This window comes from Talpa europaea (assembly GCF_964194135.1).
Source record: "Talpa europaea genome assembly, chromosome: 9".
Classification (NCBI taxonomy): domain Eukaryota; kingdom Metazoa; phylum Chordata; class Mammalia; order Eulipotyphla; family Talpidae; genus Talpa; species Talpa europaea.
The window spans coordinates 110,012,410-110,068,178 of record NC_140076.1 but is presented as its reverse complement, the minus strand read 5'-3'; the positions used below and the strand labels follow the sequence as shown (position 1 = coordinate 110,068,178).

Sequence of the window (55,769 nt, the reverse complement as noted above, 5' to 3'; positions counted from 1 at the left end):
ACGCTGAACCTAGCTAGGGCCACTCAGAGTATGAGATGCAGAGGTTTTTGTTTCGTTTCGTTTTATAAAGATTTTATGTGTACAAGAGCTGGTGTGTAGACCAGAGGTGTGGCGGTGTGGAGGGTAGGTGAGAGGATTCACCAGAGACAGAGTGGGGAGCAGGACAGATGGACTGAAATACATTGCTGAGGGGAGCAGGGGGTGAGGCAGGAGAGGTCTGCTGCGCCATGAGGGTCAGCTCCCATACCAGGGATCGAACTGATGCTACCATGGTTGCCAATAGCTTCATAGTGCTGTGAGACTTTACCACTTGCACTACCAGGGAGGCCCCAAGATGCAGAGTTTTTTTAAAGGACCAATCAGGCTTGAGCGCACACCAGTGCCAATCAAGTCTTGGAAAACTTGCCCAGTTTTGTAAATGGGCCTATCACGGTGAAAGCAGGGCACCCTGAAGGGCATATAAGCAGGGCAGCAGACAGCCTCATTCATCGTTGGAGATCGTTTCTCAAGGCTTTTGCGTCAAAGACCTCATTCACTGAGACCTTTGCTTCCACCTCCTGAGTCACACAGGCCATGTTTAAATAGCAATTGACTTCACCAACCTACTACAACCATCTATCAAAGTGGGTCTTGCTAGGTTGCAGCCTCACACCTAGTGCTGAATCCAGTGTCTTGTAGACACAGTCAAGGTCATTGCACAACTACGCAACAGTGAAACAGTGTATGACACTGGTTAAGAGCCCTGACTCTGGAGCCAGATACAGAATTGAAATTCCACCCCTGCCATTTTTTTTTTTTTTATAAATTTTATTGTTATATTCCCCATACAATTGCAGCCCCCCCATTCTGACCCCAATCCCTCCCCTCCCGCCCCCGCCCCCCTAAAAGTGTCTCTGGTTCATAGTTTTTTGTTGATTTTGATTTTCACTTTCTTATAGTTATTCATTTTCCTGGTCCCTTATTTAAGTTTCCTAGATTCCTGCTATGAGTGAGACCATCCGGTATTTTTCTTTTTCTTTTTGGCTTATTTCGCTGAGCATGATCCCTTCCAGCGCCATCCATGTTGCTGCAAATTGCATGTGTTTATCTTTTTTGAATGCTGAGTAATATTCCATGGTATATATGGACCACATCTTCTTGATCCAGTCATCTATTTTTGGGCATTTGGGTTGTTTCCAAAGCTTAGCTATTGTAAACAGTGCTGCTATAAACATAGGGGTGCAGGTGTTCTTTGGAATTGATGTTTCTGTGTCCTTTGGGTAAATACCTAGGAGTGGAATTGCTGGATCATATGGAAGCTCTATGTTTAGTAGGTCCAGAAATCTCCACACAGCTTTCCACAGTGGTTGGACCAGTTTGCACTCCCACCAACAGTGCAGAAGAGTTCCTTTTTCTCCACACCCTCGCCAGCATTTGTTGTTGCTAGTTTTTTTAATATGTGCCATTCTCACTGGTGTAAGATGGTATCTCATGGTAGTTTTGATTTGCATTTCCCTGATCCACCCCTGCCATTTTGACTGAGACCAGGGGCAAGTCAACCTCTCCACCAGAATCTTCTCAACTGTAAAATGGAGGTAGTAGTAGTTTAAAAAAAAAAAAAAAAAGTAAGAAAATTAAATAATCTATGCAACAAGTAAAACCAGCACTTGAAATAGCGCTTTTACCTCTGTCACTATTGCATGACCCTGCATAGCATGTCTCGCTCTTCTAACAGAGGAGAACACTATTAAAGCTTAGGTTGTTTTGTTAAAAGCAAATTGCTGAATTTGAGTTCCATTCAAGAGACAGGAAATAAAGTCAGTTTGCTTCATGGAAAAGGATGAGTCCTATAAATTTGACTCTTTTATTTTTAGGCATGAATGGAAAATTATAACTGATAGGAAAATAAGGCTGCATGCAGAAAAATACCACAGGTTTGGTTATACTCCAAAACAAAATTAATGCCTGGTATTAGGAACTCTTCTATTAACAGAGTGATCCAAAAAATCTGTAATTACTGCTGACAAAAATGATGTATTCCCAAACTGGAAGTCATAATGAACTCAGAACTCCCTTTGAAGCAGTGGAACAAAGGATTAAACGAATGCTGGAATGGACTTAACCCTGATTCAAGAACCCTTTGTCTCTGAACCACAAATGACTGTGGGCTTTAGGGAGGGAGGGCTGATGGGGGGGCTAAAGAGCTGTATAAGGTGGGAGTTCCCAGAAACTTCCACAGCAAGGAGAAAGCATAGAAAGGCCTTCCTGGACAAAAGAAATAAGGCTCCGGTGATCTCCTGCATGGATCATTCCTGCTAAGGGTCTGTCACCTGCTTCCTCTGGTTCCAGGTAGCTCTACTTTGATGAGACACAAGAGAGCTTCCTTTGCAAATTTGTTACTTGGAACGCTAAATATTTTCCATTGGACTAATATTCTAAATGATGGTTAGGTTCCCGCTTCTCTCCAATGTAGCCCGTAATATAGCTGAAATAATCACATTAACAACTTTCAAAAGACAGAGAAAATAATATCTTTGCCTTATTAAAAACCAAAGCAGGAGCCTCCCTGTTGGCGTAAGGGGTTAAAACATGCTTGATTATATGGACAGACGGAAATACACTGCTGAGGGGAGCAGCGGGCAAGACAGGAGAGGTCTGCTGCGCCATGTGGGTTGCTCCCTGGCCGGCTGGGAATCAAACTGGTGCTGCTGAGGGTGCCGACAGCTTCACAGAGCTGCGCTCAACCCGCTGCACCACTGGGGAGGCCCCAGATTTACTTATTTTATATGCTGATACAACCCAGCAGGATTAATAGAGAAAATGAGTAAGTAGATAGAAACTTGTCCCATTGATGGGGACTACTCTGGGGCATTTTCCTTAAGATGATGATGGGACTGGGATTTGTTTTGTTTTATTTTACATTTAGTGTTTTGTTTTTAAATGACAGAGAAAATACATGTTCATGGTAGAAAATGCAAATAAACTAAGAGAAAAAAGTTAATCATCGGGGCCTCCCCGGTGGTGCAGCGGTTGAGCGCTGGGTTGCGAAGCTGCCCGCAGCCTCTGCAGCGCCGGTTCGATCCCCAGCTGCTCCCCGGCCACCGGAGGAGGGTCCCACATGGCGCGCAGACCTCTCCTGCCGCCCGCTGCTCCCCTCAGCAGTGTATTTCGGTCCTTCTGCCTGCTCTGCTCCCCGCTCTGGCTCTGGTGAATTCTCTCACCCTCCCGCACTTCTGACTGTACCCAGTGCTTATATAAGTAATTAAAAAAATAAATCTTTAAAAAAAAAAAAAAAGTTAATCATCACCACTATCCCACTATCCCACTACCCAGACAGAACAGTATAAATTGCCCAGGCTGTTTGCAATGTCTACAGTGATACATAAATCATATACATTTCTATTTTTTTTTTAAGATTTGTTTAATGCATACAAGAGCCGGGGTACAGGCCAGAGGTGCAGGGGGTTGGTGAGAGGATTCATGAGAGACAAAGTGGGGAGCAGACCAGGCAAATTGACTGAAATACTGCTGAGGGGAGCAGCAGGCAAGGTAGGAGAGGTCTGCTGCGCCATGTGGGTCTGCTCCCTGACTGGTTACCCATAGCTTCATAGTGCTGAGACTTAACTCTGTGCCACCAGAGAGGCCCAGAGCTCATTCTTTTTAATAATCAAGTACTTAAAATCGTATGGGAGGGCCTCCCTGGTGGCGCAGCGGTTGAGCGCTGGGTTGCGAAGCTGCCCGCAGCCTCTGCAGCGCCGGTTCGATCCCCAGCTGCTCCCCGGCCACCGGAGGAGGGTCCCACATGGCGCGCAGACCTCTCCTGCCGCCCGCTGCTCCCCTCAGCAGTGTACTTCGGTCCTTCTGCCTGCTCTGCTCCCCGCTCTGGCTCTGGTGAGTCCTCTCACCCTCCCGCGCTTCTGACTGTACCCAGTGCTTGTATAAATAAATAAATAAATCTTTAAAAAAAAAAAATCGTATGGGAAGGGCCACCCTGGTGGCGCAAAGGGTTGGGCACCACACTGTGAAGAAATATGCAGTCTCTGCAGCACAAGTTCGATCCCCGACCAGCAGGGGAGAAACCCACATAGCGCAGCAGACCTCTCCTGACTCCTCCGCTGCTCCCCTCAGCAGTGTATTTCAGTCAGTCTGCTTGTGTTCTTCTCCTTACTCTGTCTCTGGTGAATCCTCTCACTCCCCTGCATCTCTGGCCTGTACCCCAGCTCTTGTATGCATGAATAAATAAATTAAAAAAAAAACTGCATGGGGACCTCCCCTGGTGGTGCAGCTGTTGAGCACTGGACTGCGATGCTGCCCGCAGCCTCTGCAGCGCTGGTTCGATCCCCAGCCACCAGGGAGGGTCCCACATGGCGCGCAGACCTCTCCTGCCGCGCCCTCTGTTCCCCTCAGCAGTGTATTTCGTCAGTCTGCCTACTCTGCTCCCCGCTCTGGCTCTGGTGAATTCTCTCACCCTCCCGCACTTCTGACTGTTCCCAGTGCTTGCGTAAATAAATAAATAAGTCTTTAAAAAAAAAAAAGAAGAAATCAATTAGAAATGAGACCTGTGCTACCCCGCCCACTTATATTGACTGCCTCCTTAGGTGCCCAAGAAACATATGGTGAAACAATGAATGAAGAGTCAGTGAATCCGTTTTGACTGAGACTCCCATGGTCAAAAGGGTATTTCAAGAAGATTTAATCTGCCAGTGTTTTGTTTCACGGGGGTGAAAAATAATCATCAGCGGTCAAGTCGTTACAAGAAAAGGACACTTGGAGCAAATCCAGTATCAGGCACATTGAGAGAGTACTGAAATGCAATTCCTGGCCTGCCAAACATGTCTTTTCTGAACTCTCAGAGGAGAACAAAAACTAGAAGCTTCACCTGTTTCTCACTGTCAGTTGCCTAAACCTATAAATAGGGTTTAAGCTCATCTGTCCCCTTTGAGAGAGAAAGGTCAGATTACAGAAGCAAAGTGAAATAATTAGGTGCATGTCAGGGTATTTTGTCCAGTCAGGCAGTTACCCAGTGTCCTCTCTCTTCCTTTCTCCTGTGCTATCCTAGAATCAAGGATCCCAGCAACAATGCCTCTGTTGAAACTTGCAGGTAGGTGTGCAAAAGTTTGTGGAGAAGTCAGTTCTTTAATATGCAACCCTTTCTTTAACTGTCATGTCAGCTCTGATAATCCTTTATTTAGGTTTCATAGTAGCTGAGTCAGAGATTTCAGGAACAGGCAAGACTTTTTAGGTTTTTCTCTTTGTTTTTAGTTTTAGGAAGGAGGTAATTTTCTAAAATTGTATCATGAGGTGACATCTTTGGTGATCCCAGGAGAAAACTGTAAGATATTTAAATTTACTCTTCTAGTCTAAGCAAAACCTGTCCTACCACAGTTGTGAGAAAGATCTTAAACAATGTCTGTAGATAAAATATTAGCTGAAACTCATACCAGAAATATTAACCAATCTGCATGTTCTGATGGTTCAAAATCCAGGTTTGTACACAATAATTTTAAAAATAGTAAGTTCTAAATTAATTTTCATTATAAAGCAATACCTGTTTCATGCAAAATAAAAAGAGAAAATGCAGTGAAAATAAAAGTAATAAACACTCACTTAGAGAAAGTAGGAGATTTAGGACAGAAATAATAAGAGAAACACCAGCCCCAGTCCCATCATCCAAAGATATCACTTGAACATGTTAGTGTTTTTCTTTTCAATCTATTTTCTAGGCAATTAAAAAAATATATTTAAAAAGTTGTGATTATATTTTACATGTTCCTTATATATTTTTTTTTTTTGGCTTAATGTCATGACTTAATTATTTACCTGATATTCCAAAATCTTCCTAAACTATTTGAAATGACTATAAAACATTCTAAATTTCTTAACTAATCCCTTAGGTTCTTAACAGTTTTTTGTGAGTTTAAATATATTCTGACAATTTTTGCACCTAAAACTTTTTCCATCTTTAGGGATTATTTCAATAGCATGGTGTCAGACATGGCTGTTTGGTAGGTGTTACCACAGAATTTACCAAATGAGCTTCTCCATTTACCTGCTGCCCACACCTTGTATTTCAATCCCTCTTCATCCGTTTTTTTAAAATCACATAAAAAAAAAGTTTTATTTATTTATGAACACATGAACTGGGTTACAGACCAGAGGTGTCGGGGGTGAGAGGATTCACCAGAGACAGAGTGGGGAGCAGAACAGGCAGGTCTACTGAAACACAATGCTGAGGGGAGCAGTGGGCGAGACTGGAGAGGTCTGCTGCGCCGTGTAGGTCACCTCCCTGCCCGGGGGTCGAACTCGTGCTGCAGTGGCTGCGGAGAGCTTTTGCGCCACCAGGGAGGCCCTAAAATCACATTTTTCAAAGAGCATCTTTTGAAAATTATGAACATAAATTCAAAGAGGAAAAGAAAATGAAAAATGTATAATGACTACATTCCCAGGATTTTGCAAAGGCAGGAAATTGTTGATAAATAGAAAAAGGAGCTCCCAGCATGCTTTCCAACTCACCCCTTTCTTGTATCAATCTGTATGTTTCTATTCCAATGCTTTGATTCGTGGTCACTGTTATTTCAGAAAGTTGTTCATAGACTTTTCTTATTTTATTTTACTTCTGCAGCTGAAGGAAAACGTAAGTATTTTGGATTATCTTTGCTGTCATTTGTTAAAGTATAAGTTAAAGACATGATGCAAATCCTTAGTTCAGAAACATGGGTGTTTTTCCGCAGTGTTTATTATATACCATTGAGAGCCAAAAAAGATGATGAACCAAGTTCTCTCACAACATAGCAAATGAACTCAAAACAGTTTTTGAAAGGGAGCGTCATGGGGCATTCATTTGACATTTTGAAATAAAATAAATCTCCTTTAGACATAGATCAGCCAAGGGGATTTATTGAATCTTGCCTTAGCAAACCCTCAATGCCAATGCAAAAATAAAAGTGTGACTTTTTGTGACCTTATAAAATAAAAATCCATTTTAGGTAAAATCATAACTTTAGTCCATCTCAAAGGAAGACTTGTCCTCCAATTCACTGTCAGTAGGTCTGCCTCTGAGTTTCTCTCTAGGAGATGAGATATGGCAGAAGAAAGGCCTACAAGTGTGTCTTTCCTACACATTAATAAAGCACTGCTGAGAAATAAACATGCTTTTCTGAATTTGCTGGGTGAAGAAACAAGCATGTTATTCCTTTTCTCAAGACTCTTGCTCTCCCTATGTTAATAACATATTAACTTCTGAATAGTACTTGTGTGGCTTTAAAGTAGTTCTTGTTTAATCTGTCTAATAATCATCTGAAGTTGACATTATTATTATTAACATTTGCCTTTTATAATGATGAACACTGAGGCTGTCATTTATATGATGTGCTAAAGGCCACCTAGCTCTTGCAGATACTTTTTCTCACTCCTACTCTATTGTTCATTCTGTTTCACACTTTACCTCTTGTTTTTGTTCTTGTCTATTCTCTGCATAAATGTAGATGTCCTAACCTCTAGGTATTTTCACCTCAGATGCTGACCCATTCTTTCCAAGGTAATATGCTCAATAAAGAACTCAGTGACTAGCTCTCCAAACCCAGGGGAGCTTGGCCCCTTTATTCCATGATTTTAGGTTGTTATCAACTCTTATCTGCTTATCTCCTGAAATAAAAGTTTCATTCTTCCTTTCTAGACTCGCTGCCACTCCCTGAAGTATTTTTGAAAGGCAAAGTTCTGGAACTGGGAGTCAAATTTCAGCTGTGATTGCATGAAATCAAAACATCTGATTGGTTGTATGGCAGGAAATATCAGTAATATAATTTTGGTTATCAAGTAAACTACATCTTGAGAGTCTCTACTTTTTAAGTCTACGTGGCTTAGGATACACAATCTTAGTGAAAAACAGTAATGCTTAAAAGCACAAAACAGATATGGTCTGCCCCAGATCTCAAGCAAGTAGGATTCGGTAGTCATTTTCATATTGTCCTTCCTGAGGCCTCCAGCAGCTTTGCCAGAGACCCAGCATTTCAGGCCTGTGCACTGCTATCTTCACCCTCATCATCATAACCAACTGGCCCCTTTCTACAGGCCTTTCCCATGCATGGAGTCTCTTAACCTCTGCTCGCCCTTAATCCTTGAGGTGCATGTGTTTGCTCCTGGTGCTCAGAAAAGGATACTATTTTGGGAGCTCAGTTGTCAGTGGGCTAGGAAGGCTTCCTCAAGCCATCAAATGTATCTGCTTAGTGTTCCATTTGCTCATTTGTGAGCCAGTTGCTTGCCATTAACTAGTCAAAACATCCAAGGATGCACTTCAGTTTTGGGAAGTGCTGCCTTTCAGGAGGCAAACACATGCATGAAACTCAGCCAACATAGGAAACTTTGTTAACTCTGCTGAGACCAGTATGTTTTTTATTTATTTTTTTATTTTTTTTAAAGGATTTATTTATTTATACAAGCACTGGGTACAGTCAGAAGCGCGGGAGGGTGAGAGAATTCACCAGAGCCAGAGCGGGGAGCAGAGCAGGCAGAAGGACCGAAGTCCACTGCTGAGGGGAGCAGCGGGCGGCAGGAGAGGTCTGCGCGCCATGTGGGACCTTCCTCCGGAGGTCGGGGAGCAGCCAGGGATCGAACCAGCACTGCAGAGGCTGCGGGCGGCTTCGCAACCGGGTGCTCAACCGCTGCGCCACCGGGGAGGCCCCCAGTATGTTTTTTAAAAGCTGGCTGCCCTGTTTGTGCTGATAAAGTTACAAATCAGCTACTATCACTTCTTTTGTTTGCTTGGGCCTGTACTAAATCATATCATATATCACTTCCTTAATATCCCAAAGCTAACCCCAAATACCACGAGTCTGTGTGATGCCACCAAAACACATCATTCAATTTTTAAAAATTGAGCTAACATTTGTTTACAATACAGTATATGAGTCAAAGGACTAGGATCACACTTCAGATGTATGCTTACATCATGCAACTTAGTTTGAGGTTTTATTTTCCTTAAAGCATTTCCACATACCAGCTCTCAGTAGGTGTTTTGAGTGAGGCCTAGTAGGTATTAATATTCCCCCTTTATTTTTAAAAATATTTTATTTACTTTTTTAAAGAAGATTCATTTATTTATATAAGAACTGGGGTACAGGCCAGAGCCACGGGAAGGTGACAGACTCACCAGAGACAGATTTTATTTAGTTTTGCATAGAAAAACTGAAGTATAGGTCAGAAGTGCTGGGGAAGGGACTGAGAAGATTCACCAGAGACAGAGTAGGGAGCAGAACAGGCAGATGTGCTAAAATTCACTGCTGAGAGGAGCGGTGGGCAGGACAAGAGAGGTCTGCTGTGCCACTTGAGTCAGCTCCTGGCTGGGGATTGAACTCAGGCTTTTGCGGTGGTAGTGCCGAGGCTTAGCCCCTAGCCACCAGGAGGCCCCATATCAGAAACTTTCAGATGATTCTGGAGAAAGGGCTGGAGTACTAATCCATCCATTTTTTTTAGAAATTGATGAAGCAATGCGTAGCTTTGCTGAAAAAGTGTTTGCCTCTGAAATCAGAGATGAGGGAGGCCGCAATGAAATTTCCCCTTTTGATGTGGACGAGATCTGCCCGATTTCTCATCATGAGATGCAAGAACACATATTCCACCTGGAGTCTCTGTCCACGTCCGCCGAAGGCAGGAGGTAAGTGAAGTAAGGAGAAAGCTCTATATGTTGGGACACAAGGGGAGGACGTGTTGGGGCACATGGTTCCGTGTCCCTGAATAATGGTCCATCCTGGAAGAGGAACCGGCAGAGCTAAACATTCTCATTGTCCCCCCTGCATTCTATACACGAGGGTGAGGTCTCGGTGGCCAGGAAAGCACTGGGCTGCCTGCCCTCCTCCACATCTCCTTTTAGTTGAAGCTCTTTATCGAACCAAGCAAGCTGGGTCCCAAACCAAAGTGGGGTGCTGGGCCCTGCTCAACATACACACCCAGGTATAGAAAGAGCCTCATCTTTAGCCAAACTCAGCATGGAGCCACCTGCCATGAAAATGCCCTGCAGCCATGAAAATGCCCTGCAGCCAGGGGAGGAGGCAGGAGAGGGATGAGAGGGAGGGAGGGAGGAGCACAGGGGACTGAGGTGATGGTGCACGGGCTGGCGCATTGGGGAAGGAAACTCCATGGGGACTACACCTGAGGGGGTGGGGGGAAGCAAATATTGTTTAAAAATGAACAATGATGTAAAAAATTTTAAAAAATAATTAAAAAAAAAATGCCCTGCTGCCAGTCTGACCTCCTGGGGACGGGACACAGCCCTCCTTTCCTGTCCAGCTTGGGGGTGCATCGTGGGCTTGCAATGCCCTTACTCAGCAAGCAGCCTTCATGGGGCCCGTGCCCAAATCTGTTCACCTGCCCTCCTTGAACTGCTCTAGTGCTCACTCTCTGCCTCTGTTAGCCCTCAGACCTGTAATGAGCACTTATGGGGAGCTGCCTCCTCACACACCCCCACCCCACCAGCCTCACAGGGAAAAAGGTTTATTTATTTATGCATATAAAAGCTGGGGTGCAGGCCAAAGGGGGGGGGTGTTGTGATAGGAATCACCAGACAAAGTGGGGAGCAGAACAGGCAGATCTACTGAAATACACTGCTGAGGGGAGCAGCAGGGAGACAGGAGAGGTCTGCTGAGCTATGTGGGTCACCTCCCTGGCCGGGGACCAAACCTGTGCTGCAGTGGGGTGTTCAGCGTTCAAGCCATTATGTTTAAAAGTTGATCCTGGGGGCCTCCCCTGGTGGCGCAGCAGCTAAGCGCTGGGCTGCGAAGCTGCCCCCAGCCTCTGTTGTGCCAGTTCAATCCCCTGCCTCCGCCAGGAGGGTCCCACATGGGGCAACAGATCTCTCCTGTTTCGACCGCTGCTCCCCTCAGCAATGTACTTCATCACTCTGCCTGTTCTGTTCCCCGCTCTGGCTCTGGTGAATTCTCTCACCCTCCCATGCTTCTGACTGTACCCAGTGCTTGTATAAATAAATAAATAAATAAATCTTTTAAAATTTTTTTTTAAATTAAAAAAAAAAAGTTGATCCTGGGGTTTCCTGTACAACAGCTGAAGAAGCAAAATCAGAACATCGAAGTTGACTATCAATTAAAAAAGGAATCCTCTCCTTACTTTTGTTAGACGTCCTGGGACAGAAGTGGAAAGAGCAAAATCAAAAAGTACCAATCACATCCCCCAAAGTAGGGAGAATCAACACAGGTGTGGAAACCTGGTACAGTCACCCAGGCAAAAACATCTATCATGGCTGCCCACCACCGTGGGGGTTGTGGGTGCATCTGGTGCTCCCAGAGGACTTTAATCATCATACAGAGTGCTTTCCAAGCCAGATCTTTCTCAGTAGGAAACTATCTTAGAATCTTCTCTTCCACCAGCAATCAAACAATTCCAAGAAATCAAATGGCAATTGTGCCCAAAACAAATGGTGTAGACAAAAATTCCCAGTAGCAAACTCCTTCAAACAATCCAGATAAAAGCTCTCTAATTTTTTTTCTGATGCAGATTTTGCAGGAGCCAAGTATCTCCAAGACTCCATTAAGGCTACTGGCAATTATCAGTTATTGCTCAAGGCTTCTTCCACCTTAGCACCAGGCATCAATTTGCTAATTCAAACCATCACTGCTCCATTGTTGGCTTGCAAAACCCCTTGAGTCAGAGATCAGGAAATAGTCACAATCAAAGGCCCAAAGTCTCTTCAGAACCCCTCACCACCTCAGACAGAACTGCTAATTAGACCTATGAGCCTGCAGAAATCGCAAAAAGGCCCAAGTCACAGAACTGAACTTAGGTTAACAATAGATGGCACTAACTGAAAAGCATAATCTTTGCAGATCAAAAGGAAAAAAAAAATCAAATTTCTGAGTAGCCTGCCCTGTGGCATCCTAAAGTGTGATATCCATAGAAAGAGGTTCCAGGGTCTCCCTTGGTGGCCCAGCAGTTGAACGCTGGGCTGCAAAGCTGCCCCACAGCCTCTAAAGCACCAGTTCCATCCCCGGCCGCCAGGCGAGGGTCCCATATGGCACGCAGGCCTCTCCTGCCGCCCGCTGCTCCCCTCAGCAGTGTACTTCGGTCCTTCTGCCTGCTCTGCTCCCCGCTCTGGCTCTGGTGAATTCTCTCACCCTCCCGCGCTTCTGACTGTACCCAGTGCTTGTATAAATATATAAATAAATCTTAAAAAAAATAGAAATGTATAATTAGAAAATGTATATATTTCATAAATAAAATGTTAGAAAAAAAAAAGAGAGAGGTTCCAGGTTCCCGGTCTCACTCAAGGAAGGTGGAGCTAGGCCGGTGAGAAGCTGAGGAAGCGAAGGGGGTGGGTCTGAAGAGGGGGAGGCAGACAGCAGAGAGATGTGGAGAAGAAGCTGTGCTTGCTTCTCTGCCTTGGGCTTGTACCAGGGACTGCGGGACATGGAAGGAGACACTTGAAACAGACGTGGGTGAGAGACCCTGGGGAAAGCTGACAGTCGCAGCCTTTATGTTGACTCAGATTTTGATTTTGCTCTTTCCCTTCCAGACTTGCCCTGGTTCCTTCTGCTCTTATCCCAGAGGTCCTCACTAGCAGGTGTCTTAGACTTGTGGCAAACTTTGTACCTCAGCCATCCTCCTGTGGGCCAACCCTGTTTGGCTGGGCATTGGGAACGATTTTAACGATATTCTTCTCTCAATTGCACACTAATTGTATTAAATTTATTTTCTATTAACGATCTTATACACTAAAGTATGTTTTGTGCTGATGTGGTGGATGGCAGAACCATTTACTGCGGGCAGGTTTGGGGGTTCCGGGATACTCCTCACCCTGCCCTGTAACAGCATCAAACTCCAACTTGGAAAAATAGCCTTAGATGAAGCAGACATCATATTTGATCGGGCGGTGTGGTTCCAACTTAGTATCATCTTTTGAGGAAAGCTGCTTACTTAGTTCCAGAGAAACTCACCACAAGGACCCACACACCATGTTGGGGCAGATGCCATCTTTGCTCTTGCCGTGTAGTTTCAATACTAAACATTTTTTGAGTAAAGCTGCTTGATGCCACAAAGAATCCTACAAATTAAACCTCTGAACTAATGACTGGAAACAAATTGCACATATACACGCAAAGTTTCCACAAGGTCAAAGCCAGTTTTTCTAATCTTTGGGTCAGAAGCAAATGTAGACACCCCTGAAACACAAGCACTAGAGAAACAGAAACCACACCGTAGCCAGTGCCATGGGGGAGCCACCTTTTCCCACCGGGTGACAAAAGCTTGTCACAAATCTAAGCATTTTCTGGTGGGGACCCACAGGAAATGGGCAGAAGGGGCCAGGTAAGTCTGGAAGGAAAAGAGCAAAATCAAGATAGAGGCTGCCACAGTCAGCCTCCCCACGGGTCTCTCACCCACATCTCTGTCCCTTTCAAGTGTCTCCTTCCGTGGCCCCCAAGGGCCTGGTGCAAGGCCAAGGCCTAGAGGCTGTTAGGGGGAAAAGGCTGTCCCAAAGCTAATTCCATATAGGCTTTGTGGACTCCACCCCCACCCCAGGCCAAAGCCAAAGACACTGGGAACTCCAAATCCCATCCCCACCCAAGGGAAGGTGGCTGGGACCTGAGGGTGGGGTTAAGCAGCCAGGTGGATATAAAAGGCAGACACGTGGGCTTTGGGGATCCCCCATTTTGGCTCTCGGCCAGCTCGCAGCATCCGTCCGTCATGGGTTTCCAGGTCGGGGGATCGGGTAGGACGCATTAAAGACTTTATTTCCCTATTTTCTCCCTGAGTTGTACATTTTCCTTATTTCCTTTTCTCTTGTAAATAAACCTTTTATGAACCTTTTGTGTGTGCCTGTAGTGGAGTATTCATAAGTCCCTTTAAAGCGCGTGGGTGAGGACCCACAGCCAGGAACCCGTTTAATATCGGGGTTGCTCTATAACAAAGCCAGCACAGCTTCTTCACGTGTCTCTGCTCCTGGTGCCTCCTCCAGGTCTTCTTCGTATCTCTAGATTCTTCCTTTCTCTCTGCTTTTCCCTTTGCTTCTTCTCACTAATCCTTTTTTTTTTCCATTCAAACCCAGAAAAAAGCACTTTTTCGGACGCAAGACTGTTAATTTATCCGTTCCTCAAAGTGAAACCTCTTCGACCCAGATGTTCTGCATCGACGAATACATTTCTTCATCCCCAATGTACCAGGCGGTGCCTGATTTCCAGAGAGTGCAGATCACTGGCGACTACGCCTCCGGGGTGAGTTACCCCCTGCCCCTGCCAGGTAGCTGCTGGAAAGGTAGCTTGATTGCTGCGGTCTCTCCGCTTCTTTTTGACAAATGTAACCGCTCACCTGTGCTTGGTTATATTTCATTATTGCATTCCAATACCAAACACACCAATATGTTATATGACTTATATTCTGTTTTGCTTTTGTCTTCCCCCACACTCCTTTAGCTGATTTCCTTACACGTGGAAACCTGTATAACTGAACCTGTTATTGAACCTGTATAACAGAACCTGTATAACTGCAGTGTCTGTATTACAGTGTATAGTGGACAGATTTGGGCAAAAGAACAGCAAGCGGACTAGTCTTTTTTTTTTTTTTTAAAGATTATTTATTTACGCATAGGAGAACTGGGGTGTTGGCCAGAGGTGGGGGTAAGAGGGTTGACCAGAGGCAGAGTGGGGAGCAGAACGGGCAGATCCACGGAAATCCACTGCTGAGGGGAGCAGCAGGCCAGACAGGAGAGGTCTCCGTGTACACGTGGCCATATGCATAACCTTCTGTGGGCCAGCTCCCTCGCCAGGGACTGAACTCAGGCCATAGAGGTGACAGCGCTGAGGTTTAAACCCTATGCCGCCAGGGAGGCCCACGTGGGCTAGTCTTACCGATGCAACCACACAGTAGGAGGTGGAGCCTCAGGGAGGCGCAGGGGGACCTTGGGCAAAGGGGGAGCCAGGGTTGACCTGGGACAGACAGAAGACTACAGGTAGCAGAAACTAGCAAAGAGGGGCCTCCCTGGTGGTGCAGGGGTTAAGTTAAGTCTCAGTACTGTTAAGCTGTCAGCAGAGGGCAGCCACTGTAGCAGGAGTTCCATTCTGGCCAGGGAGCTACCCACATGGCACGGCAGACCTCTCCTGACTCGCCCGCTGCTCCCCTCAGCAGTGTACTTGTCAGTCTGCCTGTTCTGCTCCCCACTCCGTCTCTGGTGAATCCTCTAACCCCCCCCCACGCTGTTAGCCTCCACCCCAGTTCTTGTATCCATAAATAAAAATAAATTTTAAAAAAGAAAATGGAGAGGGAGATACAAAAAAAGAAAGTATGGAGAGAGGTTAGAAAATTCTAATGGGGCTATTTTTTGACTCTCCAGCCTCTTTAATTTCATCATAGATATTTGCACAGTAGGTGGTTGCTTGGAACCCACTCTCGTGTGCCACAGGGATAGTAAACGCGAGCCACAAGCAACTTGACCTGCTTGTCCTGTCCACAGCAGGTGAATTAATAAATCTCTGCCACACGGACTTGCAGACTCAGCATCATATTGGTGAAACAGTCTATGCTCCAAATATAGTTTGAGTGGCCAGTCCTGAGCCCCCTTCTCATGTAACTGACCCACTTAGGATCAGCCCTAAGATAGTGAAGACAGAGCAGTGAAATGAACACTGTTCGTGTTTATTTATTTTCTGTATGGTAACACGGGTGCTCTGCCCGTGGCAGGGGTTTTAGATGTGAAATAACTGAAATGAAAAGTTTAATAGTGATATGGAAAACAAGTTTGGAGAATGTCAGAGTTAAAAAAAAAATAGGAGACAAACTTGATACCTTTGTGCATGGTAGAAATGAAAAGAGGAATCAAGGGCCTCCTGGGTGGTGCAGTGAGTTGAGTGCAGCACTGTGAAATTGTCCGCAGCTTCTGCAGCGTGGGTTCGATTCCCGGCCAGCCGCGGAGATACCCATATGGCGCGGCTTATGGGTAAGGGGCTTATGGGTAAGGGGCCTTTAAAAAAATGTAAAAAAATGTACATTTTACATTTTACAAATGTAAAAAAAAAAAAAACGACGTACGTTCTACACATGTTGGCTGAATATGCCTGAGCTTCTGAGCAACACTCCATCTGGCTATACTCTGTACCTGAGTCAGCATCATCCTGCTAGTGTGCCACCAAGGGGCCCCGAGAGACCCACACTGTTAAGGGGTACACACTCTAAATGGGGTCCTGCCATTCACCTGCACAAAGGCAAAGGAACAACTCTAAGTGTCAAAGATTTAACTGAGTGTGGAGAGAGAAAGAGGTGAAAGAATTAAAATAATAGATAAAACTAAAACTTTGGAATTTCCTTCACAGGTTACAGTTGAAGATTTTGAAATGGTTTGCAAGGGTCTATACCGGGCATTGTGTATACGAGAGAAATATATGCAGAAATCTTTTCAGAGATTCCCAAAAACCCCTTCCAAGTACTTGAGGAACATTGAGGGTGAGACTTGGGTGGCAAATGAGAACTTCTATCCAGGTAAAGAATTTTCTTATGTAATGTATGGAATATGCTTTTAGGTTTAACTACTAAATATATTTTTAAGATTTATTTTTATTTACTTATGCATACAGGAACTGGGGTGGAGCCCAGAGGTGTGGGGGTTAAGGAGAGTCACCAGAGACAGAATGGGGAGCAGAAGCGGCAAATCTACTGAAATACACTGCTGAGGGGAACAGCGGGCAAGACAGGAAAGGTCTACTGCACCATGTGGGTCAACTCCATGGCCAGAGATCCAACTCGTGCTGCAGTGGCTGCCGATAGCTTCATAGCGCTGAAACTAAACCCATTGCACCATCAGGGAGAACCCCCCGATATTTTTTCTTTTACCTTCTTTTATTTCACTGATTATAATAACTTCTAGCTCCATCCATGTTGCTGTGAATGGCATGAGTTTATCTTTTTGATTGCTGAATAGTATTCCAATGTGTATATATACCACATCTTTTTGATCCAGTCATTTATTTTTGGGCATTTGGGTTGTTTCCAAATCTGACCTATTATAAATAGTGCTGCAATAAACATAGGGGTGTGGGTATCCTTTTGAATTAAAGTTTTTGTGTCCTTTGGATAAATCTCTAGGAGTGGAATTGCTGGGTCGTATGGTAGCTCCATTTCTATTAGTCTGAGCAGTCTCCACACAGCTTTCCATAATGGTTGGACCAGCCAAACTCTACTTTTTAATGGTAGTTTTACTTTTATTTGTGCACAGTTATCTCATAAACTAACAAAATGTTCCATCCAGGAAAACTTTGATCACCAACTTTAGTAAATAATTAAAATTAGTTGCAAATAGTGTACCAGTTATGTGTTCAGGTCTTCTAAAGAACTTGAAAATCATTTTCACACAAGACAAAATGATTACAGGTGTTTGATACTGTTGACTTAGTCATCTCTGAAAAACAATAGAAAAATTAAGTTTTGCTTAGCTCTGGATAATTATAGCTTATGAAGTACAAGGTATTATAGTATTCCATATGTTGAATATTTTTGTGGTCATCTAGCTTATATGCTGATAGGCTACTCTGTTTTATTGCAAGCCTTTACCCCTCCTGTGAAGAAGGGAGAAGACCCCTTCCGAACAGACAACCTCCCTGAAAACCTGGGTTATCATCTCAAAATGAAGGACGGTGTGGTTTACATCTACCCCAGTGAGACAGCCGCCAACAAAGATGAACCGAAGCCACTTCCTTACCTAAATCTGGACACGTTCTTGGATGATATGAACTTTTTACTTGCTTTAATTGCCCAAGGACCTGTGTAAGTGTCTGAGACCCCACTAAACTGCTGCTACTGATCGTGAGAACAAATATTTTAAAGTGCTCATTATGTTCAAACACTCTTCAGCCGCCCTTCACATACCATATATATATATTTGCTCTTTATACTCATTCTACGAGGTAGGTCTTTTTGTAATTCCTTTTTTTTTAAATGAGCTGAGACTTTGACAGATTAATTACTTAACTTGCCCAAAGTCACACAGTTGGCTGAGCCAGAATTTGCACCCAAATTTGCCAACGCCAATGCCAGGACTTTGAACCTAGAGTGATACTATCTCGCTGATTATTTATTTATTTTTTAAAGATAAAGAATTTATTTATTTTTGCATAGAGTAACTTGGGTGTAGGCCATGTCTGTCCCTAGCCAGGGATCGAACTCAGGGTGTCATGGTGGTAGCATTGAGACTTAACCCCTAGGCTGGCAGGGAGGCCCCATCTCACTGATTTTTAAAATTCTGTCCCAGGGCCTCCCTAATGGCGCAGGGATTTAAGTCTCAGTTCTTTCAAATTATCATTAGCCACTACGGCATGAGTTCGATCCCTGCCCAGGGAGCTACCTACAGGGCGCAGCAGACCTCTCCTGTCTCCCCGCTGCTCCCCTCAGCAGTGTATTTCAGTAGATCTGCCTGTTCTGTTTCCCCACTCTATCTCTGGTGAATCCTCTCACCCTGCCCCCTGAACCTCTGGCCTCCACCCCAATTCTTCTATGCATAAATAAATAAAAATAAATCTTTAAAATCCCATCCCAAATCTTCCCTCATTGTGATGACCGACCTGAATGAAAAGATGAAGTTGTTGAAGCCCCATACTTTTGAAGTGTGATTAACAGGTTAACAGTTTGTTCCAACAATGGTTTCCTGCGGATGAGGTGCCCGATGGTTTTGAAATTTGTGACTGTTTTCCTTACATGTCTGGAATTTTTCTAGAATTGTCCTTTAATTTTCCACAGTAAGACCTATACCCACCGGCGGCTGAAGTTCCTCTCCTCCAAGTTCCAGGTTCATGAGATGCTCAACGAAATGGACGAGTTGAAGGAGCTGAAGAACAACCCCCACCGAGACTTTTACAATTGCAGAAAGGTAGACTCGGTTTTTAGAGAGGTCTAACCGGCCTTGTTAGTGTGCAGATGTAGGTGCACCCCAGGGCCCCCAAACTTGCATGCTCTAAAGGGGTTCTACCATCAGCCACATAAAGTTAAAGCATAATCTTTTTTAAAAAGATTTATTTATGCATACAAGAACTGGGGTACAGGCCAGAGGTGCGGGGGTGAGAGGATTCACCAGACAGAATGGGGAACAGAACAGGCAGACTGAAATACACTGCTGAGGGGAGCAGCGGGTGAGACAGGAGAGGTCTGCTGCACCATGTGGGTTAGTTCCCTGGCCGGTGATTGAACTTGTGTTGCAGTGGCTGTGGATAGCTTCCTAGGTTGCGTCTTAACCCCTTGTGCCACCAGGAAGGCCCCAAAGCATAATCTTTAGTGTGAAAGAACTTTAATAGGATTAGTGTGCACACAGAAAAGGGAAGAAAGGTTAATAGATTTCCAATCAGACTCCCAAAGTTACCCATCCCCTCATGGGTTAATGCCCAGCCAAATAGGGTTGGCCCAAAACAGGCCCACTGAGGCCCAAAACCCTGTCACAAATCCAAGCCACCTTCTGGTGGGGACCCATAGGAAAGGGGCAGAAGGGGCCAGGCAGGTCTGAGGTGAAAGGAGCAAAATCAAAGTACAAATCAGGGTCATGGCTGCCAGGGTCACCTCCCCACCTGAGAGAGGGCAACTGACCTTACGGTTAGGGCATCTGACACAACAGAGAGGGGCTGAGTTTGTTCCAGAGCAAGCGAAGCCTTGGGAATCAGGAGGGAGCTGTGCTAGGCAAAACTGCAGTATCAGCCCAGTGAGGATCCAACGTCTGAGAGGCTGTCCCTGTCCAGCAGTGGGGGACATGGGTGCGGGCGTCCTGGGTAAAGGAAAAGCCTAAGGAAAGGAAAGAAAAGGGAAGGGAAACAGTGTCACTGCTTAGAGGTCAGTCCTGGCACAAAACATAAACCCAGTTATTTCTTTCTTTTTTTTTTAAAGCCCTTTATTTTTTATTTTATTTTTATTTTTTTTTAAGATTTATTCATTTATTTATTTATTCAAGCACTGGGCACACAGTCAGAAGCGCGGGAGGGTGAGAGAATTCACCAGAGCCAGAGCGGGGAGCAGAGCAGGCAGAAGAACCGAAGTACACTGCTGAGGGGAGCAGCGGGCGGCAGGAGAGGTCTGCACGCCATGTGGGACCCTCGCCCGGCAGCCGGGGAGCAGCCGGGGATCGAACCGATGCTGCAGAGGCTGCGGGCAGCTTCGCTACCCAGGGCTCAGCTGCTGCGCCACTGGGGAGGCCCAAAAACCCAGTTATTTCTTGAGAAGAAATAGTAGGACTGTTTTCCTGATTAATCAAAGATTTGCATAGTTTCGGTATGTTTAGTGAAAGCAGATTGGTTATGTCTAAAATGCTGTAGTTTTCCACATTCTGGGCATAAAAAAATTATCAGGAATAACAACAATAACAAAACTAAAACCTCACTATTCTTGAATATAGAAGATCTGCATTCTAATACTTTTTCTTCCACTTTCTGACAGTAAGACCTCGGGGAAAATAATTTGATATTTCTGATTTTCAGTTTTTACATTCATAGAATTGGGAAATAAATCTGCTCAACCCAGTTCACAAGAGAACTGTAAATACTGAGTGAGCTTATTGTGGAAAATGAATCAACTAGAAGCACTTCCAAGATGTGTTCTAGTCATTTAATCATTAAAAAAAATCGGGCCTTGAGATTCTGGCCCAAATCTTGTCTCAGTTGCCTGTGTAACTTTGGGAGAAGTAGTTGACCAGAACATCAACTTATCAAATGGTTAATTATGAAAATACCTAATTTATAAATGCCACAGCTTCATAATGGCAATCCTTTTACTCTTAGGGCTGAAAAGCTGTGGTAGCTATTGCACTGGCAGTTCTGTGTCAGGGGTGCAGAATAGTCCCCAAGGATTTTGTATGCAGCCAATGTAGGAAGTAAATGGGGTGTGCAGGTATCCAGAGAAACAAACATGATGATTGCATCCAGCCTAACTGTTCCCATCCTTACATGGACACGTAAAGGTTGCACAGGATCTTTATTGCTGAGTCACCTCTACTAGCTATCGGGTCACACTCTGACTGTTTCCTCCTTTCTCCTGCCACATGGGATGGTGTAGGGGCAGGAAGACCACAGAGCAGGTTTTCTGATCCAGCAGACCGGGTAAAGGAGGAGTCAGAGTCCTCAGTGACCTTTGCAGGCTTTTTATTTAGATTACCAGGTACACGGCAGGCAGGGGCGCTAGGCCTGCCAGCCTCCCAGCCCCCAGCAGGTCTTCACTCTGGGCTCTCTGGCCTTCTCTTCGCTTCTCTTTTGGCTTCTTCTTCTCGGCTTCTCCTGGCGTCCCCGTGACTCTGCCCTTAAAAGCACAGTCTCAGCCCAGGTGAATCCCATCTACGTCTGCCCACACCCTACTCCAGGTGCCCACCATCGGGCATGCATTCAGGACAAGGATCCATCATCTATCCTGATGGCGGGAGGGCAGAAAAGCCTGACCTTTTTCCTTACCCTACAGATGGGCAGGCACCAGGGCCTCCACCACGACAGCATCGCCAAGACTGACTGCTGGGTTTTGTTTCTCTGAATGTACACATAGGTGGACACCCACATCCACGCAGCTGCCTGCATGAACCAGAAACATCTTTTGCGCTTCATTAAGAAATCTTACCAAGTTGATGCTGACAGAGTGGTCTATAGCACCGAGGGCAAAAATCTGACCCTCAAGGAACTTTTTGCTAAATTAAAGATGCATCCATACGACCTGACTGTGGATTCTCTGGATGTTCACGCTGTAAGTTGAAAAGATGCTGCCATGCGTTTCTCTCACAGACGCGTCCTTCCTGGCGCTCTCTCCGCTGTGCTCACTTACCATGCTGACTGAAAGCATCCACAGGCAATTTTGAGGGTCACTCATTCTCAGCTGTCCCAGATTCCACTCGTGGAGCCCAGCCCCTCCCCTGCTAGTTTGTGGCCATTCCCTAACCCTGTGTTCTTGCAGCTCTGCTCACCAGACACCTGTGTTGCTGTTTTTTGATTCAGGGACGCCAGACCTTCCAGCGTTTTGATAAATTCAATGACAAATACAATCCTGTGGGAGCAAGCGAGCTACGGGAGCTGTACCTGAAGACAGACAATTACATTAACGGGGAATACTTTGCCACTATTATCAAGGTGAGGCAGGAGCAATTAAATTTATGGTGGCTGGCAAGGTTTTTGAGGAGGAGGGAAGTAGGAAGGAAGGAGAACAGGGGAGGAGAGAGCATGAAGGAGAAGCGTGTGGTCCCCGAGGCCAAGCACTACCCAAATGAATATAATAGTTTTTTTCTGAACTGTCCATTGTAATGATTTTAAAGAGCTCTGTTCCTAGGATTGAGATGCTAAGGGCATGGATTTGGGATTGATGAAGGCCTTAGCTTTTTCACACATTGGGATCTGTAAGTTCAAGAAGAGTTGGGCTCAGAATCCAGCCTCATCTTCACGATGCGTGAGCATTAGGACGTGAAAGACATGGGGTGGGAGCTGTGAGTTTGGGTAGGGAGGGGGCAGACGAAAAGCTGAATTTTTTTGCAGGCTCCTGGGTTAGCTCATCCTCCTCAGTTGCGCTTTTTCACCCTCCAGGCTCTATTTTGATGCAGGAATCTCTTAACCTCCCTAGATTCCCCTCAATTCCCTGTTCCTTTATATATATATTTTTAAAAAGATTTATTTATTTATACATGCACTGGGTACATTCAGAAGCGCAGGAGGGTGAGAGAATTCACCAGAGCCAGAGTGGGGAGCAGAACAGGAGAAGGGCCGAAGAACATTGCTGAGGGGAGCAGCAGGCGGCAGGAGAGGTCTGCGCGCCATGTGGGACCCTCGCCCCCCGGCCAGGGATCGAACCAGCGCTGCAGAGGCTGCAGGCAGTTTCGCAACCCAGCGCTCAACCGCTGCACCACCAGGGAGGCCCTCCTTTATATTTTTTAAAGGTTTACTTTTATTTATGCATACAAGAACTGGGGTGTAGGCTGGCGGGGGCGAAAAGGATTCAGCAGAGACAGAGTGGGGAGCAGAACAGGTGGATCTACTGAAATACACTGCTGAGGGGAGCAGCGGGGAGACAGGAGAGGTCTGCTGTGCCATGTGGGTAGCTCCCTGGCCAGGGGTGAACTGAGGCCGCAGTGGCTGGCGGTAGTTTGATAGCGCTGAGACTTTAACCCCTGCGCCACCAGGGATGTCCAATTCCCTGTTCATATAGACCTTAGCTTGACTGTTCCTCTGACTTTATTCTCATTCTCTCCATCCCCGTTAGTACCCAGCCCCTGTCCCTAGACAATGCAGGGTTAGACTTCTAAGGGACATATGGCAATTCCTGGCTTCGGACTGTCCTCTTGGCTTTGCAGGAGGTGGGTGCAGACCTGGAGGAGGCCAAGTACCAGCACGCCGAGCCCCGCCTGTCCATCTACGGCCGCAGCCGCGACGAGTGGTACAAGCTGTCCACCTGGTTCGTCAGCAACCGCATTCACTGCCCCAACATGACGTGGATGATCCAAGTGCCCAGGATCTAGTATGTCTCCCCACTGGAAACCCTAACACCTGCCCTCCCCCTACCTGCCTCACTCCTCTATGGGAGCAAGGAATGTGCAGAACACATGGGTAGAAACAGCACTCACACCAGGTCCTGGTGTATGCACTTGGTGTTCAATACTCTTTTTTTTTTTTTTTTTTTTTTTTTGGTGGGACCCTTGCTGGTGGCCGGGGATCAAACTGGCGCTGCAGAGGCTGCGGGCAGCCTCACAACCCAGCGCTCAACCGCTGCGCCACCAGGGCAGGCCCGATGTGCAATACTCTTGACCATAGACGGGAGCTAAGCAGGACATTTCAGTTCAGTTTTCTAGCCAGAAGGTATTTATTTGGTTTCATATTTTGAAAACATAGGACTTTTATGAAGAGCCACCACAAAAACTAGTCCAGATGGATGAAAACCAAGTTAGAATAAGCATTATTTGTTTTTAACATTTTATTAACATTTCCTTTCTCCTGGTCTTCCCCTATGTCCATTCACTTATGTGTGTGCTCATCTGTGCTGGGATGTAGCCTTCTTATCTCAGAACCTCAACCGTCTGCCTGTTGTCTCACGCACAAGCACACAAGTTTTCCATAAACAATGAATATTTATCAATGGTAATAACATTGTTTTAACTAATTTAGATGTTTATATATTTTCTGCCACCTGCCTCTTGTGATCTGTGTGCCCTCTGGCAACACAAGAGTTTATTCCTTCTTTTCAGCCCCCCCAAATAACTTTTTGACAAGGGTTGTCCTGTCTAGTATCATGAAGGAGAGGGAGCTAGTAGACTGTGGTGGGCAGAAGCATGGACTCTGTACCCAGACCAGCTTTGCTGGAATCCTGGCTCCACCACTTATACCTTGTGTAACCTTGGGCAAATCACATGCCATCTCTGTCCCTTAGCTTCATCATCTTTGAAGTGGGGAAATAATGTATTGAGTTATTATGAGGATTATATTAGCTAATATAATCATTATATTAGCTGGACACCTAGAAAAGCGGTTGGCATATGTTGAGTGCCTTTTGAAAATTTGTTAGATTCCCTCTGCCTACCGCATATCAGAGGTATTCCTGAAGACTGTTTTACGTTTATATTCCTGTGTGCCACACGCATATAAATCACTGAACATTTTATGACATAGTGCCCATGCTCTATCTCTATCTGATTTAGCTCTAAAGGTTTAGATTTTGTATCAGAGGATTTTTTGGAGGAATGGCGGCAGGTGGTCTAGCCAGAACTGTATACCTCCTGTGCTCAACCCAAGCCAAATCCCTCTCAACAGGTAACCAAGGAGAATGTACCAGGTGCAACTGGATGGACACTCTAGATGTTTTTCTGAATATGGCATTTAGGTCTCTGGTTCCATCATTCCTAAAAATCTTTCCTCCTAAATTTCTTTCATTTTGTCTCTAGTGATGTGTTCCGATCTAAGGATTTCCTTCCACACTTCGGACAGATGCTGGAGAATGTTTTTATGCCAGTGTTTGAGGCTACCGTCAACCCCCAGGCTCACCCAGACCTCAGTGTCTTCCTCAAGCATGTAAGCACGACCCCGTGGGCCTTCATGCTGCTGCCCAGGGACCAGCCCTCCTACATGACCGTGATTAAATCTTGCTGCTGGCTCTGATGTTGGGTCTTTGTCATGGGAGCTGAAAGTCTTTCCGAGGACGGGGTCCCCGCCATCAGACAGAACCCATTACCTGTCTCAACTTTTTCTTGACAGATCACTGGCTTCGACAGTGTAGACGATGAATCCAAACACAGCGGTCACATGTTCTCTTCCAAGAGCCCAAAGCCCCAGGAGTGGACAATGGAGAAGAACCCGTCCTACACTTACTACGCCTACTACATGTACGCGAACATCACGGTGCTCAACAGGCTGAGGAAGTAAGTAGAGGAGGCCTGGGGCAGCTGGACACACGTCTCCTCACCCCCCCTCAGTGCCCTAGGGGGTCAGAGGCCAGCCCTGCATTACATGTGCCCACTGGGCCCCAACCAGACACTTCTTTCCCTTCCGTTTCTTTCTTTCCTTGGAAACAGGAATGGACATTTTGGAGCCTCCAATAACTTTCACAGTTCCTTTTCTTTGGAAGTTTAGGGATTTGCACTAATCCCTGTGCAATTTATTATAAAATTCCACACATTTTACCCTTTTAGATATATCCGGGTAAAGAGTAAATAGAGGAATATTATACTGGGGTTTTCTGGAAATATTTTCCTCTGAAGTGTAGTAGGAGAAACAATGACACGGTGATTTGGGTAAATTTCCTGTTAAAACTAATGTCCAGGTAATCAAATCTTGACTTTCTGTACCTTCTTACCCCCTGCTGCCTCTTTTTCAAAAAGTCCCAGTTTGAGAAGAATTAAGATTTTGATTTGGAATCGCCAGTTTGGCCAAATCCTGTGGATGCCCCACTCTCTTTTGGAGTGTTAACTTTTCTACCGGTTTCTTCGTAATCACGCTAGGCCCACAGTTGTTGGCAGGTGCTAGTCAGTCACTGTGATTCCTGAGAAGTCCCCTTTCCCTAGGGAGCGAGGCATGAACACATTTCTGTTCCGACCTCACTGTGGGGAAGCTGGGGCGCTCACCCATCTCATGACGGCCTTCATGACGGCAGATAACATCTCTCACGGCCTGAATTTAAAAAAGGTGAGTTGGAGCCTCTCTTCTTAATATTATTATTATTTTTTTTTTGAGAAGAAGAATTGGGGTGTAGGCCAGAAGTACTGAAGTACACTGCTGAGGGGAGCAGTGGGCGAGACAAGGTCACCTCCTTGGTGAGGAATTTAGGCCCCAGTGGTGATAACACTGAGACTTAACCCCTAGGCCACCAGGGAGGCCCCCTTAATATTAACTTTTACATTGGGGCGAAATTCATTTTTTTTCTTACCCCGTTACAAGTCTTTATCAATCCTGCAATGAAATTAAAGTAGAGCAAAAAAAGAACTTGGAGATGATTTAGTGTGGTTCGTGTCAGGGAATCTTAGGGAAGTGAAGGAACTTACTCGAGATTACCTAGCTGGTTGGTGGTCGAGATGAGTTAATGTTTATCTCCTGACTTCCATTTTAGAACTCTGACAAGGCATAATTCAGGGGTGGTTTGGCTTACCTTAAACTAGTTTTTGCCAGCTGTCTTGTTAGGACATGTTTTAAAATGCCTCTTGTTGGAGTCAGAACTTTCTTAAAGGGAAAAAAAAAATTCAAGATGAAGTCTTCTGTCTGAGACAGACCAAATAACTTGGGCAATTAAAACTCAATTTGACTTGACTCAGTGCTTCTGAAAATTAGCCATCGTAAATGTATGTACATTTTAAAACAATTATTTTTCTTTATGAGAGGATTGTAAAGAACAGGTATTTATTTTGTTGAAGGCTAAATCTCACGGTAGACTGTGGGGTTTTAACATTTCTAGCTTGTATTCCTTTTTCAACAACCTCAAACCTAAAACAATTTTTCCGTTTCAGAGCCCTGTGTTGCAGTACTTGTTTTTCTTAGCTCAGATTCCCATCGCTATGTCACCATTAAGCAACAACAGCCTATTTCTAGAATATGCCAAAAATCCTTTTTTAGATTTCCTGCAGAAAGGGCTAATGATCTCACTGTCTACAGATGACCCGATGCAATTCCACTTCACCAAGGTATAAATATAAAATTGTGAGCCATGCAAATGTATATTGCTGTACTGTTTTTTCCCGTTAGAATTTAATTTTTTTTTAAGATTTATTTTTATTTATGTATACAAGAATTGGGGTGTAGGCCAGAGGTGGCGGGGGTGGGGGTGAGAGGATTCACCAGAGACAGAGTGGGGAGCAGAACAGGCAGACCGACTGAAATACACTGCTGAGGGGAGCAGCGGGCAAGACAGGCGAGGTCTGCTGCACCATGTAGGTCACTGTCCTGGTCAGGAATCAGAATCAGGTCCTAGTTGTGATAGTGCTGAGACTTAACCTCTGCGTGGCCGGGGAAGCCCTCCCACTGGAATTTTAAAGTCAAATTAAGTATTTCATTATTTTTGTATGGGACACATCTTAGTTTACTACATTCTTTTTTCTTTTGCCTCATTCAAACAAATAATGGAAGGAGCCGCTAATGGAAGAATATGCCATCGCTGCACAAGTCTTCAAGTTGAGCACCTGTGATATGTGTGAAGTGGCGAGGAACAGTGTTCTGCAGTGTGGACTCTCTCATGAGGTAGACCTGTCCTTGACCTTGTCCTTCTGACTGTAGGATCTGGTGACCTGCATATTGAAAAATTAGTTGGGGAAACACATGAGGAAAAATTGCCTCACAAAGCAAATGTACCTATTATGGACCTGGACCAGAAGGACTTAGTCTCTCTCTCTCTAGCCCTTTTGGGCAAGGGAAATTAAAACACTTGATTTCCCACCCCCCCCTTACATGGTTCATTTTTTTTGTACAGTAACTGGTTTCTTCCCTAAGGTGTGGTCCCTGTAATTCTGCCACCACCACAGCACCCGTGACCCATCACCCCAGTCCCTTGTGCTCTTCCCTCCCTTGCTGTATGCCTCAGATCTATGGTCCACCTGAAAGTTTTAAAATACACTTGATTTCTAGGCAGACTGAACAATGACAGCGGAGATAAGTGCTTTCAATAGTTTTACTTTTTTTCCCCCTTTTGTCAAGGGCTCACATGGAGGAATCTTTGTGGAGGATGCAATTATTGTTTATATCAGAGTAAAAAGAGTCGGCACTCATTCTGCTTCCTTTTGTCTCATAGGAGAAAGCAAAGTTCCTGGGCAACAATTACCTCGAGGATGGCCCCACTGGAAATGATATCCGGAGGACAAACGTAGCCCAAATCCGCATGGCCTATCGCTATGAGACCTGGTGTTATGAGCTTAATTTAATTGCGGAGGGTCTTAAATCAACAGAATAAAATAAGCCAAATAACATATTATTACATTATTTTTATGTTATTAATAGCTCACCCATATTAGGTGGGTGAGATTTTCACTGTGGAATGTAAATAATAATGACTACCAGGGCCTCCCCGGTGGCGCAGCGGTTGAGCGCTGGGCCACGAAGCTCTGCAGTGCCGGTTCAATCCCTGGCTGCCGGGTGAGGGTCCCACATGGCGCGCAGACCTCTCCTGCCGCCCGCTGCTCCCCTCAGCAGTGTACTTTGTCAGTCAGCCTGTTCTGTTCCCTGCTATGGCTCTGGTGAATTCTCTCACCCTCCCGCACTTCTGACTGTACCCAGTGCTTGTATAAATAAATAAAAATAAATCTTTAAAAAAAAATAACTACCAGCTATTGAACCCCATCATAAATCCAGCGTTATATTACAGTGACATTATTTCATTCAATTCTTTCCCAACTTTATAAAGTAGACATTACTTTTTTTAAAAATAGACATTATTATCTCATTCAGGGGAAGACCGGTAAACTGAGGTTAGTGAAATTAATCACCTGCACTAGTGATGATAGAGATGGAACTGTCCTTTATTTTACTCCATAATCACAGACTTTCAAACAAAAGAGATATTAAAGGCTGGGCAAAAATAGAAACTATGACTCGCCATTGAGAAAAGACAGGCTTTGGTTTATAAAATGCAATCTGCTTCATCACTTAGACCACTGACATGTCCTTTTGACAGGATGTAACTGAAGAGTGGCTTTCTTAGACAAAAACAGGACAAGCGTGCGCCAACAAAGAAAATCTGTGGTTAGGAATAGGGAGAATTTATCTTCCAAAAGGATTCTTAGCTTCAAGGATATGAATTGACAATCAAGTTATAATCAGCATTTTAAACGATGTCACTTACCCAAATTAGATACACAGGTGTCGGGGAATTCCAATTGGTCAGACTGTTCTGTACATTCCACTGTGTGGCCATCTAGCGGTTGGGTTAATATTTCATTCAATTCAGTAATTACTGATCACACATCTCAAATCTAGGGATTGTTGTCGACACCAAAGCAACAGAAAATAAGATTTCATTCTTTTCTCCAGTTGTTCACAGAGTGAAGCTAGAGGGCGTGTGGATACAAACGTGAATAAGCGTAATTTCTAAAACATCTCATTAAGTAATGGCGTTTCAAATGGAAAAAAAAAAAAAGAAAATTCCTGCATGTTTCCACATACCGTACAGGTAGCCGTAAGCACAGGTGTGATTCCAACGAGTTCCTACTAGTTTTGGTGTAAGAATCATCTCCTGGTTTTTGACGGTGAAGTTCAGAACCCGGGTTTGCTGGAGCCTTTTTAACCCTTTGCACTCCGAACCATTTTACGATATTTTGATTTAATTTCTTGTGCCATTTCAAGATAAAACTTCAGGGAAACATGCATGTCTCAAAAAGTTGTGTTGAAATAACCTCAATTCCCCATAATCACTAATAAATTGCCGTGTCCCCCGTGAGGGGACATCCGAGTGATAGGCTAGAATTCCCATGTCCCCTGAGAGGGGACAGCGGAGCGCAAAGGGTTAACCCTCTTAGAAAACCCGATTTCATGTCACCTTGGACACCTTGTCATCAGAATCGCAAATTGCTAAATATTCTATTCTTAGACCTCAAAGGGCTAAATTAAAACCCTTAGGTCCATCTCCACGAGAGGGCAGGAGCGCACACCCCGGTTAATTTATTACACGCCCAGGGCCGGTGCCACATTTGGTTTCCCATTTGCTCCCTGGAATTCGGCCTCGCCTCGCCCAGCGCGCGCCTCGTGCCAAGCCTGAACTCTGAAATAAATTTGTATTTTGAGATACGTGTCAGCACCACACCATTCTGGCCCAAAATTTCATCCTAGACACCAGCTCGGGAGGTTTTCTAAATATGTCAGAGAGCGATTTGGGGGGAGGGAGGGGGTAACCCATCAGGAGCTCTGCGCAAAACTCAGCGCAAACAGCCTTCACGTCCATCTCCTCACCCGTGATGGAAATCAGAGCCCTCTTTCCACACTCCCCTCGCACGTGGACCCCAATTCCTCTGCCCGTCCACAGCGCGCGCTTCTGGCAGCAGATGGGGGCGCGGCGCCCCCAGCCGCGCGTGACGTGGGGCCGGACCCCACTTTCGGGGGCTCCTGCTCGGGCGCCTCTGTGGAGCAGCTGTGGAAAGTGCGGTCACCCGCGGGGCGGTGGAATGGGGGGGCCGCGCCCCGGGACCGGCTCCTGGGGGGCGCGGGCGGGTGAGCCCCGGCCGGGCGGGTGCGGGTGTCACACCGGGGGTGCGGCCACCCTCGGCCCCGGCGTGTCAAGGACACCCCAGTTCTGCGATTCCAGGCCTCAGGCGCCCGTCGGCGTCACCCGCGCCTTCCAGGGGGCACCGCAGTGGCCGGGGGTGCGCGCCCCGAGCCCGCCGGGCGCCGGGGGCCCCTTCCCTGGAGCCCGCGCCGTGCGGCCGGCGGCGGTTCTCGGGTTCCCGGAGGGGTGCCGTCTGACGGGGCGCTCTGCCGCGGGGGGCTGTGAGCGCCCGGCCCAGCCCAGGCCCGTCACGGGGGGCCGGGGCCGCAGGTCCCCGCGCGGCTGCGCCCGGAGGTGACTCGCGCGGGGGCGGCTCCCGCGCTGCGGTCCCGGGCGGGGCGGGGCGGGGTGGGGGCGGGAGCCAATGAGAGCCCAGTTCTGGGGGGCCGGGGCGGGGCCGGGCGTGAGGGGTGGGGGCAGAAGCCAATGGGAGCCCGGTTCTGGGGGCCGGGGCGGGGCCACCTCCCGGGCTGCGGGGGCGCAGTGGAGCCGAACCCGAGCGGCCGGGGAGACCCGGCGCCTCCGCGGACTGGACGGGGCTCGCAGCTCGGCCGCGGAGGCGGCGTCCCGCGGGGGAAGGTAGGAGGGCGCAGCCGCGGGCCTGGGCTGGGGCTCGCGTCGGGGGCGTCGGGGGCTTCGGGGGGCGTCGGGTCGCGGGCTGCGGGCCGGACCCGCCGGCTCCCGGGGCTCCCTGGGCGCCTTCCCGGCTCGAGGGGCGCCCGGCGGGCTCTGCTTCGGGGAACCCCGCGGGTCGGCCGCCGGGATCGCGGTGGAGCCGCGCGGGGGGCCCCTCGCCGCTCACGTCGGGGCGCGCTCGTGCTGGCAAGGACGGGGCGCCCCGAATCCGGGAGGGAACGCGGGGCTTTCGCCAGCGTGACTCCGTGAGCTTGAACCTCGGGGTGAAGGACTTTGAGGCGCTCCTCCTTCGTGTGGGGAGCCCGCAGACGCGGGGCGAGGCTGACGGTCGAGTGGGGTTTGGGGCGCGCCGGGGAGGGCCGGAGAGACGCGCCCCGGGTGATGGGGCGGGTCAGGGCCCGGGTTTCCGCCGGGACCCGCGCGCCGGATGGGACTCCTCGGCCAGGGGACTTCGGTTTCTTAGCAGTAAAAGCTGGGGTGCTCGTGCCCCTGGGTATTTTGGGGTCAAATGAGATGAGTGGAGACTGTTCCACACCGGTCAGGTGCGTGTCCATACAGCACCCAAGGGCCAGGCGTCTAGCAGGCACCCTGGAAACCTTTACCCTAAAGCTAGTGATTCCCTCGCAGTGTTTGAGATAAGGTCCTGAATCCCTTGTTTACCGAGTAAATAAATTGTTTAAGCTCTTTCCCCACGAAATCACCATTGTTTCAGTGTTTAACTGGTAGACTTCTGTAGAATAGTACCTATTTGGACACTGGTTATTGAATCATTTGCCATTAAGTTTGGTAGTCCTGGGATGGTGCCCTTTGCTTTGGGGAATAGTTGTAATTTAAATTACCTAGTAAAGTAAACTGGCATGTGACTGCTTCTAATCAAGATTCTCATTTGCTTTTGTTAGTTGAGAGACTTCTTATAGGAAGATTTAAGTTCTCCAGAACAAAATTAATATATGGCAATTTTTTGGTGCAGTCTTTATGGAAGATATTTGCTTTCTTTTCTATGGGTGTGTGAATGTTAGGGATGAGGGGCTTGAAATGGGTTGGGAGATGGGGAGGGGAAATAAAAGTGGCAGTAGCTGTTTGTAAGCTGCAAACTTTCACTGAGAATACTTGTGGGCATGTTCTGAAGTCATTTCCCAGGCAGAATCCAGGAAATGTAGTAGTTGTGTCTTTTGGCCTTTAGTTTGTGTGTGTGCGCGTGTGTTTTAGGTATATTAATTTTTTGAGTTAATTTTTTTGTGATTGACAGTAGACAGTTTTAAGTTGAAAAGTATTTTTTAAGTGGAAAATTATTTTTAAATGATCTGCAGAGTCTTACAGATAAGAATTTTAGACCACTGTTTACAAATATTGCTTAAATGGAGATGTGGAGGAGAAGTTCCAAGTGGATATTACAATTCTTTTGTTGCTTTAAAAGTTTTACTTAAAAAAAATAAGAGCTTTACTTAAACATGTACTTCAGCATTTCATGGAAAGGTGGGTGTTTTGAAACTGCTTTAACACCGGTATTAAATTTGTACTGAACATAATACAAATTTTGCTATGATTCATATTTTGTTGACCTTGGAGGTCTGAAGTCTTATAATCACATTATTTATTGACCACCTGTTATAGTCCGTGGCAGCTTTAGCGCTTACATTGTATTCCTGTACAGACAGGATAGAATTTCTTCCATCTGGGAGATTACACTCTATGAAATGGGCTAAAATAAGTACCTGACAAAGCTGTTTTTAAAAGTTGATAACATCAACCCGTATTTATTGGGACCTATACCGAACTAGGCAGTGTTCTAAATTCACATGCATTGGCTCATTTAATCCTTACAGCAGCACCATGCTATTATCATCTCTTGGATGAAAGACACAGGAGGTTGGATAACTTGCCTATATCAAACAGCTTAGGTAGCAGAGCTGGGATTCATATCAGATAGTTGGGCTCCAAAAATCCTGAACCTAATCTCTGCACTATACTGAGTTTCAAATTTTGTGAATGAAATCCAAAGAGTATTTAAAAGAGAGTTCTATAAAGAATTTCAAAAAGAAAGAGACTGAGAAACTGGTATTGCAAGATGTTGATGAAGGCCTGTCCAAGCTTCCATTTAATTAATTACACTTTGTACGAAGGAGCAACAACCCCCCTCCCCCAATGACATGGGATTCTTTGTTTTTAGGCTATGGTTACTGCAATTATTATGGCATTATCTTAATGATATGAAGTGGTTTTTTTTTTTTCCAGTGAGTTTAAATGTCTGTTCTCAGGCCATAAGTTAAATGTAATACTTAATATATTGACTTCGATAAACTTATACCCAGACACAGAAATAAGTTCCTGCAATTTCTGTGTGATAGGAGTTATGACAGAAGTGTAGTCTAATAGGAACACTGGATGACAGGAAATAATTCTCTGTGTGGTAGAGAAGAGGATTAGAGAGATGATATCCTATTTGAATTCGATTTTTGAGAGATGAATAGGAGTTTGCTGAGTTGGTGACGGAACAGAAGGAGGGGGTCAAAACCAGGAATATTATAGGAAAGCATATACCGTGTCTGAGGAATGTTAAACCAGTGTCACTAAACCAGTGTATAGAGATGAGTAGTTGGGTTAAAGGGGATGATGCCTGGAAATAGGCTGGGGAAAAATTGCAGAACTTGCTTATTTCCCATTAGGGTCACTTGAAATTGCTAGAAATTAAGTAAGTGTGTGGTTTCAAAGGTGTCTCATTTGGAATAATTGATGATCTTGTTCAGTTTGGCAAAATCTTTCAGTGTAGAATACGGTGGTAGAGGTAGTTTTACTGCTTCGAAGTTCAGGGCATATTGTGAAACAACACAGAATGTTAGCAAAGTAAAAAGTTACGACTGAGAAAAAAAAGAGTGTTCTTGCCAGGTGGTGAGGAACCTGTGTGGCACGCCAAGGACTTTGGACTTGATTCTAAAGACAATGGAGAGCCAGGGACGATTTTAAATAATTGGGAGAGATAACGCTGTGTTGGGCCAGTGTGGATGCTGGACTGGATGGAGAGGCAAAAGGTAGAAAGATAAGTGAGAGGACTAGCTTATCTATTGAAGTAGTCGGGATAAAAGAATAAGGGCCTGGAGCAGGAAAATAGTCATAGAGATAAAGAAGAGGACTGGATGAAGATGGGAAACTCGCAGGGTTTAAGAATTGATTGGCTTTGAAGGTAACACAAAAGTAAAGAACTTTGTTTCTTACTTACGAAACTGTGGGTAGAGGAATTTGTCTTGTTTCTTAATGTGAAAGGAAGATAATTGTTTGAGTTATGAACGTGCTGAGTTTGACATGTCTGGAGAATTCTGGTGGAAATGGCGGGGAGAGGATCCAGAGCCTGGCAGAGAGGCTTGGAGTGGTGATTAAGATTGTGGAGTCAGGGCCTCCCCGGTGGCGCAGCAGTTGAGCGCTGGGTTGTGAAGCTGCCCTCATTCTCTGCAGCACCGGTTCGATCCCCGGCTGCTCCTCGGCCACCGGAGGAGGGTCCCGCATGGCGCGCAGACCTCTCCTGCTGCCCGCTGCTCCCCTCAGCAGTGTACTTCGGTCCTTCTGCCTGCTCTGCTCCCCGCTCTCGTGAATTCTCTCACCTTCCCGCGCTTCTGACTGTACCCAGTGCTTGTATAAATAAATCTTTAAAAAAAAAAAAAAAAGATTGTGGAGTCAGCCAGTAAGTGGTAATTGAAGCCATGACAGCCGGTTAAATGACTCTGAGATAGCATATAGAATTAGAAGGTGGCCAAGAAATGATTTCCTTTGTATGAGAGGAAGGGGTTATTTGTTTGTTTCTGCTAATTTTGTCTTGTAAGTTGTGATTATAAAGCAATGGAATGGGTTTTAATACAAGGTTAAACAACCTATTACATCCAAATAAATCCTGTTTTCTTAAAATTTCATTTGGGAGTCATTGACTCCACAGAGATCTATTGAAGAGATACAGTAACGTAATAAACACTACCAGGAGGGCCTCCCCTGGTGGTGCAGCGGTTGAGCACTGGGCTGCCCACAGCCTCTGCAGCGCGGGTTCCATCCCTGGCCGCCAGCGAAGGTCCCACATGCTGCGCCTGCTGCTCCCCTCAGCAGTGTCTTTCAGTAGATCCACCTGTTCTGCTCCCTTCTCGCTCTCTGGTGAATCATCCCACTCCCTCGCCTCTGGCCTACACCCCAATTTTTGTATGCATAAATAAATAAATCTTATAAGAAACACACAAAAGCAAAGCTTAAATGAATTAATAGTTTATTTGTGGATTTTGTTCTGTGTTGTTAATGTGGAGCACGTGTGTGTGTGTGTGTGTGCGTGTTCGTTCTTCTTGCTGCTGTTTAAAAAAGAATATGCTTCTATTTAAAAGCATATTCTACTATTTAAAAAAAGAATATGCTTCCCACTCCCCCCTCTTTTTTTTCCATTGGAGTAAAAGAAGAACAACAACAACAAAACTCCGGCTGTTTAGGGTAGTTTTGAATTGGTTACTTAGCAATAGGAGCATAATTTTGTATTTAAATATTTATCTGTATTCTTTGATACTCTGATTAAATAAGAGTCTATTAAGACGGATGATAACAGGGCCTGCTGGAAGGAAATGGCACAGCCTACTCTGCAACAGTGTTCACGGCTCCCCCTTTCCAGAACCTCTCCGTGTACTGTGTGGGGTCACCTGGAACAAAAGAGGACCATTACATGAATTAGAGTGATGGTCAATTTGATCATGGTTGAAATGCGATGATTATCATTGCAGTTAATTTTTTTTATTGACCTGATTTAAGGTCAAGCAAAATGTAGCATGGTTTTTTTCTCTCTGCCTTTGGTAAAAATGGTGCCATGCTGTGGTTTTATTTTTCATCTTTAAATTCATTCTTTATGTGGGATATTTTTCAGAGTTTTATGATAATTGTAATTTAAAAGCAAATTAGATGAATTTTCCAATAAGCTTTATTGTTTAATTATTGGAGTAAGAAAATATGAAGTACAAAAATTTTGAGGAAATAGTGATTTAAAAGTGTAAGCCTTTTAATAAAGATTGTTTAAAATGTGGGCTTATCAAATGTACAAAACCTGACTAAGTGACAAACTGTGTATTTGTATTCATATTGCAAATGATAAGTTAAAAATCTTTACCTTAAAATGATGCTTGGAATAAGAACATAACGTGCTTTTCAATAATAATAAACCTTTATTATAATAAACCTTTTCAAGGAGGAAAAAAATAGAAAATTTTCTCAATTTATTTTTTCATTCAGGGACTATTCTTGAGAACGTTTCTTTCTTTTTTTTTTTAAGATTCATTTATTTATTTATTCATTTATTTATTTATTTATACAAGCACTGGGTACAGTCAGAAGCGCAGGAGGGTGAGAGAATTCACCAGAGCCAGAGCAGGGAACAGAACAGGCAGAAGGACTGAAGTACACTGCTGAGGGGAGCAGCGGGCGGCAGGAGAGGTCTGCGTGCCATGTGGGACCCTCCTCCTGTGGCCGGGGAGCAGCCGGGGATCGAACCGGCGCTGCAGAGGCTGCGGGCAGCTTTGCAACCCAGCGCTCAACCGCTGAGCCACGGGGGAGGCCCGAGAAAGTTTCATTATTAAAGAATGAATATTCATAGTTCCTCATTGGTAGCAGAAGAGAGAAATGACTACATACCTCTTGGAAAAAGTGTTCATTTGAAATGGATGGTTATATTTAAGATTGTTGATGACAGCTGAAAATTAACATTTGTACCTCCTAGTGATGCTGTCCCTCTATTCTACATGGAAAATTTGAACAACGCTTATCAGGTGGTTATAGTCTGGTGCATTTTACAGTCTGAACTGATGGAATCACTGAGTGTATAAATTGTGCTCTGCCTTTTACTTTGTCAAGTAATAAGATAATAAAGAAGGCAGATTTTTCCAGTGTTATTTAAATTTAATCACCACTATATGGGCATAGGTATATAATTTAAAAAATGAATTGTTGATTCACATTAAGTTAAACTGGGAAAAAATTAATCATAAGTAATAGAATAGGGTGCCTCCCTGGTGGCTCAGTGGTTAAAGACAGCACTATCAAGCTATCACCAGCCACTGCAGCAGTTTGATCCCTGGCCAGGGAGCTAACCCACATGGTGCAGCAGACCTCTCCTGCCTAGCCTGCTGCTCCCCTCAGCAGTGTGTTTCAGTGGACCTGCTGGTTTTGCTCCCCACTCTGGTGAATCCTCTCACCTCCTGTACCTCTTTGGTCTGCACCCCAGTTCTTATATGCATAAATAAATAAATCTTAAAAAAAAATAAGTAATGGAATAACAAGATTAGAAAACATAGGGGAATTATTTAGACATTGTTTGAAGCTGCTGATAATAGCTTACTCCTCCCTCCCATTTATGTTTTCTTGAGTATTTCCTCAAAGTCATCCAGGAGAGGAAGGGAGGGGTTGAAAAGAGCGACAGAATATTGTCAAGGTGACGCAACTGAAAGAGTGGGCATCCTTCCTTCTGGTTGTCTGTGCAGCAGGACCATGGTCCCTTTGAACGTTCCCTCCATTAGGAGCAGTAGCTGGGCGTGAGCGAGCACGCAGTCTGGGGCCATGGCTGGGCCTTGCCGCCCCATTTTATGCTAAGGATTTGGAATGCTGTTGGAATTATTGTTTCATGTATTGATAGGCTTTGGTATGCATAGGAAACCTTCTGAATTTCATGGATATATTAAAAACCATGGAAAATATTAAAAACCATGGAAAGTTGTTAATTATGCTCAAGGAGGCTTGCTGAGTAGCCAAGTTTTTAAACGACTTTGTTAGTCATAACTAATTATATCTATTTACTGTGACACAATGAAGTCTGATGGTTAAGAGATAAGGAGCTAAACAGATTGTGTGAATCTAGAATTTTTCTAGTGGAAAATCAGTCTCATTTGGCAGATATTTCCCAGTAGTTTTGAATAACAAGACTTGCGTATTTAACTGATTTGTGATGATCTAGTAAAGTCAAATTTGAAGCCATCTAAGAGTTGAGAGACAGTGGTATGCAAATAAAACTTTTGCTCTAGCCACTTTCACGCTTTATTGCTACCTCTGCAAAGAGCACTATCAGTGAAGACAATTTGAACAAAATAAAATCTAGAGCTCATTTCCTTGTCTCCAGACTTATTATTTTCTTGAAGAGAAGTTTGAACTGTTAAAAACATGGGCTAGAAGGCTTACTCTGGCAATGTTTAAGTTCAGTGTATATTGAGAGATGAAAATGAATTCTTCTTTCTTCCTTAGCTAAATTCTAGTTGAAAATGAATTCTTGCAGCTTAGTTCTTTATTTACTCTGAAGAATGAGGCCTTGATGGTGCTTTTCATCAATTTGTGTTAAGACTAAAGACTTTCCATTGCTAAGTAGGAAGAGTGTAGTACTATTTTTACCATTCACATCACCTTATTGTTTCAACATGGATTTTCAACCCTGACCCAATTTAAAGCAAAAGAATAAAAGACTATAGTGAACTTAATAAGTACCTAGCATTGTCCTGTGTTTTCCACTGGAATGAATTTATGAACAGGAAATGTCACCATTTCATTCCTTTGAGTCTTTTCTAATTTTAACATTTATTTCAGAGTCTCAGAAGTACTTAAATAATGGTGAAGTGCTGTTTGATGTTAACTGTGTTTTACTTTATCATATGCAGTGACTGTAATTACTGTTTTATGAAACTTCTGTTTCAGTTGTTTGTGTGTGTAATAATCTCAAATGTTTTTCTTACCGTGGGTTTTGGGTAGAAGAGCTCATGAAACACTGGCCTGGAGCACAAGAGAAAGAGAAATGATTTAATTGGGAACCCACTTGTCCCCCCAGGCAGGCTCCAGACCCTTAGCCATGTACACGTGTGTGTGTTTTCTTTATATAAAACTTTGCCAACACGCAATTTGACTGTCACTGCCCATACCTCTTTAATTTTGTATTCATCCCCAGAAAAATTGATTGCTCATTCTATCTCTGCCCCTAATGATACTATATTTTCCTGCTTTCCTTGTGCCTCCTTCTAGGAAGGAGATGAAGACTCATACAGGCCTGGGCCTCCCCGGTGGCGCAGCGGTAGAGCGCTGGGTTGCGAAGCTGCCCGCGGCCTCTGCGGTGCTGGTTCAATCCCCGGCTGCTCCCCGGCCACCGGAGGAGGGTCCCACATGGCGCGCAGACCTCTCCTGCCGCCCGCTGCTCCCCTCAGCAGTGTACTTCGGTCCTTCTGCCTGCTCTGCTCCCCGCTCTGGCTCTGGTGAATTCTCTCACCCTCCCGCGCTTCTGACTGTACCCAGTGCATGTATAAACAAAACAAACAAACAAGCAAACAAATAAAGAAAGAAAAACATGCCTCTATTAAAAAAAAAAAAAATCTTTAAAAAAAAAAAGACTCATACAGGCCTGACCCTCTAAGGATCATGCTCTCCAGCTTCAGTTGAGTGTCCCACTATTAATTTAACTACCCAGCTCATTTTTCAACAGCTCTTAAAGATGGTACCCTCAAGCAGCCAGACTCAAAGCAAAGCATGGTTATATTTTCATAGATTATGAGGTTATATGGTAAGAGCAGACTTGACTGAGTTGGACCGTCATTATTGTACGCGTATTGTCTCATCTTACTTCCAGTTCTCTGAGAAATACTGTCCTCAGGCTCCTGACCTCACTTCCTTTTTTTTTTTTCCCATGAGACTTAATTTCCATCCCATATATATATTTTTAAGATTTATTTTATTTATGCATGCATGAACTGGGGTACAGGCCAGATCTATAGGGGGTGGGTGAGAGGATTCACCAGAGATAGAGTGGGGAACAGAACAGGCAGGCCGACTGAAATACATTGCCAAGGGGAGCAGCGGGGAGAGGGGAGAGGTCTGCCGTGCCATGTGGGTAGCTCCGTGGTGGGAAATGCAACTCAGGCCCTAGTGGTGATGGCACTGAGACTTACCCCCTAGGCCACCATCCCATATATTTGAATTTCATTGTTTTTTGGCTGCATTTAAAAAATAGATAGCTTTCCCCCACAACTTTAAAATGTTATAGTTGATGTTGTTTCTCCCTTTTGTTTTTAATTCTCGTCACTAACTTTATAATAAATGGCTGTATTCATGCTTTTGCCTCATTTTCTCACTCATTTTTCCCTAAGCTTCAACTGTTACCTGTCCTCACTGTCCTTTTGACAGTGTTTATTTAATGCTCTGTTACCAAGTACAAGGACCCTTTTTCAGTTCTCACTCTCCTTCCAATATCATGCTCATCTCATGTTCTTTTCTTTTTGGGACATTTTCCTCCCACGAATCCACATTACCCAGCTTCTGTTCGTTTCTCTAGTCTTCTCCTGACTCTGTCTGATTGTCTCTTTTCATTTCACCTTTAGTCCCTAATCTTTGCTTTTTAAAAACGTTGTCCTTAGGAAGCCTGTGTATTCTTCCTGCTGCTTCTCCATAATGTCTCTTACTATCCTTAAACTTTCGGCTTTTCCCTCTCATTTTATTCTCAGCAAATCGTTGAGCCTGTTAATTCAGAGAGAAAACAGAAGCTGTCAGAGGGGAAGTTGGTCACTGTATGGCCACTGAACTTCCACACTTCCCCATGCGCTTATGTCTCCATAAGCTGTTGCTGTGGAAGAGCCGCCCCCCCCTCCTGGGAAAGGCTGATCTTTCCAGCTCAAGCTGGAGGGCCATGCACTCTGGCCTTCTTGGTGTCTGCTCTCTGTCCTTGTTTCTTCTCTCGCCTCTGCTGACCCCTTTCCACCAGTGTTTAACCAAGCTCAGGGTTAGGGCTAGGGTCAGGTTCCTGGCCCTGTATTCCAGCCTATACTCCGTTACACCTGCTTCCCTGGATCCCTCCATGAAAAGGTGGTCTCCATTCTTTTTGTCCCATCCATTTCTGAAGTCACTGTGACCTCCCTTCACTTTCCTTCGTAGGACTGAACCTGCTCTCGGCTGGGGCCTGATGACCAGTAGACATTGCAAGTCTGTACTTTATGTGACCCTTTGCCAGTACAGCAGTCGCTGCTGACTCTTCTTTGCTGTTGGAAGATGCTCTTCCTTTGGCTCCCGTGGGTTTCATTACACACACTCCTGCTATTTTCTTCCATCTTTTGTCTACTTTCCTGGCTTAAATTACCTACTTTCTATGATAGAAGAAGAGTGACGCAGAATTTCCCGGAACTGAACTGTTTTGGAGTGGTCGTGTGTCTGGAGTTTATAGAGCTTGATTCCGATAGAACATAATGTTCTGTAAACGTTACTCTTAAAAATATCTTATGATTATATAGTAACAAAGCATGTGTGGTATGGTAAGAAACAAGTCATTTTTATAGTTTATGTGGGAACCAGGCTGGATGCCACTGCAGAGCAGAATGGCTGAGATGAGAGACTGACAGTCCAAGAGGCGGTGAGACTGGGGGGCGACTGGAACCCACGAACTGCTGCTCAGGTTGCAAGCTGGTCCCACACCTCACAATAGCTTTGTGACAGTGTGTGTTAAAACATGTGTCTACCCTACAGCCCAGCCATCCTATCCCTGGTTAATACCCAGGAGAAGTGAGTGATTATATAGATCAGAAACGGCTCCGAGAATGTTCATAACAGATTTCTTCATAAAAGCCAAAACCTAGAAATAATCCACCTGTTGGGGCCTCCCTGGCGGCGCAGGGGTTAAAGACACTTTTAACCATTTTGACTTTGTATCTCTATTTTATTATCGAAATGAGGGTAACACCAGCTCGTGGTAGAGTTTTTCTTTGCCTTCTCTGATATCCATTCTTCTAAGTAATAGTCCTCAACATTTTAGCTGGGTGCATTGCAGGACAAAGGATAAAGATTCCATTTCCTAGCCTGACATGCATCTAGTATGTGTGACTAAGCCCTGATTAGCTAGTAAAAGTGTTATATGGAACTCTCGGGAATGCTGCTTCAGAAGAGCTGCCCTTTCTTCCTTCCTGCTTCCTGCAATGGGATGTAATAGCTGGAGCTCAGCACCTGGCACGAACACCTAGTATGGACTACAGAGTGATTTTTTTTTTTAAAGATTTATTTATTTGTACAAGAACCGGGGTGCAGGCCAGATGTGCGGGAGGGTGAGAGGATTCTCCAGAGACAGAGTGGGGAACAGAACAGGCAGATTGACCGAAATACACTGCTGAGGGGAGCAGCGGGCGAGGCAGGAGAGGTCTGCTGCACCATGTGAGTAGCTCCCTGGCCGGGATGGAACCTGCACTGCAGAAGCTGCAGACAGCTTCACAGTGCTGCGCTCAACCGCCTCTGCTACCAGGGAGGGCCCTATAGACAGAAGCTGTATTGAGGATGGATGAGCAGAAATACAGGAGGAGGAACCTGGGGAATGATGACACCTTCAGCTTCCTGATCTTTTTTTAAGTAGCAGAGAAACATATTTGTTTAACAAGCATTGGTCAAGCCAACCCTCTGCTGTTTTTAAGTTATTTATACCCAAACTTAATCCGAAATACTTACTACCTTAAAGAGGTGCTGTGAGAATTGAGTGACTGGCATGTAGTAGATTCAGTAAATAATTATGATAGATTTAATAAAGCATAACTCCTTTTATTGCTATTTCAATTCCCACATTGCCTTATTAGTGAAGTGGGAGCTTAGAACATATTTGATGAACCTTTTAAAATGTAAATTTAAGATGTAAGTTGGACACAATTGCTATACAAGTGATTTGTGTTTATTTTTTTAAATTAGAATGTACAAATCCCTGTCGTTACAAAGTGGGCGTGAAGGTGGGTTTGTATTCCTATATAAACACCCATGTATCTTACAGAAAAGGAATCGTACTGGAGAATCGGTTCTCTTCTTGCTTTTTTCTCACTTCTACTTTGCGCATCTTTCTGTAACTGCCACAAACTGCCTCATTCTTTTTAGCACCTGCACGGGATTCAGTCTAGGAGTTCTGTCTGAGCAGCTTGTGTATCGCACAGGCACCCATCGTGGGCACCCAGCCCAAGGCGGGTGTTCTTGGTTATTACTCTGAGCCGTGTTCCCCTCCCACGAAGGTGCTCTTCTGTCCGGTACCCCACGGTCTGCTCAGGCACTGGGAGCTCATGCTGGGTGCCCTTGGTGGACCGTTGCCCTTCGTCTGTTGGGCCGGCACCCCCTCCTAACTCCTGCACGGCTGCTCTCCTCCACGTGCGCTGGTGCCCTCACATCCTGACGTTGGCTGCTGTGGCTCCACAGCATAGCGTGGATGCCTGCCTGGCTCTGTCCCACTGAATGGATTTAGGGCCAAATTGTTCAAGAAGTTGTGCACTTAAGGATTAGTGGACTTGATGTGCTGGAAGAGGAAGGAAGAGCTGGTAATGATTTTTGATCTTAGTGATAATTTTGATTGTGTCTAAGTGATATCGTGGGGCTTGCAAGTTAGTATGTTGCAGACTCAGTACTTCGTGGGTTTTATTTTTTTAAGATTTTTTTAATTTATGCGTACAAGAGCTGGGGTGCAGGCCAGATGTGCCAGGATGAGAGGGTTCACCAGAGACAGAGTGGGGAGCAGAACAGGCAGATGGACCGAAAACACTGCTGAGGGGAGCAGCGGGCAAGACAGGAGAGGTCTGCTGCGCCATGTGGGTAGCTCCCTGGCCAGAGGCTGTGGATAGCTTCATAGTGCTGAGACTTAACCCTTGTGCCATCAGGGAAGCCCAATACTTTGTGGGTTTTAAACGATAATTTGAGAAATAAGACTGCTGAATAATGATGTGAATGCAGGTTTACTTTTTCTTGTCTTTCTTGCCTTGTCAAGAGAGAGAAAGTATCCTATGGCTGTTTAACTTTGGCATGTGATTTGAAAACTTGAAAAATTGGTCTTCCTGGCTTTTTAGCTTTAGAATGAGGTAGGAAGCTGCATTGTAAATGAATGCTAGTGTACTCTTTTAAGGAAAACCTGTTATGCTGTAGTTTTTTTTTTTTTAAATAAATTTTATTGTTATATTCCCCATACAATTGCAGCCCCCCATTCTGACCCCAATCCCTCCCCTCCCGCCCCCGCCCCCCTAAAAGTGTCTCTGGTTCATAGTTTTTTGTTGATTTTGATTTTCACTTTCTTATAGTTATTCATTTTCCTGGTTCCTTATTTAAGTTTTCTAGATTCCTGCTATGAGTGAGACCATCCGGTATTTTTCTTTTTCTTTTTGGCTTATTTCGCTGAGCATGATCCCTTCCAGCGCCATCCATGTTGCAGCAAATTGCATGTGTTTATCTTTTTTGAATGCTGAGTAATATTCCATGGTATATATGTACCACATCTTCTTGATCCAGTCATCTATTTTTGGGCATTTGGGTTGTTTCCAAAGCTTAGCTATTGTAAACAGTGCTTATGCTGTAGTTTTTTTAATCCTTGAAAAGTGCCACTTTTTGTAGAATGCTAGGAAGAAGGCAGGATACAACTACATATGTGGTATAATTGCAACTTTATTTAAAAATGGTTTTGAAAAAAGACAGGGAGGAAATATACCAAAATATACCGGTGATTATGCTGGAGGCAGGTATAGAATAATAGGTATTTTTTTCCCATTTTCTCTATTTTCAGAATTTCTAAAAAGTAGTAGTGGTACTCAGTGGCTTAAAAAAAACCTTAAAAATTACTTCTTTGTAGTTTTCCAAAACTTCTTCTCTACTATTGAACGCCATAAGAACTTTGCTGCCTTTATTTTCCAGGGTTGTTCTAAGAAGAACTTGGCCAAATTGGAGTTGGTGACTTAAAAGCTAGGTTTAAGTTGACTTTGAAATTATTTGGGGGGAAAAAAAGTTATTTGAAGCTCTCTGTAAGGTTGAAAATTTCCTATTTAGGACAGTTCTTTCTCTTACTATTAAGGGGATTTTTAAAAAGTGGAGTTTGATTTAAAAATGATAAATTTCACTTATAGGTATAGTTACTAACATTGCATTAATATAATGAAATTCTAACATTTCGTGTGATTAAAGTTAATTTTATATGTAATTTTCCACATTGTGGCATTTTATAAAAGAGTCTCTTCTGCTAACATATTGAATTGAACTGTCGTACCTACGTGGTCCTGAGAAGTGGAGCTATGAGCCAGCTCGTTTTATCACCCCTGCAGGGGGCAGATAGTGGGGTCTGTGTCACTCTGCTTCTGGGTACAGGCCCAGTGCTGGGTGGTTATCTTGAGGTTTCAGTCCTGGGCTGGAGGTGGGCAGAGAAACACACACCACCTTCCTTTTAGGAGGGAGAGAAACACATACCACCTATTTTCTTTAAAGGAGATCTTTCTCTTGTCCCTGCTAATTCTCATAATTAATGAATTGTGATTCTTCTCATGTAGTCTTGATGAGGAGAATGAACTGATGATAGCAGAGCCAGGTACTGGGCACCCCAGTTCATAAGCTTCTCACTTCTGTTCACAATATGGAAGTATTTGACTCCTATTGTTTTGATTTCGTCCTTTGAGGTCCTACCGAAACTCAGTAAGACAGGAAAAGGTGCATTTGACATCCTGTTATATTAACTGATATTATTGTTATGTCTAGCCAGACAAGTAATAATGGGTAAATGTGCACACTTTGGAGTAAATCAGAAATAAGTCTGTTTTACCTTGAGTCATTTACTTCACCAGTTTAGTCTCAGCTCTTCATCCACCATATGGAGATAATAATAATAATGATCTCCCAGAGCTGTGAGAATTAAATATAATAATGAAAGTAGGTACTAAGTGCAGTGCTTGGTACACTTAATAAATAATGCTTATCCTCTGAAACATCACATTGCTGTGTACACACACCTCTTTGGTTATCTCCTGCTTTTTTTTTTCCTTTACACTTTAATTGCTGAAAATATTTGGATAGTGGTAATTAATTTCTAGTGTTGATCAGAAATGGGTAAGAACTGAGTTAGTCCGAGAGGGCACCTTGGACCGCAGTTGAGTTAAGTGAGTGCCCTGTTAAATCATAGCCTTCTTTATGGGAGAGGAATAGTCATGTGGGTGATGAGCCATGGATTATTTGGAAAACATCTTTTAAAACTTTTTTTTTTTTAAGATTTATTTTATTTACATAAGAGCCGGGGTACAGTCCAGATGCGCGGGAGGGTGAGAGGATTCACCAGAGACAGAGCCAGGGACAGAACAGGCAGAGGGGCGAAATATACTGCTGAAGGGAACAGCAGGCGAGACAGGAGAGGTCTGCTTGCCATGTGGGTTGCATCGAGGTCGGCAGGGATCGAACCGGCACTGCAGAGGCTGTGGACAGCTTCACAGCGCAGCTCTCAACCCGCTGCGCCACCAGGGAGGCCTAACATCTTTTAAAACTTTGAGGTTAAATGATGTATTTTTCAAAGTATCTAAGTTTGTTTTTCTTAAGTAAATTTAGTTGACTCTTTACGTTAGTCATTTTTTAGTATGATCCTCATGTTTTAGCCCAGGGATGTGCTTTAATCAATGTGCTAGTGGGCAGTTTTTTGCAGGAGTTCTAACCTAAGAAAATTAGTTTTTATTACTTTCACAAACGTTACCCAACAGTAGGAAGATGTGAGTTAAAAAACCAACTCAATGGCTTGAGAAACCATCCAAGTATTAGAGATTTAAATAGTGAGGATCGTCATCTGGTGGATCAAGTCGGCATTGATCATCTATTTAGATAAGCCGCTGTACAAATTAAACTGCTCTCACCCCCTTTGGCTGACACAGTAATGCTGCATCTCTGTTTTGCTACATCTAACATTCACATCTGTCTCATCTGTGATTGAAGCATTTTTACACTTTGCACATCAGAAATTGAATATGCCTTCCAAAGAAACTCCTTGGCTCATGCAGGAGACCCAGAAGAAGGCCGGAGTTGCTGAGCGCTGGGTCCCTGTTCTTAGGGAGGAATCAGATAAGGATTCCCCAGCACACAAGGCCCTCTTGGCTCCTGTGAATCTGATTTCCAAGTCTGTATTGGTCTCTTTGCTCTAAAGTATCTCTTTGATGTCAGAATTATCTGCTACATTCTAAGAGGTGAGGTGTGGCTAGGGATTTTGAATTTTTCTGTAAGTCCTGATAGACTTGACTGACTTGATGGCAGAAGAAGCTGGCTTGGGAAGTTCTTATTTCACTTGGCTCAAGGCCTGTTTCCCCAGTGGCCCATGTGACCTCTTGGCACTGAGACAGTCGTGTGTGTGCAGCAGTTTGCCACACTTAGGTGGTCTCTGACCTAGGTGCTCCCTGGGAACACTGCTGAGGTCCAGCTGCTGCAGAAGCACAGCCACCGATGGGGCTCCTGGTCTCCTTGGCATTTACACCGAGTACTGGTTGCCCCAAACTGCGATATTCTTTCCTCCTGCCTATAGAGTCTGCCTCTCCCCTTCTCCACGAGGCTTCCTTTGTGTTTCCCTGCCAGTCAGGATATCCAGATGTAAACAACTTCAGTCAGCTTTTAGTCCACACCTTTCAAAAAATAGTTCTTGGTGACTCTAAGTTAACCATACTCTTGCTAAGAGAACGTCCTAAATATCTCACTACAAAAAATAGTAGTTAGATGGCGGATATGTTAACTGACCTCGCTGTGATCATTTCACAGCATATATGTCTAGCATATCATCATGTTGCACACCTTAAACTTACAGTGTTATCTGTCAATCATGCCTCAGTGAAGCCAGGTTAAAGGAGTTGTTGCTTTTTGTGAATACTCCTTTTGAGTCTCAAAGGAAAGGGTGATTATACTTTCTACATTCACAGAACTTTTGGCCACCTGGTTATTTTAGCAGATCCCTGCATATTCTCAGCTTACCTCGTAAAATGGTAAACATGAAAGATGATGCATGGAGGGGTTGCAATACCTTCGTTGGTGCTTGTGATCTGCTGTAGTTAGGGCAGCGAGAGACTACTAAGTTAGGACGTGAAAAGAGCATTAGAAATAGTGTTTATGTTCATTTCACCTGAGGAAGAAGCTAACATTTCGCTTTCCTAAATATTTAATACACAAATTGACACCAGATTCTTCTCTCTTGTTAGACTTGATCTAAGGAAGGAATCCCAAAGGATTCCCCAACAAAAGAGGTGTGGACAGTGACACCCTCACATGTATGGTCACTTTTAGCTATTGTCCCACTTTGTTAAGCTCAACGACACTCTCCAGTTAGCGTGCAAGTATCGTTGATGGCATTGGGGAGCAGAGATGGAAATATACGCTTCAGTTTTTGTTTTTTGTTTTTTTTTTTTTAAAGATTTATTTATTTATTTATACAAGTATTGGGTACAGTCAGAAGCGCGGGAGGGTGAGAGAATTCACCAGAGCCAGAGCGGGGAGCAGAGCAGGCAGAAGGACCGAAGTACACTGCTGAGGGGAGCAGCGGGCGGCAGGAGAGGTCTGCGCGCCATGTGGGACCCTCCTCCGGTGGCCGGGGAGCAGCTGGGGATCGAACCGGTGCTGCAGAGGCTGCGGGCAGCTTCGCAACCCAGCGCTGAACCGCTGCGCCACCGGGGAGGCCCTACTCTTCAGTTTTCAAGAAAAACTCTTGCTTAAATGCTGAATGGCATCGACAAGTTAGTATTTTGTTTTAAATAGTTTAATTCAGTCATTGAAACTCTTCTGTGTATTGTGGTGAGTTCCATTTGGAAGTTTTTGGTTTTTGTTTTTCCTTTCCTAATAATGTGCGTAACCAGCCCCGTAGAACAAAGTTAGCCTTATTTTCTTTCATTTGTGCCTCAAAATTCACAATATTATCTGAACTAAATCAGCTATCATCAGTTTTCATTCTTTCATTAAAAAAAAAAAAATTCTCCATGAAAGATGTCTCTACAGAACTGCTCAAGAATCAAACATTTTTTTTTGAAGACTTTCCTATTTGCAATAGGAATAACAGCTTGAGAAGTTTATCTTGTATGTTATTAGTAATATTAGAATTTTTAAAGTTTCTCTGCTATTTTGGGAACCATTTTTAGTTACCTATAAGGCTGTTTCCTCTGATAGGAGAGAGATAAAAGGCTGATATCCTGTATGTGCTTTCTTTGAAGATTTGTTATTCAGGGAACAGTCAACAAGATGATAAAAGTTTGAACTGTAAAAGCCCATTTGACATTAGCTTTTTTTCCTTTATTGCTTTATTCCTGTATCATTAACTGTATAATATTTTCCACTAAATTTAGTGAAGAATTTTATGCTTTTATCCTGTGAATTTCATGAAAAGTTTGCCCCATGGCTTTACTAGTTAAATACTTTATTAACATTTTAATTAAATGTGTTTAATAGCAAATGCAAACATATCAAGTAATATGAGCCCTTCAAAAACCTTCTTGTGCAGGTTTTACTGTCTTCATTTTCTCCGACAATTTTTGTCTTAGTATCCTCTGCTGTAAAAATACAGCAGAGATTTAATTTTATTTTAGGTCCATAAAGATAGGATCTCAGATGCATTTATTTCTCCTTAGCTATTAATGTTCTCTCTTTTCATTTTCATCCCAGAGTTTCTTCTTTTTGAAGTATTCCCAGCAAGAATGACTGCAGAAAATTTGTATTTTTGAGGTCATTGAAAAAGTATACACAAGTTTTGGTTATAAGAGGAATTCATAAATGGGAAAAGATTATAGAATACTAATAGGTGTTACGGAAACACTAAGAGTGATTAACTCTGGGTTAAGTGCTAAGGAAGGTCTCACAGAAAAACTTTAAATTGTTCTTAAAATGCATGGTGTGTTTGGGAAATGAATATTAGCAATGAATATTTTAGCAATCATTTATTGAGCAGTTACTGTATGCCAGGGAACTGTATTAAACACCTTATTTACATCATCTCATTTAATACTCACAACACATATAGAATATTGAATACCTGTGTCTGCTGTGGCACAAAGTGTGAAGGTTTTTGTCAGTTACTTAACCACTTTGTGCCTTGTTTTCTCACCTGCAGAATGAGGATTAAAACAGTATTTACCTCATGGGATTGTTACAAGAATTAGATGAGGTACTAGTGGTAACATGAGCACAGCTATATGTGGTGGATAGTAAGTGCTCAATGATGAGTTTTATCTATCATCATTCTTACCTTAAAGATAAGGCAGCAATTTTAGGATTAAGTTATTTTTTTTTTTTTTAAAGATTTATTTATTTATTTATGCAAGCACTGGGTACAGTCAGAAGCGCGGGAGGGCGAGAGAATTCACCAGAGCCAGAGCGGGGAGCAGAGCAGGCAGAAGGACCGAAGTACACTGCTGAGGGGAGCAGCGGGCGGCAGGAGAGGTCTGCGCGCCATGTGGGACCCTCCTCCGGTGGCCGGGGAGCAGCCGGGGATCGAACCGGCACTGCAGAGGCTGCGGGCAGCTTCGCAACCCAGCGCTCAACCACTGCGCCACCGGGGAGGCCCAGGATTAAGTTATTTGTCCAAGGTTACACAGCCAAGAACCAGACCTGGTGATATTTGGACCCTGTCTAAGTCTAGCATTCTAGCTCCAAACTGCTAGTAGGTGCTAATGCAGGTGAGCAAGGTAAGTGGCAGGAGTCAGGGTTGGAATTAAGTTGAAAGTCTTGTTAAGGAGTATGGACTTTATTTTGGTACTCCATGAAATCTTTACATGTTCAATTTTATCATTTAAACCGAAAAAAAATTAGCAAAATCATGGCCACATTTTGTGTGTGCACTGTAAAAACATGTACACTGATGACATTTTAAGAAAGCTTTGAAATTCATGATTGAGTTGCCCCAACCTTTTGCATTAATACTTGTCTCCCATGTATGTCTCTGCTTTGCCATTTTGTCAGTGTTCACCAGCGCCATAGATAGAAGCAGGCGTCAAATGTTTCACATAGTCGGGGAGGAAAAAACTTAATATTGAGGAAATTGTGTCCGCTAATTTTACTTATTTTTGCAGGCCACTTGGGGAGGAGCCGGTAATTACTCAATTTTGATTGTAGAATGTTGCTTTGGTTCTTAAAAGTCCATTGTTCTTTGGGAGTCTGTTTTGATAACCACCTTGGTAGCTTATAGAGCACCACTAAAAGGTCCTAACTTGTTTGTGACTAGACCATATTTAAATTTTAGTGCTAGCACTCTGGTGACAGTCTTAGAAGGGGTTTGATACTGGAGGTGGGTAGCTGTGTTATGGTTGTTAGTGATAATGGCATGAATTAAGGTGGTTGTCATGGGGATAGAAATGAAGAGAGAGACTTTGAGGAGATCAGATTGGTGAAGATGTGTGCCGGCACCAGGAACATACCTTATTTATTCATTCATTCATTCATTCATTCATGATTTTAATATTGATTTATTTAGTAGAAGAACTGGGGTATAGGCCAGAAGTCCAGGGATGGGGTGGGTGAGTAGAGATGAGAGAGGTCTGTTGTGCCATATTTGGGTTAGCTTCCTGCCTAGGGATCCAACTCTTGTCGTGGTGATAGAGCTGAGACCTAACCCCTAGGCCACCATGGAGGCCCCATGCCATATTTAAATAAGTTGTGACAATAATGCCATAGCCTTTTGGGCATTTCTTTGTACGAGACCCTTTGATTTCCTATGATCCTTCCAGTAATTCTACTGATGAGTCTTACTCCTTTACTATAGATAAAAACTGGGATAAGTTAGGAGTATGAGGCCACACCACTAAATAAGCTGCAAAGGGTTTAACTCCAAGTGGCTTTTCTGTTCAAAGAATCTTCTTGTCTCTTTCCTTCATTTTCGAAAAAAGAGATTTTAAAAGATTTTAAGATTTTTTTATTAAGGAGGCCACATATAAAGAAACACATTCTCTCTCCAGAATCTTTGCTTGCATTCTTAACCTTATAATAGCAGCCAGTAAAACAACAAATTGAATTATAGCACATAGAGAAACTGGCTTTAATAAAGACCCAAAGACTGTTTGTTATTAAAATATCTGGATGTGTTTTATTCTTATCTAACATCAGTTGTCTATTGTAATAATTTGTTTTTGTATGTTTTTCCAGGGACTTGTTTTGTGTTGCTATGTGAAAATCTTTGGGTTTCTGAACAGTTCTAGTGCATTGGTTGATCTAGCAGTAGACGATGCTCTTTAAAGACTGGTGTCCTTTCTCTAAACTCCTGGCTTTACACTGAAGTATACTTTAATGTCTCTAGAATGGAGATTTTCCAAAATTTTTAAAAATCATACCTCAGCATAATAAATACATTTGCATTCCATTAGTCACAGACACACAGACACACATCAACACACACCCCCGAAAACAAACACTTCTGAAGCAATACTTTCCCTTACTTACATGCAGTGTATTCTGATTTTTTTCTGTTTTATACTGTGCTATTTCCAGTTTGGATGTAGAAGAACTGGAAAAAACATTTGCTCCCATATAAAAGAAAACCCCAGATTAAATAAAAATCACACATTTCTCTGAGGCTAGTGAATAGCAGTAGATGCAAGGAAACTTTTTTTTTTCCTTTATGAGGTGACATTGGTTTACAACACTGTACATGAGTTTTAGTGGAAGAGGTTCACACCGCCTCAGATGTATGTTACCACAGCACCCCCTCCATCAAAGCACCTCTGACCTTGGGACCCCTCCCTTACTTGTCTCTATCCCTACCCCTTCCTCACCCTCTAACAGCCTCATTTCTCCATCAGACTTATTTCATTTAGCATAATCCTCTCCCGTTCCATCCATGTTGTGACAAATTGCAGTTCATCATTTCTTTTTTAACAGCTGAGTAGTATTCCATTGTGTACATACATTGCATCTTCTTTACCCACCCATCTGTCACTGGGATTTAGGTTGTTTCCATAACTTAGCTATCATAAATAGTGCTACAGTGAACGCAGGGATGCATATCCCTTTAAATTAGTGATATTTGTATTCTTTTGGTAGATATCTATGAGTGAAATTGCTGGATCATAATCTATTTTTAATATTTTGAGGCTCCTCCATACTGTTTTCCATAGGGCCTGGGCTGTCTCTCCACCAGCAGTGTATGAGGGTTCCTTTTTCCGTATGCCATCTGAATTTTTTAGTATGGGCCAGTCTCGCAGGTGTGAGGTGGTCTCTCATGTGGCTTTTATTTGTATATCCCTGATGATACGCGATGCTGAACATTTTTTCAAGTGCCTGTTGGCCATCTATATGTCTTTGGAGAGGTGTCTAGCTCTCTGCCCATCTTTTGACTGGGTTATTTATTTTTTTGTTGTGTTGTATACGTTCTTAACCCTTGGTCAGATGTATGATGTGTAAATATTTCTTCCCATTCAGTTGGGTGACCTTTGTTTTAATGATAGTTTCTTGCACAGAAGCTTTTTCGCTTGATGTAGTCCTATTAGTTTATTTTTTGCTTTTGTTTTGCAAAGGAAACTTCAGTGAACTGAATTCCAAAGTGGATTCTTTTATAACTGATTAGCCAGCCACAGAAAATTTCACACCTGGGAACAAACACGATTTGGATACAAGTGACTTAATCCTGATGTAGATGGTGAAGCTTTGTAGAGGTAAGGGGAAATCTGCCATGCCTTAATTAACAGTATGGACTATTGGAACTGAAATACCAAATAATCCAAAAGCAAATACAAACCAGTCCGCCCAGTAATTAATCTGCTGTGTCCTGTGTCTTCCAATTTTTACTAAGAAAACAGCACTGTTGGAGATAAAGAGACACAAAGAAATGATGGTGCTCTGCCACAGGTGAATCAAAAATATCTGAAACTGGGCCTCCCTGGTGGCGCAAGGGGTTAAGTCTCAGCACTATGATGCTGTTGGCAGCCACTGCAGGACAGGTTCAATCCCCGGCCAGGGAGCTAACCCACATGGCGCAGCAGACCTCTCCTGTCTCGCCCGCTGCTCCCCTCAGCAGTGTATTTCATCAGTCTGCCTGTTCTGCTCCCCACTCTGTCTCTGCTGAATCCTCTTCCCTCCACCCACACCTCCGGCCTACACCTCAGCTCTTGTATGCATAAATAAATAAATCTTTAAAAAAAGAAAGAAAGAAACGGCCCTGTGCTTGCTGGCACAACATCACTCATCTCTGTTTTTCTCTTGGGAGAATATGGCCCAGGAAGATGAGTCTCTTCATATGGTTGAGAGGAGAGTCAAAATGTTAAAAGTACCTTGTAGAATGTAGGCCAAAATCAGTATCAGTTATCTTCTCCTCTACTATGTTATTACTATTAGTTCTTATTTATTTTTTTTAATAAAGCTGATTTTTTTTTTATAGAAGCATGTTTTATTTATTTATTTGTTTGTTTTGTTTATACATGCACTGGGCACAGTCAGAAGCGCGGGAGGGTGAGAGAACTCACCAGAGCCAGGGCGGGGAGCAGAGCAGGCAGAAGGACCGAAGCACACTGCTGAGGGGGGCAGCGGGCGGCAGGAGAGGTCTGCGCACCATGTGGGACCCTCCTCCGGTGGCCAGGGAGCAGCCGGGGATCGAACCGGCGCCGCAGAGGCGCGGGCAGCCTCGCAACCCAGCGCTCAACCACTGCGCCACCGGGGAGGCCCCTACTATTAGTTTTTAATCAATAGAGGTTTTTATTTGTGTGTGTGTGTGGGGGGGGGCAATATGGTCATCTTTTCCAGAGATTTTTATTTTTATTCTTATCTCTTTCCTGAAATAAGGCACCTATGACACCAGTAGTGATTCTGTTTCCATTTGGCTGTGTTCCTTCAGTAGCTGAGTAGTTGGAATCTTTTTGGCACCCATTTCTTCAGATAAATAATTATTCTGGCACTGAACCTGAAACTGGCATTTAAAAAATAGGCATTTATACCTAAGCCCCCTGTTTTCCCAGGACAAAAGAAGAGCTTACGGTAAAACTGCAGTGAATAGTGTAATACACCTTGGGGGCTAAATACATTACTTAGGAACAAATCTCAGATTATTTAGATATTTAGGAATGATTGTATGACAACTTGTTTTAGATTTCCTGATCAAAATCTTGTTCAGAGAGAGGTAATGCCAGCTCTGTGGAAACTGGGCTTGAATACAGAGTTATTTAAAAAAAAAAAAATTAACATACCTAATCCAGCATATGTTCTGTTTCCAAAGGTTCTGAAATTGGTCACCAAATGGGCCTTTGGTAACTCAGAGCTTCTTTAGCCCCCAAACAGGAACCTCACGTGAAAAATGAATATAAGATTGTTTTACTCAAAGTTAGTCAAACTATCCCCAAAATGAAAATCCTGTGCTTGACTTTTGCTTACTGCGGTAACATGTTTAACAGCACTTTAATTAAATGCTCATCACTTCATTATTATAGATACCAAAGGCCAGTAGCACCTGCTCTGAGGAGTACTAACTTCAACAACAGAGACCCTTTTTTTTAAAATTTGATATTGGCAGTGTTTTCCCTTAAAACATTCATTCAGGAAATGCGATCCTAGAGTTCGTGTGTGTGTGTGTGTGTGTTTGTGTGTGTGTGCGTGCTTTTGTTTTTTCTGCTTGGGAAAACAATTAGAGAACTCAATGGCTCTAACAGAGGAAAACAAGTCAAAATTAGTGGTCAAGTTTGTAATAGTAGCTGTGATGTAGAAGAAACCTTTGGGCCCTTGTAACTTAGGCAGTTCATATTTTTTCTGAGCTTGAGTGGACTCATCTATAAAAACATACATACACATGGTAAGATTTG

General features: G+C 44.0%; 1 protein-coding gene across 1 annotated transcript; it reads left to right on the top strand.

The window, feature by feature from the left end:
* Positions 1-5,058: 5,058 nt before the first annotated feature.
* On the top strand, positions 5,059-28,323 carry AMPD1 (adenosine monophosphate deaminase 1; the record flags this gene model as incomplete). Its single annotated transcript, XM_084242463.1, has 15 exons — positions 5,059-5,080; positions 9,451-9,631; positions 14,030-14,195; positions 16,287-16,452; positions 17,514-17,733; positions 18,703-18,832; positions 21,472-21,666; positions 21,915-22,046; positions 23,258-23,421; positions 24,839-24,965; positions 25,149-25,312; positions 25,955-26,075; positions 26,891-27,064; positions 27,507-27,617; positions 28,165-28,323. The coding sequence occupies 15 exons, from the start codon at positions 5,059-5,061 to the stop codon at positions 28,321-28,323; spliced, it is 2,232 nt and encodes a 743-aa protein (XP_084098589.1).
* Between the last annotated feature and the right edge of the window lie 27,446 nt (positions 28,324-55,769).